Source organism: Amblyomma americanum, chromosome 3 (genome assembly GCF_052857255.1).
Source record: "Amblyomma americanum isolate KBUSLIRL-KWMA chromosome 3, ASM5285725v1, whole genome shotgun sequence".
Taxonomy (NCBI): Eukaryota; Metazoa; Arthropoda; class Arachnida; order Ixodida; family Ixodidae; genus Amblyomma; species Amblyomma americanum.
The window spans coordinates 46,397,254-46,469,342 of NC_135499.1; the positions used below are offsets into that span (position 1 = coordinate 46,397,254).

Consider the following 72,089-nt stretch of genomic DNA (forward strand, 5'->3'; position numbering starts at 1 on the left):
TTCGAACAGTCCGGGATGCCTGCGAGCTTAGCTTTGCCTAGAAACACTCCAAAGCCACATTCTTCAGGCAGGTTGGCTGCTTTGCTGCTGTTGTCATCGCAATTTAGTCCCAAGAAAGGTGAAAGGGAATCATCATGGCTTATCAGGTCACGGGAGTTCACTGTTGGTGGAGTCCCTTCCATGGAGTCGACGACCTGATCTGCTGTCCGCTGATGAAAGCTTGTATCATATTTTGGTCAAATGCTGCAGCGTTGTCACGAGGCACAATAGAATCTTCAGCCGAGCAGCTGGATAAAACTCTGTCAGACACCCGCTGACGCTTGAAGGCGCGTCGGATGCCCATCATCTGTGACCGCTCGAGGCAAAGCTGGCTGGGAGCTTCTCGGGGTTGACCGCACAGTCGAGCAACCGCACACACACTGCTTGCCACAGCGGGGTGACAGGTTATAGGAAGCCTCGATGTAGTGTGCGTCGTCAGCAGCGCTCTCGTCGGGAAACCGGGAAAGGAAGATCTTGCGGCCAGTCCCCGCTCGAGAATGCAAAAAACAAAATTGCATCGGCGCATTTTCTATGAGCAGTGCACTCGAATGTAATGGACTGCTCCGCTGAAAGACACCCCTACTTTCTCCTCTGCCTTGGCGCAGGAGAAAATCTTTTCTTTTCCCTTGCGTCGCCGTGGCATGCAAGCTATTCCGGCGCGCACACTGTCTCCATGTGCATGATGATGTACTCGTCGAACGCACGTTCTTTTGTGCCATGGTCCGCAGTGGTGCCCGGGAAGAGAAATGAGGAAGAGGCGGGGAGGGGGACTCAGTGAAAACAGGACATTTTTTTATATTTCGACAGTGTGCCTTCTGGCATAAAGTATTATTTTCTATTTACAATTATTTTCATCATGAAGCAGTGAAAGTGTATACAAGGTAACAAATGATGAGGGATGTCCTGCCGGTGAGGCAGACGGGCGCTCTTTTAAAGCCTTTTGTCTCCGTTTCCCGCCAAGCAGCAGGATTCATGGGCGCGGCCCTTGAGCAGAGTCGACGCATATATCCGAATGCTAAAGCTGGGCATCTTGCTTTTTCTCGAAACTTTTTCCAGTCGGTTCCTGGAACCGTCTCGAGCTTCCAGGAGCGGTAGTAGCAGGGTGGACAACGAAGCAAGAAATCGGAGCGAGTGACGTGTCGTTCCTGAACCGGACAGACTTTGTTCGTCACAGCGTGCGCTGCTTGTTGAATGGGCTAGTCTGGAATGGGCGCTCTTGGCAGTACTGGTGGAATTCCGCACAAGTAGGAATCCCGAACATTGGTGAAAGCAAGCAAGGCTTTTTTTCATAGAAGCGGCCCCCCGAGACTGGGCGGTGAAGTAGCTAATTGCTCTTTGCGGGCACCAGCGCAAACCGGATGAAAGCAGCAAGAGTCCGCTGGTTAATTCCTGAAACTGGAGGTCTATGCTGTTTCTCAACAATGCACACTTTTGCGTTGAGCGTGGTTTGGCCTGGTGTCGTATTTATATTTCCATGGTTTTGTATCTTTTACAGTAGGCTCTCAGTGACCACATTCACTTGTTACTATTGATAATGTGCTTTGACAGCATTGCTGTTAGCGGTTCATTTTACCATACAGCACGTGGTGAAGGTGACGGTGCTGCGGTTGTTCATTGTTATATCCAATATATTGTTCTAACCGGTATTAGTATAAGCGGGTTTGACGGTACATCACGCAAATAAAGGAAGCTTTCTTCAGTCGAAGCTTTATTAGTTAGAGCAGTGCTAACAATTAGGTTGAAACAATCGGCAAACATGTGAATGTAATAAACTAAAGATTTCAGGTCAGTGTGGCGTAAAATGGTTTATAATTGCCTAAAGCACATTACAGAAGCGCAGGTTACTTTCCTAGACACCAGACTCTTCACTATTTTGTTGTCGCGCACTGGGTGCCATTTTCACCCTGCCTAACAAATACAGCTTTCGGAGGCTAAATATACGTGGTAGCACATCTCGTTTTGTCAGAAAATTTATTCCATGTGGGAAGAAAAGTAGGGCTGAACTGAGTCCCGAACGGTTCGGGTTCGGTTCCTAGATGGCGAAAAAATAGGGCTTCGGTTCGGTCCCAGTCGGACGCAAAAATAACGGTTCGATTCCGTTTAGGGTTCAGGTTCGGTTCCGGTTCTACACTTTGCCTTAAAGATCCCTGCGGGGCCTAAATTAATCTGGAGCATGTCGTAGTGGGGTGCGGCATAGTCCATGTGTCGCTTCGGGGTGTTAAACGTCACAGTGCATTAACTTATTAGCGGGCTTACGCTCAACGCGCGTCCACAAGAAAGCTCCGGATGGCGATCAGAAAAGACGTTGGTGAGGCTTTGACAGCTGAGAAGATATCTGGACGGCACGTCTATTACTCCCTGTCTGATGTAGGGGTCGCCAGGTTCCAGCAGTATGCACACGCAGCGAGCGGAATCTAAAGGAGGTTGGTGTGCCGCTGTCCACTGTGACCACTGTCCGTGGTTCTCTCTTCGGGATATTCAGGGCCGCTGTCGACAGTTGAACAGCGTGTTTGTATTCTCTCCCTTCTTTTTGCCTGGACTAGAACGGCTCACATAAATACGCGGCGCTGTTTGTTGCGGAGCATCCCTTAGCACGCATGACTAATAAGCAGATTTCAAGCGCGACGAGTATTGGGGCCTATACTGTGCCTGTAATTGAGGACCTTATTACGGCTTGGTTGTGTAGTGACATGTTGCCTTGTTATCCATGGGGAGTGGAGGGGGGGAGGCGGTGCTCGTTATATAATGATTGCATTATAATTCAATTTCATTTTGACTACCTTTGCACTTTATCTCCCCTACGCCCTTCCTGTCGCCGATATCAGTTAAGACAGATAAGCGGATGGAAATAGAATAGAATCGAACGAAAAGAACTGAAATAGCGCCATTAGATTCAGCGCATGCCCTCCATCCATTGCTTGCTGGATAGCTGTGAGCGCACGATTTTGTGTTCCCATATGAGAGAGCGCAGAACACAGCGCCCTCATTGTTATCGCTGTCGACATTCACAGATTATTATAAATCTTGATTCAGAATTAAAGTATCCCAAGTTTTGTAATATTCATGAGCGTGGAAAACCGCTATAAGGGCAACTTTGGCCGCTGAATCTCAGGGAATAATTTGATAAAATTTGTAGATTCTTTTCTGCGAAAAAGCGTGACAAATTGAGAATAGCTGCGTCTTGTGTACATCTTTTTCCAATTCTTCCCAAAGCGCGCGTCGAACGCCTACGGCTACGCTTTCACTCTGGCCGGTTTGAAGCGCTAAAAGCTTTTGTCCCTGTGTTCGAACCCGACCGCGGCGGCCGCGTTTCGGTGGAGGCAAAAGGCCAAAGCGCCCGTGTGCTGTGCTATGTCAGTGCACCTTAAAGATCCCCAGGTGGTCGAAATTATTCCGGAGCCCTCCACTACGGCACCTATTCTTCCCTTCTTCTTTCACTCCCTCCTATATCCCTTCCCTTACGGCGCGGTTCAGGTGTCCAAAGATATATGAGACACATACTGCGCCATTTCCTTTCCCCAAAAAACCAATTATTATTATTATAATTCGGTCGCCTTGCGTTTAGCCGGTACACAGCACGACCAAAATGTTCAGGAGGCATACGACATAGCTCCCGAAGCAGCACAGGTTATCAGCCCAAATATTGGAAGTATATTGGCAAAGGGCGGTCCTACAAAGGACTAGAGTGATAGCATCCATTCCCAAGATTGGGCCGGTTACCTGTCCTGCTTGGGTTCTGTTCGGGCACGCTCCGCGTCTCTGGGATCCATTGGGATCAGTTTGTTCTCTAGTTCGTCGAATGAATCATCGAAGGGTTTTTCACGGTTCACAGTAATGCCACAAGAGTTTTTCTCAGATCGCATCGGAGTCAGGGTGTCGCTCCCGTGTGTTATCCCCTGTAATCCGATGCCCAAGTTTATTAAAAAGCGTAAGTTGAATGCCGTAAGGAAGTGCTGGTCGTGCCCATCACATTACGGACGAATTACCACAATTTCCAGATCGTGGTTGATAATGCAACGTTGAAGTCCTCAGTTCATCTTCTCTTTCCATTATCTTCAGGGTTAGTAGTTATCTGTTTTTTAATACCCTCATTCAGTTCTGCACAGAAGCATTGTGGAATTGTAAACGAATGAATAAAGTGCAGGTAGAAGCAAACGTTCTTGGAGCACTTATGTCTATTTACGTGTAGGAATGGGAAAGCATGGAACTTTCTAGAACAAGGGTTTTTTTTTTTCGAAGACGCCTGTACCCACAGTATTTTTTCGGTTTACTTTCTTATTTTTGTGTTCTTCAATTTTTCATTTGTTATTTTTTATAATATTTTTGCGTGCACTGCATTTTTTTTCCTGCTTTGCTAAACGTCTGGCTGATTTTACCTGGCTCTATTCATTGCTTTTCTTTGTTCTTTTGTATTTTTTCTCCTCTCTCTTATTTTCCTTTCTTTTCTTCAGCCACCGAAGCCGTGACCGTTAGATGTGACAGCAATTTATTTCCCCCTCATACATCCGTCTTTCTTTCCAACACGTTTTTAAGTTTTTTAAGGTGTCCGCCAATATGTGAGACAGATACTGCGCCACATCCTTTCCCCAAAACCCAATTTTCAATTTTTAAATTTTTTGTTAATTACATTTTTTAATCTTTCTCGATGCGCGTTTCTTCTATGACGCCTGTACGCATTGTATTTTTCCTGTTATTTTTATGTTCAATTTATTAAGGTTTTTATTTTGTTTATTTTCATATATTTTTTTTGTTTTGCTTACTTTATTTTTATTTTGTTTGTTCATTTAATTTTTATTTTGTTTGTTGTTTTTGCGTTTAGCGTACTTTTATTTTCATTTTTAATTCATTTTTAATGTTTTTGCCATATTAGTTTTTATGACGTCATTTGCTTGACAGGTGAGGCGGGCACTTCATGCTAACAGACACTCCCGGCTGACCATGAGCCATTAAAGGATTTCGCCTTAATATGGCAGCCAACGAGAATAGGCGGCACCAGGGGCATTCGCGGAAAGAGAAGCCTGCCATGCTTACTTTGCATGTACAGTCGCGATCAAAAATACGGGGCCCACGGCTCCGGCGCAAGGAGTGGCTTCGGGGCCTTAGCGCGGCGCTGGGATCTCCGTCGGGCGCTCGCTGCGAGGGTGCACCGAGTGACGACAAAGCTTCGCCCTCACTCTCTCCTGGGCACGGCACACGGCTGATAAATGTCAAGTGCGGCGTTCACCTGTTTCACGGCTGAGGTCAAGAGGAAGGAGCGCGTCTCCTCTGTGCCTCGTTTGACGCGCAGGCGTACTGAAGGGGAGTGCGCGCGGTTCGCCCAAGCCGTCTCGATACTGCTTCGCTCTCGTATGACCTGCGCGCCCATGCGCGGTGAGCCTTGGCGCACGGGCATCAGGGCGCTCAAGAAATAGGGCAGAACAAGTTATTGCCGCGTCAAGACCCCGGCCTGTGAACTCGGTGAAGCCCTGTGTTGTTTCTGGTGGTGTGTTAATAGATTGTTGTGCAGCAGTAGCGTGCTTTGATTTTTTTAGCTTTAAATTCATGACTTTAAAGGAACGAGCTCCAGCTACTAATAAGGGTTAACCCGCCCAAGCGCCGGGCACTGGAGCGCGGCGTACACGAACCCGAGACACGCGTAAATATGGAATGCGAACCGAACTCGGACATTTCGGAGGCGGACGCGCTTAGTGGAACTGCTGAACGCGTGCCTGTGTAGCCGGTCTGTGCATGGCGAAGACGAGATATTCGAGTAAGCGCTGAAAGTAACACGTAGCACGCATTGCAGAGCCCTCTTTTGCACTGACCTCAGCCGTGAAACAGCTGAACGGCGCACTTGACATTTACAAGCCCTGTGACGTTGCCCAGGAGAGTGAGGGCAGAGCTTTGTCGTCACTTTGTGCACCCTCGCAGCGAGCACCCGACGTAAAACCCGACGCAGGTGGCAGCACCGCGGCTCGGCTCCGCAGCCGCTCCTTGCGCCGGAGCCGTGGGCTGCGTATTTTTGATCGCGACTGTAGATTTGCCGCCGATTTTCGCCGCATCTCAACGACAGCGGTTCGTGAAGTTCGGCGGCCACGCGCTCCTGTGTTCCCTGTCATGCGCCAAGAGTCAAGTTCTAGGGTGGTTGTCGCTGGATTTAGGCCGTTAACTAAGCAGTGTGTGGAACCCGCTGTGGTTTGCTCATGTGTGCACAGACACGTCAGTATGAACGCTAACCTAGGCCTTAAAGACATCAGGCCATGGTTCGAATGTTATATGGCTTCGAAATTATTCCGGAGCCCTCCACTACGGCACCTCTCTCTTCCTTTCTTCTTTCACTCGCTCCTATCTCTTCTCTTACGGCGCGGTTCAGGTGTCCAACGATATGTGAGACAGACACTGCGCCATTTGCTTTCCCCAAAAACCAATTATTATTATTAGGGTTATATGGTGAGCTCTTTGCAGCCGAGTTCAATATACTCCCAAACGCGTTCAGAGCGTCTGAGTGAGTCCTGTACTTGTAGATTTCAGCGTGCCTCAGCATACGTTTTCTTCTTGGAACAATTAATTACTAATGGGCTTCTTCGAGATGTGTTGCATTCTGTATTGAATAAGAAAATTTTCGGTCCTTATCGCAGCGCCCTCGTGAGGGTAAACAACCAGTGTGTGACCATTTCTCGCGTCTCTTATTTCAGCAGCAACAGGATCTGCAGGAGAGTAAATTCGCAATACCGCGCGGACGCTCAGCTCGCAGAGGCTCCGCCAGGGCAACCATGGCGTCTTACAGACCGCCTGGTAAGTACGCAAACGCTTGTCTTTCCTCCTTTGCTTTGGACAGACTTTTAATTGCCATTGCATACGTACAGGTTGTGTTGAGTGATCTTATTTGCCTACACAGCGGTTACGGTGCCTGAAAATGGAGGCGGACTCTACGATTGTTTTCTCGATTTGAAGCGCGCAAGAAAATGAGACATGCGGTGCAAGAAAATGAGACATGCGGTGCACGTTCTTAAAATGGCACCTCCTTCAAAATGAAATTTTGTGCATAAAACAAAAATTCGGCACAGACACTTAAGACTGGTTACGTGTGAGAATGCGGAAGCATTAAAGTGCTGAGTCACGCTACGTTGCAGAATGACTGAGTCATGAGTATCAATGCGCGGCATGACTATGCGTGCTTTATACAAACTCATAACCTTACAATACCTTACTCAGAAAGTGCTGAGTCAGTATACGTTGCAGAACGACTATGAATCATGACATTGGTTTATGGGGGCTCAAGATCCCCAAGCGACTCAGGTTATGAAGGACGCCGTAATGAAGGGCTCCCGAAATTTCGAACGCCTGGGGTTCTTTAACGTGCCCTGACATCGCACAATACACAGGGCTCTAGAATTTCGCCCCCATCGAAATTCGACCGCCGCGGCCGGCATCGAGCCCGCGTCTTTCGGGTCAGCAGCCGAGCGCCATAACCACTGAGCCACCGCGGCGGACTGAGTTATGACTTACATAATTCCTAGTCCGTTACATTTCATCATTCAGGACTGTACAGGTTCGCTTACATGTGTTGTGACACCATACACCGGCGTTCTGATATCATCCGAATTTCGTGCGATGGACGGCGACGGACGGCAGCTTTTGCAGTAATGGAAGAGTAAATGCCTTCAAATTAAAAGTTGGCATCAGCTTTGAATGTTGTCGAATTTTTAGCGGTTTCTATCCTTGAATCCCTTACATTCCCATTAGCTTTCAACGCAGAGAGAGTCTGCATTGCGGCAGATGTAATAACGGGAGGCTGTGGACATTGACAGTGTGTTTTCTTGACACTTAAAACAATGTGTTGTTTCAATGCAAATGCGTGAGCACAGGAGAGGACATGTCGCGCTAAACAGAGTTAACCCCTAGATGAAACCCTGCCCAGTGGATGGTGAACAGATTGAACACTGTGGCAGGTGGCTTTTAAATTAATGATTGGTCGCGAGAGGTTGTTTAAGAGGAGCAACCTGAGTCGCACAAGCCCCATCGGTGGCAGCAAATGCCGTCGCAGGGCAGTAGCGCATCGCTTAAGCACTCCACCAATGCGCTAAGAATGGTACGACGGCTCCTAAGGGTTCCCAGGCAGCACGCTAATAACGCGATAATGGTCTGGCAACAACCGAATACGGGGAAAAAGTGGCTCGAAGAAGGGCCTATAATGGCGTCTGACTGGGGCGCCGCCCGATTCAGTGCTATAGCCAGTGCTCTACATTGGCTTTCCAATTAGCAGCCATTAATTGCAATCAAAGTTATTGACTGGCCTCATTGGCATTCCTTGGCTATTGAATATTAGCCACCCAAGATTCATCTTTGGCGTTGTCACGGATCTCGCCGGAGAACACTCGGACCGAAAGAATGGACTATGCGACAAGTGTACCCACACAGATGCACATTTATTACACCCTACGTGACACAAACACTAGCACACAAAACACAAAACAGAAATACTATTAATACACACAACCGGGAACACTGCTACCAGCGTCTACTACTAGCGGTCGGCGTTCGTGCTCACTGTTGTACCGGTGCGGATGCGGCGTTGCATGAATTCAGTAGCTGGCGCCGAGGTGGCGTTCGACGTGCCCAGGCTGGTGTCGCTGGCGGCGTCGTTGGCTGCGTCGTACAAGCTCCCGGTCCAAGCGCCCGTGGAGGTGGAGGTGATGCCGGTGTTGTTGGCATCGGGGGCACCACCCGGTTGGGTGGCAACAGCGCTGGAGACACCCCAGGCCGTAGCAGGTGGTAGCGTCCTCCGTTGACTCCCCGGAACGGGCTCAGGAAACGGCAGCAAGTCCACGGTGCGAAGCCGCAGAACTCGAGCTCACCTGAGCAGTAGCTGGCTTTGCTCTCCTCCAGCCGAAGCGTCCCTGAACCGCCGGAGCCTCCGCTTCTCTGTTCCCCCCCCCCGTGACTCGCTCTCCCTCCCGCTTTTATAACCTTGGCGTTAGTCCACGTCATCCTTGTCGTTGTCCTCTTCTCTTCTCCATCAATCACCTCTTCCCATCTCACTGAATACGTATTCATCTTGATTCTTCGGTTAATCTACGTCATCCTTATCGCCATCCTCGTCGTCTTGTTCAAACCTCTTTCGTTCATAGTTTTATTTCAGACTCCCTATTATATGTGACAGGCGTGTCCAGCACAAGCAGCCGGCCCAACTCACCGGCTATTCACTTTTTCCCGCCCAAGCTTATCCACTAGTTGTTTGTTGCAGACATCCAGCCATACTCGCCGGCTACCCAGTATTGGCCCCCAGGCTAATTCACTGGTTGTTCGCCACAGGCATCCAGCCACCCACTAGCTACCGAATAATTCCCACCCTAGCTTACCCGCTGGGTGTTCACCATGTGCATTCAGGCACACCCACTAGCAGTCCCATTAGTCATTTCCCAAGATTGCGTATTATGCATTCTGGTCATTGCACTGCCAAATCCAACTGTTACGAATGAATGTTTCATGTTGGAACCATTTTTTATACAATGAATTTGTAAATGCAACATTATTTAGTTACATTCTCTGAAAAGGAGTAAAGCAGCAAGTTGAATGTTTCACCATTTATTAAAAACATAACAAAGAACCGAAAGGTTAGGCGGGCATGTGGAGGATGAGCGGGAGAGCTTAATTGGTTCTGTAGGGTCTCACCACAGCTCGACCGCCTCGTCAAAGGCTCCACTGCTGGAGCAGGCCCCGAGTTCGAGAGAGCGGCTGCATTGAGGGCAGGCCCAGGCGCCAGCTAGCATCTCAGCCATGCGCTTTTTACGGCCTTCCCCGGTCACAATTTGCGGGCAGCCGCCTGCCGACGTATGGCGGGACAGCCTGCACAGCTGTCTTCTTTTCAGTAATGGCACCTGCACATACGAACTGCAAAAGAAAATGTTATTTGGCAAAATGCGTTTTGGACAGTAGTAGATAGGAGTGCCAGTACATGCAGGAAGGATTAGAACTAAAAATGTCACCTGCAGCCCCTCTCCAAAGCCTTGCCAAAATAAAGGCTCTCTTTCTGAACCTTAGCTGGACGGGAAGGCAGTTTGCGGCCCCTTAGTTGGATGTGCTGCCGGCGCTGAAAACAACCACGTAATTGTGAATGGCAATTTTAAATAAAAAAGAACCGAACTTGTGCGGCAAAACAAACTTCTCGGCTTGTTGGTCATATATATTGAGTCTTACCGTGCAGAAAAGAAAAGGAACAAGCTTGAAGATTCACTTCGATCCTTGTCCTTTTCACGAAACATGGTATCTGCATGTCTCAAGCCTGTTTCAGTGAGCAGCCGCTTTCTACTACGACCCAAGCACTGCGTCTCTACAGAGAAATACTCGGATGTAATTTACAAAATGCCATGCTCTATGTGCCCGGCCTCACTCATCGGCGAGACAGAAACCTCGATCAGAGAATCGGGTAACACAGGAGTGATCTATGACCAATGAATTCGGAAGGCGACACCCTCGCCGAGCACTGTGAACGCATCGACCACAGAATCGCCTTCGGAGATGAGCGTCTTGGCCGTGAAACCTAATCCGGTCAAGAGGAGCCACGTTGAGTCATGGAGTATCCGGATGACAAAGGGGACTTTAAATAGGGCAGTGGGAAAGCTCCGCTCCGCGTACGATAATGAACTTCGCAAAGTGTTGAAAGAGTGAAAGCGAAGGCGCAAAATCTAGTTGGCACGGCTTATGAAGTAGAACATGACGATTCGTTGCTCGCGCGACATCACGCGCACAGGCCAAGCAGTGCCATGATCAATACCGACAAAACATCAAAACTGGTGGGACAATATTGGCCAACCTATGCCGGGATGTATGCAATTTTTGTGGCCCATGGCATAGGCAGGACAATGTTGAACAACATGATGATGATTATTATGAATTTTTATGACGCAAGGGCATCTACTGCCAAAGAGCGTCGTAGCACAAGGTATTTTCGTTTGCTCAAGGTGGGGTCAAATACCCGTTTTCCAAGCATTTCACCCTGATAAAGCCCAGCACCAAGCCAGGGGAAGCTTGCACCTATTTTATCACCGGTGGGTACCCGGGGGCACTGCGGATCGAACCCCGCAGCTCCCGCATAAGAGGCGGATGCGCAACCTCTAGGCCACCGCTGCGGTGATGTTGAAGAACATATGCCAGGATATGCACATTTCTTAAAAACGATCGTTACTGGTGTGAAAATATTGACGAACGCATCCCAAGATGTGCGCTACACTCGCTTCCCATCGCAATCGGTGGGACAATATTAGGCAGCCAAGCCCAGTGTATATACATTGTTGAGAAGCCATCCGAACGGCCATGGCAATATTGACCAACTTATACCAATATCTGTCTGATGTTCACAGGCCATAAATATTGGCATGACAACATTGACCAACGTATGCATGATGTATGCCACTCTAGCTAGCCATCGCAACTGCCCAGACAATATCTGCCAGCATATGGCAGGTTGTATGCGATGCTTTCGGGTCCTTCTTTTTGCATGACCACTGTTGAACGTTGTTCTCCGGCGTATGCCAATGTTGGAGAATAAAGGTCTCAGCCTGGCCATAATGCAGGTGCTCTGCAATGGTTGCACCATTATTGGTCACGCATTGCCAAGAACGGGCCACCGTAGGACCACGGATCGCCAACGCGTTTACAAAATTGGGTTGGTAACATGTGCTCCCTGGGTCTATAGATGTAAAACAGGGTATGACTGATGTCGCAGCGTTAAAAGAAAATGACCAGAATGTACGCCAAGAACGAGAAATAAAAGAAATTAAAAAGAAACCGTTGAGTGGTCAGTGAGCGTAGTTTTGTAACGGCGGCTGCTCACGCATTTCCGTCGTGTCACCCGAGCGAGCGCGATTGAGTTTTTTTTATAGCGATATCTGACAGCCAAATGCTTGAGACCAGCATCTAGCTATTAAGATTTGGCAGCGGCAACTCCGGAAGTGTTGATTTTACCGATAATGGGTCTTTTTGCTCCACTCGACTGCCTCAGAACTAAAAGCTTGGTTTCAAATAATGCTGTTCCCACAGTAGGTATGCCTTCTTATCCGCCCATGACCACCGGCCATGAACTGCTTTCCTTGTATCTCTCCCCGGGCGACTTCAGGTGTCAGGCCCTCATGGGAGTAGTACGGCCTTTTTTTACACTTTTTACGGCGTTTTCTTCGTGTGCTCTTTCCTCCGTGTTTTGTCCTGTTAACGCTACTTTTTTTCATACTGTGAAGCTATACCAACACGCCCACTCGTCATCCTACTTCATTGTTTTTTGCAATTGTTCGGCATCACTTCACAGGAGCGAGAAAAATATGCTAGGATAAGAACAAAACAACCACACGGGACAAGACGACAATCTTGTTCATTTTCTTGGCTGGGAGAAGACATTGAAAGCATATTCCACATGGCAGGAAAAGACATTAATTTAACGAAGGGCATGAACGAAGGCCTACGCCAACAAATATGTACAAACATTCAAGTCAGATGGCAAAACTCTGTTTAGGACGACCGAACTGTTTGTTCCGCAGCTCCCAAAGCCGCTGCGACCAGGAAGGCACGAAATGACGATGACATCCTATTGTTTAACTGCACATACGTACACCAATCGATTTTTAGCCAAATGTTATCGCCAGATATCGCGTGTTCAGCCAGAAACACGCCCAAAAGTGGTTCTAGAAAAGCGTTTTGCCCTCTGCACAACAAATGAAAGCATACCAGTATATATTAGAAATACACGCTGAAGTGTGTGGGCTGTAGTATTAGTACCGTGCGTCCTTATTGCCTAATGAGCGGTTAGACTACGAGTGTCTTGGACTACAGATCAGTGTATCGAGAAAGGAATATCAGGTAGTATGTTTGCAGAAAAAACATCGAAAACTGCTGCAGATTTACGTTCTGTTCCTGACAAAATCATGTTCCGGATGTTTTCCAATTTATGTCTGTGATGTTGCGTACGTGGGCATTTGAAATTTGGGATAACAGCCCATGGTATCGCGCCACGTATGGGAAGTGGTCGCAAACGTTATGGCAGGAGATACTGGTATTGATGGAAGATAATCAGCTCCTCTGTAGAACGGTCCAATGCAGTGTCCCTAGGTGTCGCCATACTGCTTGTTGAATTGTTGTGTGCACCTGGCGCTAGCACAGTGGAAGTCGCAGTGAAACCGGTTTGCAACAGTTCAGACAGGAGGCGTCTTGATATCACCGTCGCCTAATGGAAAGGCCTTTAGGGCGCGGCCTCAGAGAATACAGATAACAACATACAAGGTGTTTAACCTAAGGCTTTGTGCAATTTAGAAATTAAGCTTTTTGAGTTAGAAGAACGCTTTTTTCGGCATAGCATTGTCAGCGGTGTAGTACATTAAAATACAGCTAAGACGAGCTAACCAGCAGGATCGTTAGTTAATATTGAATAATTAACTTTCTAACGATAAATGTTAGGTTCCTTAATTATTAAGCCGCGTGTAACCCACCGTAAGTAATATCCATATCAGTTCTAGAATTTATATAGTGCGGTTACCCTCAACGTCGTGGCAAATTTTGGCTATTTCGATGAGTGACGTACACTGGAGGTGCTGCTTTGCCTGCAAGATTCTCGAAAGCACATGTATTTTGGCGCACTGTAGCCAAAATTGGTTGGGCCACAGCGCCGAAGGTAACCCCATTTTCAAAATTTCAAACACTGATATTCTTAATACTTACGGTGGGTTACACGCCTTTCAATAATTAAGGAGCCTAACAGGAATAGTTAAAAAGGTAACTGTTTGATATTAGTTAACCAGCCTGCTAGTAAGTACGTCTTAGCTGTACTCTGATTGAATACACCGCTGACAATTCTATAAAAAAAAGCGGTCTTCAAAGTCATAAAGCTTATTATTGAAAATTGCGTAATGTCTTAGTTGAAACACCCTGTATAAGCTCGTATGTTCGTTTATCATGATGCGACAGTATATGAGGTGCGCTCTCTTGCACCACGCCTGGTGCAGGCTTGCCATATTAGGAGGGAGCCGGATACGGCATTAAGTGCGCCAGCTATACCGAAGCCGTCTCATTTCACTGGCAGGGAAGTGGAATAGGCGGACAGAGGCTTGTATATAAGAGGTGTGGTGCGCTGCGGCTCCGCTCACTACGGTTCCAGCGTCAGTATACCGGAAAGCTTAAGCGACTGCGCATCGGGAGAGGCCTTGAGTGCGCTATGCGTTTTTCATTGTTTTCACGGTCTGTCTTTGCATCTGCCAAATCAGATATGCGGTCCTTTTTCATAAGAGCCGCATGTGCCCGCAAAAAACGCCGGTTTCACAGTTTGCAACCTGCAAGGTGACAAATGGCAACTTGGCAGGTGGCAAGAGCCAGCCACCTGTCAAGATTGGTACATAGAAGATCAAGCTGCGTCCTGCCAGCTTCCGCGGTTGGCAGGTGGGTTAGTGGAGAGAGCGAGAAATCTCTTGCCTCTTCGATAGGAGAGGAGGATGTACCCTCAAGGGGGCTTCCACGGGAAGAACCCTGGCACCTGTCAAGATTGGTATACGGAAGAGACAGCTGGGACCTGCCACTGTTGGCAAGCGGCAAAATGGAGAGAGGGAAATATCTTCTTGTAGGGGAGGAGGGAGAGATCAGAACCCTTTTAAGATTTTAATCGATTCAAAAGACATGTCTAGTGATGGTTGTCTACACTGCGCTTGACTACATTGTGTTTGTGGTAATGTATGGTATGTGCGGCAATGCATGGAAGCTCACAGTGAAGTTCTTATGCTATCGCATTGTCACAGTTAATGGTAACCGGGTGCCCTGCAATTTTTTTTGCACGTGGCACACCCCAGTGGACGCATCGAAGGAAGTCGTCTTGATGTCCACCCGTGGCCGCGGTAAGCCGCGACCTCTGTCCGCAGCACTGGGTGGCGGCGAGCTCCTGGCGCAGCGGTCAAGACTCACCGTCCATTCGGTAAATGACGCAGGAGACCATGCTCTCTTGCTGCGCGTGGTTTTAGCTGTTTCCGAGCACTCCAGTGTAGCAGGTCGGATGCGTGGCCACGAAGGAAGCGCATATTTTTCGGAATCGGCAGAATACCCAAGCGCTTCTTTTCATGCCACTTCTACGCACTCTTGAATTGGGTGGGCTGCATCCTTCCAGAACCATGGCGCTCCTAAGTAGTCATGCCTGATCACCGCAGCACTGTTTATATTTGATTCATGCATACATCCCTTCATGAGGCGACTTTAGCAATCTTTGTGGTGTTATATCTTAAAATCACGACTATAGAAAAATAACTGAAATAGTCACGGCCGCAGCGACCGCGTTTCTGTGTAGACGTATCGCAAAAGGTGTTCATTTGTTGTGCGACGCCAGCGCACGTTAAACAACAGCACGTGAACAAAAATTATGCCCTCCACTATACGGCGCAGCTCTTAGCCCAGGCGCCGTTTCAGGACGGTTAACTTCACAATTTACAATTTTTAATACGAATGCAAGCGTTTAGAGCACGTAATGGCAGTAGTTATGACACTGCCGTTGTACATGGGAAACGCGCCGTTAGAAAGAAAATGAGGAGTAGTGAATTGAGGCGAGAGAGAGATTCACCGTAGTGGGAAGGCTTCGAATAATTTCAAGCACCTTGGGTCCTTGAAAGTGGGTTCACACCGGACAGCACACTGACGTTTTTTGTTTACGGCTCCAGCATGCGGTACTAGATTATGGGCGAGGGTAAAATTGTGAAATGAAACGAACCGATTGAGGGCTGGTGGGACATGACAGTGAAAAAGCGTCTCTCTCACACAACGCTGTGTTACATCCTTTATGTTTTACCCGTGTGCCGTGCGGTGTTTCGCCCTCAAGAAAAATCAGCCTGTGGACGGCTTAACGAGCCCGCAGCAGCAGCCTTGGAGCAGTATCGGTTACACAAAACAGGAAAAAGAGCGAATAATTAGATAATTGGCGCTGAAAAATTATTCTACACTATACGGCATAATAATGCACCAGAAAAATACGCATAGAAAAGAAAAGTTGAACGTAGTTTGTAAAAGACGTAGGGGTAGCATTTGTTAAATGTAAAGCAAGAAATGGGTTCGCTTCCGGGCAGTGTTGTAGCGCCCTTGCAACTTCCTAGGAAGTCCTAGCTTTCGTAAGGGCAAGGATAGTTGAGAGAAGACTGACGCCAACCAATATTTTTAACTTTACTCAACGTTTCAGGACCAACTCGGTCCCTTCTTCAGGGGTGACTAAAGTATGCCAGCAGCAGCGAGTTGCTGCCTTCGCTCTCCCTTCGTTAGCACGTGGCGCAGTCCACTAACGTACGCGGAGGGGAGCGTTCTTGGAGTCCTATTCATCGCCGCCTTTGTGAGCCGGATGTGCCATGACTCCACATGTCGCCTCTTGAACAGGTTTGGCTCCACGGCCAAGACGCTCACCTCCTCGAAAGCTATCCGCTGGGAGGCGCGCTCGCAGTGTTCGGCGAGGGGGTTGGGTTAATCTGGATGTCATTTTTGAGTTGCCTTATTCTTTGGTGGAGGTTTTTTGTTTCGCCCATATATGAAGCATGGCACTTGGAGCATGGGATTTTGTAAACGACATCCGGTTGGTTTTCTCTGGGAACGCGGTCTTTCGGTCGCGGTAAGAAGCGGCTTATGGTCGATACAGGTTTGTGAGCCACGTGGATTCCATGTTTTACGAGAATGCGTGCGAGTGCCTCGCTGATTCCCTTCACATATGGAAGCACAACTCGCGCGCGTCTCTTTGTTTCATTGCTGGCTTGTCCCCCTGTCCTCGGAGATTGACGGCGACCAACGCGTTGAATAAAGCCACGTGTGCAGCCATTCTTCTATAGGTCATCGAAAACGCGAGGCGTCTGCTTTGTTCACCGCTTCGGAGGAGCAGATTGACTTTGCTCTTCTCAGGAGAGAGGAGACAACGAATTCCTTGTGGCTAGTGGGGTGGTTGGAATTAAAATTTAGGTTGCGGCTGGTATGGGTTGGCTTCCCAAATACTCCGAACTTTGGATCTGCCCGTTTTCTTCGTATGAAGACGTCCAGGAATGACAATGTGTGGTTCACTTCTCATTCCATTGTGAACTGAATTGAAGGCTTGACTGAGTTGAGGTGTTGCAGGAAATTTTCGACCTGTGATGTCTTCAGAATGCAGGAACAGTCGTCAATGTAACGAATGAAAACTTTTGGTTTTTCTTGGAACGACATCAGTGCTTTCTATTCGATGGCTTCCATCGTCAGGTTGGCAGCAGTCACCGAGATCGCGGCGCCCATGGCAGCGCCGCTGGTCTGCTTATAAAATTCTCCTTTGAAGGATAAAGCTGTGCTTAGGCAAAACTCCAAAAGCCGGCAGAGTTCTTCTGAGTTCTGGCTCGTCCTGGTACCTAGGCCAGCGTCCGCTTCGAGGGCTTGCTTCGCCGCGGAAACGGCAAAGGGCACAGGAACGCTGGTGAAGAGGGAGACCACGTCGAATGACACCATGCACTCGGCCGCTTCCAGTTGTGCGTGGGGAAGACGTTCGACGAAATGGCTGGAGTTGCGCACGTGCTTTCATGAGTTACCTGTCAGAGGCGATAGGACTCGGTGGAGGTAGGCCGAGAGTGCATTAAGCGGTGAGGTGGGGAAGTCGACGATGGGGCGCGGCAGAACGCCAGGTTTATCAATTTTTGGCAGTCCGTAAAAGGCCGGTGCTGAGCCGTTCCAGCCGATCAAGCGTAAGTAGAGGTGTTCTGAATCAGGGTGGTGCTTGAAGGTGGATGCTAAAAGTTTGCTCATTCTGAGCGGAAGTTGCGAGGTATCCTTTCTTAATTTTTCGTAAGCTGCGCCGTCGAGGAGTGTTTTAACTTTTTCCTTGTAATCCTGTCGGTCAAGAACCACCCTAGCGCTTCCTTTGTCTGCCGGGAGAATGACGATATTTTGGTCGCTGCAAAGGTCTCGGAGAGCTGCCTTTTCTCCTTTCGAAATGTTCTGCGGCTGGCGGCCGGGAATCTTGGACAGAACTTCGATAGCTTTTAGCCGAACTTCGTGGGCGAAAGATTCAACATGCTTGATACCGTCCTCCACAGCTGCCACTAGTTGTGCGAAGATTGGCTTCGCTGACGTGGTGTTGGACCCGTGGCCTTTCGCCAAGGCCGAAGTTTCGTTTGCAGACAGCAATCTCGATGATAGGTTGGCGACAAAGTTGGAGTTGTCACCAGGCGGTCTACTTGCCTTGTCTTTCTCCTTTCGCAACTTGCGGAGTTTTGCTGCGTGAGATGACTTCTGTTTTTCTGCTGTGCTGGAGGAAACATTTTCGGCGAATGCATTCAGTGAGTCCAACATATTCGCGAGTCGATGTTAGCGTTGTCGGCGCAAGAAGAACAGGTCTACCTCCCTCCGCCTCAGGATGTCACTCATGTATCCTTGCGTGCACCATTCGTTAAGCCTGGCATACACATCTTCTTGCCTTCCGGAGTGTGGACTAGGCGCTTAAGTCGAAGGCTTTGTGGAACAAGTTTCATATCTCGGCAGGTCTTGGTAAAATCTAGGTGAGTCTGGTACGTGGCCACAGTGACAAAGCGCTTGCCCAACTGTGCTGTCCGCTGGCCGAACTCAAGGCGTAATGATCTGAACGAAAACATCTTCGACGGAAGTCCGTCTATATATTACTTGGTGTCAGTCTTCTCTCAACTTTCTCAAGAACCCAACCAGGCGGACATCCGCCGAAGATGTTTTCGTTCAGATCATTACGCCTTGAGTTCGGCCAGCAGACAGCACAGTCGGCCTTGTGACCTGGTGACCTGGGCGCCGCGATCTTGTCAACGCTAATCTCCAAGCGTACGTAAGGAAGAGGCACGCTAAACTCAAATTTTAGCGTACGCTAACCTAACGTAGGCAAAAGCTCGGTCTCGGTTTGTGTTTAGCGCATGCGCACTGCGTGGCACCAGATCTTTAGCGCACGCTATTTCTTTGCGTATGTCTGTGTATGCCATACTAAAACTGTCAGCGCACACGTGACAGTTATATGAGGAGTTGACGGCTTTGCAGCTGGGTTTGAAGGTACAAAAAATGTCCTAAAGTGCGGCGACCTCCTGGGGGCATTTGAGTTTGCATTAAGCGGCTGTCTTCTTCTGTGCTGTGCATGTGTGCATTAGTGCAAACAATGTGGGCGGGAAAAGCGCAACCTTCTCGTGGTTCTCGGTGGCAGTGCCAGGCGGCCAAGTTACTGAGCGGCGAGTGTGCTAATCAAAGTTGAAATCTCCTTCTCCGGCTTTCTTCGTGCTCTCAGTCACAAAATCACGACGGCTAGTCCAAGATGCTCTTGGACTGGAGTAGTGCATAGCAGTGGCAGATTAAACGTTTCTGAGGCTTTCGGCAGTGTTGCGAGGTCAGCACTTAAGCTTTGGCTAAAAACGAGCTTCTGACGTGCGGTATTGAGGCGAAAGCCTTTATAGGCTCATGATTGGCCAGCGGGGATGTTCGCAGAAAAGTGACGTCATAAAAACAATAAAAAGCAAAAATATTAAAAATAAAATAAAACAAAATAAAAATAACATAGGAAATAGAAATATAAACAATTAATCGAAACAAGCAACAAAACCGCGCTAAAGGCATTCGCTTCACCGCACTTTAGGTCAACAAAGTGCTTAGTAATTTTTTTGCTTAGTATTGAAGTTATCCTGGCAGGTGATAATGGCGACTATCCTGTACTTTGTGCGGTACGCCTTACTTTCAGGCCAGTTTACTGACTGCGGATAGCCCACCGGTGCCGAATGCAGCGGGGCCAAACCATAGTCACCGCGTGGGCTCCGGAACTCCCAGTGGAGATGAGGCGGAGATCCAGAGCGGATCGTCTCCGACCGAGTTCTCCAGTATTCTCGGGAAGGCGTTGTCCGGTTAGTGACGCATGCTCCAATTACCGTCCGGGCTGTTTGTGGCTCTGTTTGGGAAGCCTGTAGCGGGTGCATGCGGCAATGAGGCTGGGTTCAATGACTAAACATGAGCGGTCATCGTCTCGGTGCTTTCCTCAGACCCGAACGCTCTCAACTCCGACGAGCTGCAGTGGCTTGCGCATGGCACCTTCTCCATGGCCAGCAAGACCGTTGACTACGCCGGGCCAGCTGCCCAACTCTGCGGCGACATCGTCGAGGTAAGCGCGTCCCCGTTTTATTCGAAGACTGCAGCGAAGCCCACTGGCAATTCGTTAGGCTATATATGGTGGGTCCCGGATATGTAGCATACCTTTTCACTCACCTTTATGTTATAAGAATAGCTTATGTCAGTGAAAACCGCTCTAATTTTCGCAATAGAACACCAATTTTATTCGTAAGAGGAAGCTTGTACAGTTGCTATAGATATATAACTTGCATGAGTTTCATTTCCCTCGGATACCACAACGGTTATAATCGAATGTTTAAAGTTTTCCTTATTCTCTGTGCTTTACACTGATTCAGCAGGCTAAACGAGTCTGCACTTCTGTTTCCCTGGTAAATGCACTCACACCTTGTCGCAATGTGGTCGATGTGGGAAGACCTATCGCGGAGAATAAACATGCACGCCCGACCTCACTGTAAAACAGCAGGTTTCTGTGACCAGTGGGCGCTTTGGGGGGCCCAGTGTCACAAGAGAGGTAGGACGAGCACACTCAATGTTTCCTTCCTTCGTTAAAGGAAAGAAAAGCCGTGGACAAAATTTATACCAGAACCAATGCGAAGGTATATCGGCTGTCGGAACTTCCGCCTTGAAAAGACCGGAGCGAACAGTCGAGCCGCAAGAGGAGGGCAGCTATGTACGGGTGTCGTTTTCTTCTTAACCTGCGTGGTTTCACAGGCGACACCGTTCTTTTCAATATGAGCTCCTGTCACCTAGACGGAGCCGCTGGTTTACTTCATCGGTCCGAGCTCTTTTGTCCCGACTGCTCGACGCATATCGTCTTCCTCGTGGCCTCCAGAGTGTGGCCGACGAGGCGTTCGTGCAGAAGCTGCTGGAACTCGGCGAGGACGGCCTCGACGAGCTCATGGAGTCAGCAATAGCGGCGGACGCCGAAGCGGAGCCACTCAGCTGGCTGCCCTTTGTCGCCTTCCTTGCGGAGCTCCTGGTGCGGCTGAGGTCAGTGGGCGGTAGCGACGCTGCGACCTTCAGCGCCTTTTGCGGCGGCGAGTCCGCGACGAGTCCCACGCGCCAGCTGGCCTTGCTGCTGTGCGACTGCTGCCGAGCCCTGCTGAGCTTTCCCTCTCTGGACATCGGCGAAGAAGTAAGCTGGTTCCTTTTACAGTACTCGTCTATATGACGATGAAGTAGCATTTATTGGTTTTCTCAACCGTGCATGCTGCTTTTGCTGCCGGAAAATCTTCAACTCGCTCTGAAACAGCCAGCGATTCAATTATTAACGAGCACAATAATTGCATGCAGTTTTCCTCAGTGCGACAACTGACAAACTGTGAAAGTGCGAGAAAGGAGAGAGATGCTGGGAAAACTATTCTACCTACTCTTATTGCGTCTGCAACACTGTAAATTCATATTGCGTGCGGGGTGAAGGAGGCTAATAAAAACAAAAGGCGCAATGAATTTCTTCACTCAAGTGCATACCAAAAAACTAAAGAAAAAGGCTTTCAACATTTATTCTTGTTGCCTAAAACGTGAAATTGAGTGGAAGGTCGCATAAGTGTCAGAAATTTTTCTTCGAATCCTCTCCGTTTTTCATACCTTTCCTAATCCGTTCCTTCCCAGCACGGTCCGGGTACCGAATCACTGGGAGAGTTCTGCCACCCCTTTCCTTTCCCAGTGTCTCTTTATTACCGTTTCGCAGATGCACTGCGTGGCTTCGGCAGAGCAAGGAGACTGGCCCCTCGATCTATGGTAGGAATAAGCTTTGACGCCGTCCCGTGGTAAAGTTCCGAGGGCAATAATAACAGCTATAGCTGTACATGATGGCGAAGCAGGAGGAAGAATCATCGGCTCAGGATGGGAGAACAGTGTTCTCGGATGTATAGCGCGCCATTGGTGCGAGTGAAAGGGCGCAGCACGCAAGACTTGTCATAGCCATTCTCTCAACTCTTTTGTGTGCTCTTTTTAGGGGCCTCTGGAGCTTAGGCTTGTTGGTACACATCCTGCTTTTCTGTCTCCTCCTGTTTTTAAGCCAGATAGTTTCCTGGACCTTTCTTTAATCTTACTTCTTCTGGTTTCCCCTAATATTAGATACAGTGGGGCGTCTCAGTCTGCCGAGTATGCCTGCGTGTTCCCTGTTTTCCGAACGGACAGGTGGTTAGCTGCCTATTTTTATCGGGGCAATGACATTTGTGATTTACGAGCTGACTTATTTCGTTCTTTTGCGTTGGAACCAAGTATGCCAATTTTCGTATCTTGCAAACTACTGCAGAAAGATAGCAGGTAGAGAGCAGCTAAATAGAACTAAACGATGGTAATTTTCCTCCACAATTATGGCAGTCGCTCACATATTTACGGGCTCTGCAAATTGGTTACACATTGCAGTTTTTTCTCAGGAGCGAGGAAGGAGGCTCTAAGACATCCGGATTAAGACAACTCCTCGTGCACATATGAGGGGCTGAAACAGCATGCAGAAATATAATCTACCGAAAACGGTAAGATATCACCTCTGAAACGGAGTCGTCGCCTCCGCCGTTTGCTTCCTGCTCGCTGCAGGTCGAATGCTTGCGGACGGCGCTGACCGTCGCCGGCAAGGACATGGAAAGAGAGGCGCCGGAGGAGGTGCAGGCGCTTTTTTCCACCATGCGCAAAGCCTTCGTGCGGCCCGCACTGTCGGCAAGCACATGTTTGGCTCTGCTGGAACTGCTAGAGCTGCGTGCATCGGGATGGCACTTGACCAAGGCGCAGAAGGAGTACTACGATACCCGCGCCTCCACCGTCGCCGACGTTGAAGGTTGAAGTTTCAGCTCACCCCTGCCGTGGCCGTCAGCCCGTTGCTCTTAGCTCCCCTTGAGGTGGCATCATATTCGGTGTAGATAGAGATAATATACGAAAATAAAAGAGCAGCGAGCACAAAGTGCATTCTTTTGTTCCAGTTGGAACCCGCAGAGCTGAACGAAGGAGGTTCTGGCGTTTTAAGCTGTTCGCGTCCTTTCTGTGGCCAACCGTAGACATCATGCGTTAGTTTTTCTCTAAAAGCAGCCTTTGTGTGCTGCGTGATCATTCTGTTTTCAAAAATTCCATTATCTTACCTGAAACCAAAAGTTCTCACAACCTTGGTTTCTACTGTTAAAGATCCAAGAACATTATATTTAGCATTGCAAACACAATGCAGTACCCCCTAATGTGTGTAGCAGCCTATAGTCTGAAGTTTTTGTTGAACAGACGGATTTCCTTCCAGGCAAAAGTTCGGTTGAAAATATCCTTAGTTGCCGCAGCGGTGGCTCAGTGGTTATGGTGCCCGGCTGCTGATCCGCACGACACGGCTTCGATCCTGGCCGCAGCGGTTGAATTTCAATGGAGGCGAAATTCTAGAGAGCCGTGTACTGTGCGATGTCAGCGCACGTTAACCAACCCCAGGTGGTCGAAATTTCCGGAGCCCTTCACTACGGCGTCCCTCACAGACTAAGTAGCTTTGGGACGTCAAATCTCCACAAACAAACAAACAGATAAACAAACAATCAAACAAACAAACAAAAGTATTCTTAGCTTATATATTCTCTCAGGCAGCTGGAAGAAAGCCAACAGTGAACGAAACCATGGAGCAAAGGGGATGTCGTTTTTAAAGTCTGGTTTTCATAGATGGGAGATTAATAAAAGCAGAAGAAAAAACAACCACATGCCGCCGGCAAGATCTGAACCCACAACCTCCGAATTTCACGTCTGGTGCTCTACCAACTGAGCTACTCGGACGGGTGTCCAATCTTCTGCTTTCGGAGGTATTTATGTGTTGTGTAAGCGAACTTTGAGAGTGTTCACCAGCGCCACCCTCGTCCATAGTGGCGCACGTAGTACGTCCTGTATTGCAGCAAGTGCCACGTAGGAACGCGGTCGAAAGGTGAGGGCGGAAGCCGTGCGAGAACCCTCTTATACTTCCTACGGCATCAAGACTGCCAGATTCGCTTTCGATGAACTATTCAGCAGATAAGGAGAATACATCCCCTATGCTCCTTGGTTTCGTTGACTGTTGGCTTCCGTCACTTATAACCAGCGCCTCTCTACCAAACAGCTGGAAGAGCACGAAACGAAAAATTGGCGGTGGTTTAGCTCTGGTTAGAACTGGAGTGACGCGATAGCTACAGCTGGTCGAGTGGAACTTGGTCACGTGACCAACCACGTGGCGAACCACGTGATCAGCCACGGCGCCGCGCAGCCGGCAGCTGCTCTGCAGTACGTGACCAAACCTGTGACAGCGTGGCGGCGCAGCCACAGGGTGGCGGCGCCGCCATGCTGAAGGCTTGAAATGCTACTCTATTGCAGCTATCGCTACAAAACGCGAGGTGTCGACATGCCCTTACGGCTATAACACCGAATATGTCCTTTCAGCCCCTTGAGATTGTCTAGGCCAAGGCATTTTAAAAGTAAAAAATGTGTTTTTTCGTTTCTTTTCCTGCAAGCTTACTGCAGCTATTAAATCAATTGGCTTCCCAGAGAAAACTCGACGTTTTTGTTTGTGGTGACTGTCAGAGCTTTAAATAATGGGATGTAAGAAACTATATCCCTATAGCCAGTATGTGTCCACTTATTTTTGAGCATTTCATATGACATATCAAAACTAAATTATCTGCGAAATCATACTTGCAGAGAGACGTAAAACTGAAGATTTTGACGCAGTAGCATTAGGGAGCTTGTGTCGCACAATATCCGGTTTCGGCTTCGTTTACCGTGATCGAAAAGTCCATGAAAATTCCCAGAAAAGCAACCCTAGAGGCAGGTGGGCCACCTGTAGATCGCGTAACCTTGTGGCGTCATCACTACTTGCGCAACGGATTGTGAGCAAACTGCGCACCGTGGCAGGTGGCTGCTAAATGAACAACGAAAAGATATGTCCTCCTACGCACCATAACAGCCCATAAATTGCATTGTGGTGCAACACTCACATAAGGCTTGTAAATAGTAGTAGTAAGTGGTTTTATTAAAATAATAATCAAAAGGAAGAAAAAGATTTTTGCTAACCCCGGCATCTAGCTGCCATCGATACTGAAGCACCTGAGCTGGGGCAGCGGAAATAACGGATAGCAGGCTGAATAGAGAAATGAAATAAAAGAGGTCTGGTGAAAAAAACGCTTTTACTACAATTGCAAAAAATCTAACTCCGTTTCTGAATGGAAAGCTTATCAAGAGGCAAGGAGCGCTTATGTATCAGCAATGAAAAACGCGAAGCTTCACTTCCTACAGCATACTCTGTCGAACAAGCTCTCAAATGATCCCCCAAAAATTTCTTTCTCATTAATTCCGATTGAAATCATTTATTAAACTCTTAGATGCAAATGGCCTAACTATCGCTGCTACTGAACACCTTAAAATTCTAAATGAAACATTTTATCGTAATTTTGTTCTCTCTTCTAACATCACGTTTCCTACAGTGGCGGACTGCCAATTTTCAGTGGTGGACGCAATATCCGTCGAGCCCCAACGAATAGAAGAATTTACCAGAAAACCTTAGAAATTCTACAAGCCCTGGTACAAATTTCATTAACGCTATTTCCCTGAACAGTACTGAAATTTATTTCTCAATCATCCTCTCCAAAATATTTCAGCAGTGACTTGAGACGTCTGTGCTTCCGGTGGTCTGGACGATCGGGAAGGTGGTTCTGTTGCACAAATCAGGTAGCACAAATTCCCCTCTTAATGGCCGCCCAATATCGCTAACCAGCATTCCACACAAAATTTCTCAGCACATCTTATCAGTTACCTTTCTTGAATCTAACTCCTTCACTGACGCTCAACACCGCTTTCGCAAATCGTTCTCGTGCGAGACCCAATTACCTTCACGCGATGCTTGATCGTCGTTCATGCGCGGACTGCATCTTTATAGATTTTTCCAAGGCTTTCGCAAAGTTTAGTCCCAAACTGCTTCTTTTTAAACTTAGCAAGCTAAATCTTCACCCAATATTTTAACAAGGTTAGAATATTTCCTCCGTTCCCGAACACAGTTTGTAATAGCTAATAACATCCCTTCTCCATTGACTTCCGTGCATTCTGGGGTTTTACAGTGGTCCTTCCGAGGACCCCTTTTGTTCTTGACATATATTAACGATCTCTCTCTTTCCGTTACTTCAACATTCATTTATTTGCAGATGACAGCGTAATATGTCGTGAAATTAACGACTCTAACGACTCTCTTCTTTTGCAAAAATGCCTATTGATGGAATTTGTGAGTGGTGTACCACGTGGTCAATGAAACTAAATTTACCCAAATGTAAAGTACTACGAGTGTCACGCATTTCTTATCTTAATAACATCGAACTAGAACAAGTGTCTCCGTACTACTGTCCAGGCGTTCTCGTAAAGAGTGTTTTCACATCAATTCCATAATTAGCAACGCCAACCGTACCCTCGGCTGCCTTCGTCGTAACTTTGTGCTCCCACCTCAGCGAAAGTTCTGTGTAAGTCTCTAATTCGCAATAAGTTGGAATATGCTGAGTCCATTTAGGTACCCTTCAAGGAAAACCTAATCAGTGCCCTAGAACTAATTCAGTATAACTTGACACGTTTAATACTTCATAAATATAACCGCATCGCTAGCGCAACATCTATGAAGATTACATTACAGATAACATCTCTTGCTAGCCCTCGATTATAGGCTCGTCTTTGTTTACTTCACAAAATAATGTACCATAATCCCAGACTGCGCAGCGGCCTTATATCCCTTTCATCACGTTTCATCACGAGCTAATCATTCGCATAAAACGGTATTCCTTTCTATAAAACAAAATGTGCAAGAGGCTTTCCTTCCACGAACAGCAAATGACTGAAACTACAGCCCCAATAATCGATCATCATCATTTTTGTTCCGCCTTACGTACAATTGTATACGTAGAACTGAAACGCCGTGTTCACGAACACTGTATACAACCACGTCCCTAATCAATGCACTCGGGTCTTGAGGGTGGTGGTGGTGGTGGTGGTGGTGGTAAAACTCAGTGTTGTCGATAACGCGTTACAAGTAACCGCGTTACCGGTAACGCGTTACTTTTTTCGGTAACTTAGTAACGTACTCGCTACCAATTCTGAACTGTAACGGGTAACGTACTTACGTTAACATTTTTTGGTAACGTGAGGCATCACGTTACTAGTTACTTTTTGTTGCAGTTGTGACCCACTCCGCCCCCTTTTGTAGAAATAGAAAGCGCAGAGAACCTAAAGTGATGTAAATAAACAAAATGTACAGCTGCTCCCGACAACCCTTGTTGGGGCTCGCATGCATGCCAGAAAACAGCTGCCTTTGACAACGCAAACAACTTAAAAAAGACAATAGCCATAAAGCACGAAACACGTGTACGAACACACATTCACACACTTGCCTTCACCTACCTCCCCTTCGCAAACCACTCACACACACAACTCTACTGAGTGGAAGCATGCCGAACATTTTGGAACATCACATTTTTCAGAATTACTCTAAATTTGTTGAGAGTTCAGCGATGTCTTCTTTGTGAAGTTAGGATTGATGATGGAGTGTCATTTTGTGTTTAAAGCCACATTCAGAAGATGGCTTCACCATGTGCAACAGAGTTAGAATCCAACACTTGTAACTCTACAGGCAACTTTACGCCACTATAACATTGCTAAGCTCCTGCACATTTGTGCAAACTATTCTCGTTAAATCACGATATCGCGTAAAATCGTTGTTTGGGCTAGATGTTATATGTGAAATGTGAGCTGTATAAATTTGTTATCGTAAGTTCTTAATTTGACGAAAACTTAAAATTTATATTCATGAAGTAACGGCAAAGTAACGTGCGGTACTTTTTTTCGGTAATGGTAACGATAACGCGTTCCTTTTTGTTAACGTAACAAGTAACGTATTTAGTTACCTTTTTTCGGTAACGCCTACAACACTGGTAAAACTTTATATACCACAGTAGGGGTCCTGAAGGACACTCGGCTAGGCGCCAGGTGTAGAGGGCAGCTCCCACGTCGGCACAGAGAGCCCGAAGCTCTCCGCCGCCGCGCGGGCCTCCTGGACAGCCCGAAGCTGGTCGTTAAGTGAAGCACTTTTTAGCACTTTGTGCCAATGGTCCTTGTTCTTGGCGTAGGCGTCACTCGATGCATAACCACACAGCATATAGTTCAAGTCTACACGTTCACTGCACTGTTCACACACATGTCCGTCGTAGTCTTGGTCGATGTGCTTCATGCGCCAGGGTTTGGGGTATGAGTTCTTATGGAGCAAGCGTAACGTGAACGACTGGCTGCGGGTTAATTTCTTATCCGGGAGAGCAAACTGTCGTCTGCCTAAATAAAAGTGCTTGGTGAGCTCGTTGCACGTGAATAATTGATCCCTGTACTCGATATGTGGGGTAGCGGAGGAAACCGGAGGGACGTGGTCGATGAGTCCTCGCGCCGCCTCGTGTGCGATCTCGTTGAGATTCCGCAGTCCGCCCCCTAAATTACCCATGTGTGCGGGGAACCATACGATGGAGTGATCGGTGATGTTACTTCCGCCTAAGATTCGTAGCGTCGTCTTGTCTATTCCGCCCTTGGCGAAAACTCGTGTGGCTGCTCTAGAGTCGCTGTAGACAGTTGTGAAGCTCGAGTCTTTGAGAGCTAGTGCTATCGCTGCTTATTCAGCTACCTCTGGCTTCTTGGTGTAAAGCGTGAGTGAGTTGCGCGTTCACCCGTGCCCATCGATTACTGCTACCGAGTAGGCATGCTTTCCCGGTATGTACGCTGCATCCACGAAAGCTGTCTCGTCGGGAAACCTTGCCGCGTCCACAGCGAGGGCTTTGGCGCGGGGAAGTCTTCGTCCTTGATTGTCTACCCGGGTGTACATTTCTTGGGAAGGGGAGCACTTTAATTGCTTCTCGCATGACTTTAGGTAACTGCAGGACGTTGTCCCTTTCTGTTATGGTGTTCAGGCCGAACTTGACGAGAATCTCTCGGCCCGCTTTGGTGCTTGATAGGCGTGCGACCTGTGCCGTGTGCTGAGCCTCGATGATTTCGTCAGGGGCATTGTGGACTCCAATCAGGTGATAGAGAAATGCGCAGAATATAACCAACCTCTATATATTGCTTTAATTGATTACGAGAAAGCATTCGACTCAGTGGAAACCTCAGCAGTCATACAGGCATTGCGTAATCAGGGGGTAGAAGAGCCTTATGTCAAAATACTGGAAGATATATATAGCAACTGCACAGCTAGTGTAGTCGTCCATAAAGTCAGCAATAAAATTCCAATAAGGAAGGGCGTCAGGCAAGGAGACACGATCTCGCCAATGCTGTTCACCGCATGTTTACAGGAGGTATTTCGAGGCCTGAATTGGGAACAGTTGGGAATAAGAATAAATGGAGAATACCTAAATAATCTGCGATTTGCTGATGACATTGCCTTGCTGAGTCACTCAGGAGGTGAACTCCAAATCATGATCAATGAGTTAGACAGGCAGAGCAGATCGATGGGTCTAAAAATTAACATGCAGAAAACCAAGGCAATGTCCAACAGCCTAGCAAGGGAACAGCAGTTCACAATTGGCAGCGAGAGCCTAGAAATTGTGACGGAATACGTCTACTTAGGGCAGGTAGTGACATCTGATCCGGATCATGAGAGGGAGATAACTAGAAGGATAAGAATGGGGTGGAGCGCATATGGCAAATTCTCGCAGATCATGAGTGGCAGTTTACCAATTTCTCTCAAGAGGAAAGTGTACAACAGCATAATCTTACCGGTACTCACCAACGGGGCAGAAACGTGGAGGCTAACGAAAAGAGTACAGCTTAAGTTAAGGACAACGCAGCGAGCCATGGAAAGAAAAATGATAGGTGTAACGTTAAGAGATCGGAAGCGGGAAGAGTGGGTGAGGGAACAAACACGGGTTAATGACATCCTAGTCGAAATCAAGAGAAAGAAATGGGCTTGGGCAGGGCATGTAATGCGAAGGCAAGATAACCGCTGGTCCTTAAGGGTAACGGAGTGGATTCCAAGAGAAAGTAAGCGTGGCAGGGGGCGGCAGAAGGTTAGGTGGGCGGATGAGATTAAGAAGTTTGCAGGCAAAGGGTGGATGCAGCTGGCAAAGCATAGGGTTAATTGGAGAGACATGGGAGAGGCCTTTGCCCTGCAGTGGGTGTAGTAAGGCTGATGATGATGATGATGATTGTGGACTCCTAGCTGTAAGAGTACATCAGTGGAGGCATTATCGGGGAGCCCCAACGCTGTCTTGAAAGCTCGGCGTATGTGTACTTCGAGCCTTTTCCGATGTTATTTTTTTCAGTTAAGCATCGCAGCCACGTACGTGATGTGACAGTACAAAAGTGTGGACCATTCTAATGGCGTGGTCTTCGCTCAGTCCCCTGTGTCTATTCATGATGCGCCGAAACGTTCGGGTCGCGTTCGCAATCTTGATCGTGATGCTGTCCAGCATCGCCCAGTTGGAGCCGTTACTTTGAATGATTAGTCCTAGAATTTGTATTTTGTCAACCGTAGGTATGCGATTTCCGTCCATGTCGTGTAACTCTATGCACGGAGTGTGGTGTTTGCGCCAGTCGTTGGACGGGCGCTCTCGTCTTGGGGTGTGGCAGATGAGCAGCTCGGATTTTCTAGAAGAGCAGCGAAGTCCTATTGGGGTGAGATGGGCCTCGGTAACTGAGATGGCTTCTTGCATGCGAGCTTCCAATTCCACATCGCTGCCACCGGTGCTCCAGATGGTGACATCGTCTGCGTATATGGTGTGCTCCACATCGGCAGTTTCACCTAGTGCGCGAGAGAGCTTTGTCATCGCCAAGTTAATTAAGAATGGTGAAAGTACGGAGCCTTGTGGTGTTCCCTTATCGCCCAGATCAAAGCTCTCCGAGACGTGCTCGCTTATCCGGAGAGTGGCCGTTCGATCCTCCAGAAACGCCTTGACGTAGTGGTAGAAGCGTGTTCCGAGATTGTGGTCAGATATGGCTTTGAGAATGGCTTGATGGTGGATGTTGTCAAAAGCGTGCTCCACGTCGAATTCGAGTAGCGCCTTGGTGTCTCGTGTGGGGCGATCCAGCAGACTTTTCTTGATTCGTAGCATAGCGCCATACGTTGAGAGGCCCGGTCTAAAGCCGATCATATTGTAGTGCAAGTACTCCTTTTCTTCTACGTATTCCGATAGTCTCTTCAGGATGACGTGTTCGGCTAGCTTTCCTAGGCAGTACGTTAGTGAGATTGGCCTTAGGTTTGGTAGGCCCAGCGGCTTGCCCGGTTTTTGGGATGAGGGCCATGTTGGCATGTTTCCACTCTGCAGGTAGATGGCCAGTTTTCCAGGCTTCGTTGATTTGTTGCATTAGGAACGTGACCGAGTTGTCCTCTAAATTTTGGAGAGCCCGATTTGTGATACCATCGGGGCCTGCCGCAGAGTTACTGTTGAGTTTGTGAATTGCGAAGCGTACTTCGCTTTCTGTGAAGTCCTTATCTTGCTCTCAGTTTGGGGCACCGTCATAGTTCGTCCTTTGTAAGTTACTAGGTTGCCCCGATTTAAGCGTTATGCACCGTTTGGCAAGGTCATCCAGAAGGGCTTCGGCAGTACTGCTTTGCATCGCACGGTGCACTAATTTGCTTAGCCTGATCCGTTGCATAGTCTTGGACTTTGTTCCGTTTTCATCGAGGAGGTGTTTTATGATTACCCATCCACTCCCTCTGCGTATTTGCCCGTTGAGCGAGTTACAAACTTCGTCCCATTGTTGTCGGGAGAGAACCACGCAGTATTCTTCAATGGTCTTGTTAAGTTCGGCAAGTTTTCTTCGTAGTCTTCTGTTGAAACGTTGACACTTCCACCTGGCTAGAATGGAATGTTTGGCTTCGAGAAGATTCGCTAGCCGACTGTCCATTCTCTCTACCTTAACATCCGTAGTAATCGTTCGTTCCGAGGCTACGATGTCTGCTTTGAGCTGCTCGGTCCAGCTCGTTATCGTGTGCTTTGTGTTTGCCCCTGATGAGTCGGATGGCTGCGTCCGTATTGCACGAAATTTGTCCCAGTCGATGAGTTTGTACTCCCTTTGCTTCCTTCGCCGTATCTATGCATCAATTTGGAGAATATAGTGGTCACTGCCAAGGTCTATGCCAGAGTTGTGCCAGGCACATTTCTCAAGGCATCGGACGAATGTGAGGTCCGGTGTGGTGTCTCGACATGTGGAAGCGCCACCTCTAGTTGGAGTTTCCGGGTCTGTGATCAGCATGAAGTCGAGATCAGAGTTTGTAGTTTAAAGACGATCGCCCTTACTAAAGGGATACGCGTAGCCCCATGCCTGGTGTGGGGCGTTAAAATCTCCACCTACCACCAGTGGACTATCTTTGGCGATGTGCGCAATCTTGCCCAGAATGCCTCTGAACCTTTGCCTGGTATCCTTAGGGCTGCTGTACAGATTTGTGAGGAAGATGCTTTGCTTGTTCCCTACGTGGTCGTTCGGTGTGATCTCGATCGTGAGGTGTTCTAGATAGGAGGCTGTGTGGCGGATGTCATGCCAAATGTACGGGATCTTCTTTCCAATCAGTAAAGCGACGCCTCTGCCTTGCTCGTTTCTGTGGGCTTCGGCCTTATAGCCCGTAAGGGCCAGTTCGGTTGTGAGTGTTTCTTGTAGCATAATGACGTGTGGCTTCTCGGTTTCCGATTTGACCAGCTGCAGGAGGACCGCCTTTTTTTAGGCGATCCCCCTGCAGTTCCATTGCCAGACGCGGAGATTTCGTGTCTTTTTTGTCACTGCCATGTTGACCATTGTAGGCCCCTTCGCTTGCAGTGAGACCGCCGCGAGGTGGGCCTTGCGCAGCGATGTGTTGTGAACCCATCCTTTCCATTGCCGGAACTACCGTGTTGTTTAGATACATTTCCATTTTCTGTACTCGTGTGCTGAATATGTCCAACTTCTCGTTCATGCGCGCCATGCTCTCGTGCATTAGCCTCATATTATCGTTCATGGCGTCCTTAACATCTGATCGCACGGCCATTCCCTTATGAGGAGGCGGGCATTCTTCGCGTTTTTCTTCCTGTCTCTCAATCTCAACGAGTTGGGGAGTTTCGATATCGGTTGGGGGCTCGGGAATGCGCGATGGCCTACTGCTGTTCGCTTTGCCTATTTCAGTCAATTCGAGTGTTAGCTTAGCATAAGCGGCTTTTAGCTCTCTCAGTTCCGGTTTTAACATAGCTATCCGCTCTTTATCCGGGTTGCGGGACTCACTTTCCCTGGGAGTGGTCGTCGTAGCGCCTCTGACCTTGTCCGCCCACGTGACATCGCCGCCGTTGTTCATTCCCCGAAGCGCACCTGTGATCTTGAATGACTCCTGCATGTCCTCGCAGGTGGTCGGCTCCTCGATCGAAAGCGGGAGCGGCTGCGTGCCGGCGTCCTTGACGCAGATCGGCCGCGTTCCGCGTGTTGCTTTTCTTCGTCCAGCTGTGCCTTCTCTTGTTGCTCCAGTCGCGCTCGTTGTCGTCGTGCGCGTACTACGTATGGAGTGAGGTACCGCTGCCTACACACCTTGGCCGCCGTCGCGTGCAAGCCCCCGCACAGCTTGCATTTCGGATCGCACACGTGGGATGGGGTGCGCTTAGGGATTCCACAGCCCCTGCATTCGGTGGGTCCCGGCTGGGGGCAAACGTCCGCACGATATCCGAGTTTTCCGCATACGAAGCATATGTCCACTTGTTTGCGATATAAGTAGCAGGGCACCAGTGTGGGTCCATATCTGACGAAGTTTGGGACGCGAAGTCCATCGAACACAATGATCACCGATCCTGAGTTCTTGATTCTTTTCGCCGCTAGTGCTAGGGGGTTACGGTCATTCACGATGTTTCTTTCAATCGTCCTGTGATCATCGGCAGTGTCGATGTATCGGTTACCCCTTTGCAGGTGTCGCTTGGGGCAGTTTCATAAGCGCTGACTGCGTACTCTTTGTCGACTATTCGGATAGCCCTTACGACCGCATACTTGTCTGCATTTTCTCGAAAGGGCATACTCGCCACCATGTTCTGCGTAATATTGGGACATATAATGTCCTCCGTGGTCTGCTCTGGATCAAGTCCTACTGCTGCCAGGAGGTCTTTGCTCACTAAGGTAGGTCCAATCTTTTGTAAGTTCAAGCCGCCCTTTGGGCGAAGCACTATCTTGATGTTGTCTTGCGGTAGGGGTGGCATGCGTGAGGCTCTTATCACCCGGTTCATAATGTTAGCAGGCGTGCGAGAAGAGCCCACCTGCCCGCCTCTTGTATGTTGTGCTTGCTATGAAAGTTGCGCAGTGGCTTCGGCGCGTTCCTTCTTCTTCGTTTTCCGACTGGTCACCACTTTCCAGCCCGTCTCGTCCTCCTGTCCATTAGCTATTGCTGAAGTAGTCGGCGTTGCTGGTAAATCCTCCGCGGAGCTATCCATTTCTTCGGTAGAAGTTGTCATTCTTTTCGTGTCGCGCCCGGCGTCTCGCCGAGCTGGCGCGTCCCTGTACCGGCGCGCAGTGGGCGCGTCGGCTAAGCCTAGCGTCTGGCGTACACGCTTAGGCTCAGCTCGGCAGCGGCGTGGACGCGGTAGAAAAGTGCTTGTAGATTCTTCAGAAATGATGGCCCACCTCAAAATCGGGTATCCACGGATTCCTTGTAACTTCACGAAACTGCTGGTGCAAGAATTTCGGCGAAATTCGATAGAAATCGCTGCGGAATCATGTGAAGTTGACGAAGCCGATGGGCGCACGTCCACACATCTCGGCGACCGAAGCGCCCTCCGGGTCTTTAGGGTAAAATAAATTAAATTAAAATTAATGATTGGTCGCTAATGGTTGCTCGGCAAAAGCAACCATGGTCGCACAAGTCCCACCGATTGCAGCACCCACCATCGCACGGCAGTATCGCATCGTTTAACCGCTGTAACTCTGCGCCAGGAATATTTGAGGGCTCCCTGGGAAGTACTAACATAAGTGCGAATGACTAATTCTGCATATGTGGACATTAACCCATTAATCTATCGCGTCATGCCCTTCAGGCGGAACTTAAGGTTCCCCTCCAATTTTTTGGCTTTAAACCTTGTGGTACGGAGGTCTAGCAGAGGCTTGAGGGGTATACAGCTGAATGATTCCCAGCCTACATAACACAATCCTCAAATGGACTCTAACCATATTGCACTATAGAACCGCCTCGTTAGCTTGGTAAGACGGATGAAATGGAGTCGCTTCACCTACTACCTCCGTAAGCGCATTGAATACAAAACAGAAAAACTCAAGCATCTACCCTTCACGTATGGTCTTCTATATGAATTTATTTATGCGCAAACACAAGTAATCCTCTCAGTACTTAGCAGACAAGGGAAGAGAAATGAGAGGCTCGTTTGACATACACAAGGTAGCCAACAGCCACCGAAACCAAGGTGCATAGGGGAATGCTTACTTTTTAATTTGTGGTGCTGATCACTCGGATAATAAAACTGATTAATATGTCACTCAAAGGCACTTAACTTCAAAGCAGAAGAAAGACAACTTGCCGCTGGTGGGATCCGAATCAAGGACCTCCAAATTTCGCGTCCGGAGCTCCGCGACCTGCGCTACGGCGACGGCAGTTCAATCCTCTGCTTTCAGGGGTATTTATGTTTGCGTGTAACCGAAAGATGAGTGCTCACCAGCGCCACCCTCGTCCATAGCGGCGAACGTAGTACGTCCTGTATTGCCGCGAGTGTGACGTGGAACCTCATCGAACGGTGAGGACAGAAAATGTGCGAGACCCCTCTTATGCTACCTATGGCATTTAGACTGCCAGAACCGAAACCCCCTTTAAGCTATTAGCAGAGAATGGAAGGGATATGTGTTGTGTTGGGTTTTATGGCACAAAGGCAGCTAAGGCCCTCATGCGCCAAGCTCAAGGTAGAGAACTGGTTTTCTGTAGAATGTTTAGGAATATGAAACATCTTCGATGATGTAGATGGCCTAAAAAGATTGTACTGCCTAGTAATAACAGTGGAGAGGAAATTAGGAAATGGCTAATGGTAAAAGCATTAAAGAAGGTCAGGCCGCCTTAGCGGTTATCCTTGGCTGGGCAAGGATCCTTAGGCTCCCAACCAACCAAATAAAAAGCGTCAGCCTACTTCTCAGAAATGAGAAAGTGGCTGAGGTATACCATGTAATAAAGCGAACCAGTGGTTCAAAGATTACAATTTTTCAAGTACGCCTGCTTCTTTCAAAAACCTAAAAACGGAGGGTATGTTAACAATGGCATTATGATGGGTGGAAAGGAAAGCATTCATGATAAAATTGAGTGAATACTTTTTTCTTAGTTTTTCTAGTTTCAGACATGAGAATAAAATGTGGTTAACCGTACGTTCATCTCCGCATTCTTTGCAAACAGGCGCCAGCCACCCACCACGGAGCCCAACTAGGGGACTGGACAGGAACTTGAAAACAAGCCCCTGCCCACGCCAGCTGTACACCACTGCTATACCCAAATATGACGCAACTCAGGGTGGTTGGTCACACAAGGTTAACCCTCGCCGCCAGGAAACAGGAAAACACTAAGTTCTTATTTATTTATTTGAAATACTGCCTGTCTCTAGTTGAGAAATTAGCAGGTGGGCATTACATGTATTTTAGCAAAGGGTAACATTTCTAAAAATGGCTGAGCAAAAGACAACTATAAACTAGACAATTCATAGTGAATAGGAGAGAGGAAAGTTGTGAAAAAAAAGATAGTAAAGTAAAAGATGGAGAGGAGGACAGGAAAAGTCGCCTTCCCATTTCCCCAAGGCCGGAGGTGCCGTCTACAGGAAGCTGGGGCCAAAGTGGTGTGTTGCCTCCGCCGAGGGGCCTTAAAGGCCCAAACGCTCGGCATCGGCTCAACCACCAGCATCGCCTTTTCCCCGGACACGCCGATGCCACGCACGGCGCAGCGCGGGTGCTCGGGTCTGTGGTCATGCACTGTTCATCGTCATCCCAGTTAAGGTTCTTTCCATTTCTCCTCTATTTCTGTTGCGTAGCGAGGTTAGGCCGTCACGTTGCCGTTACGGCCCGGTCTTCTGATTGGCATTAGCGCGAAGGATGATGACGATTTTCGTTGGAAAAACAAAGAAACTTTATACATATGAGATTATCATAGACGATACATTAAAGACAGAACACACCAAAGGAAGAGCAACAAAAGAGTGGAGCCGCCAGAGCTCTCCCGGTCAAAAGCTCCTGGCGAGAACCTCTAGATTCCCGCCAACAACTCCTCTTAACCCCTCAGCTCACTGATCAGCTCACCGTCCTTTGTCCTCTTTTCCTCGAAACGACGTCAGCCAGCAGAAACAACGACACATGGCCGCCGTTGACTGCATGTTCGGGCAATGAGCGTACCTGAGGTATATATCTTTCCGCGCCTCTGGAACTATGGCATGTCGCCGCCGAAGCAGCCCGTTGACTGAAGAAAAGGAAACGTAAAGGCCAGCGTTCGGAAAGCGCGCCACTGACACTGACCAGGCACAATCCGTGTTCCCGGCTTCCCGCGCGTCGCCCAGAAGCGGCGCCGTTTCCCCCACGGTGAATACGCGGAGTCGGCACACACCCGCAAAAACAAAAGAAAATGGAGCGTTTCCCCGGAAAGCGTGGCGAGTGAAAGGGCCGTTTAATGTTTCCCGACGCAGGGATCCTCCAACGGGACCGAGGCGAGACATGCCGGCGCGCTATAACTCACGCGACGTGTGCCCGGCCAGCTCCTCAGCGCGGGCACTTGGCGGCGCGACCGTGTCGACTGTGTCAACAAACAGCTCGCAGGCCGGCGGGAACACATGTTTCGGCCTGCTGCGTGGCGGTCTTGACCTCAGTGGCTCTACAATCCCCCTGCCGAATGGAAGGGATATACACACATAATGAAGGAAGGCAACAGCCACCGAAACAAAAGTGCTGAGGAGAATGCTGATATTTTTTGGTGATTGGGAGAACAATACTGTGCTTAACCTGTCGCTTAAAGAAAATAAATTTTAAAGCAGAAGAAAAAACAATGATTCCGCCGGCGGGGTCCGAACCCACGACCTCTGAATATCGCCTCCGGTGCTCTACCAACTCAGCTATGGCGACGGCTGTCCAGTGTGCTTTCGTGGTATTAATGCTTGCGTGTAACCGAACCATGAGTGCTGATCAGCGCCCCCCCCCCCCCCCCCCCCCTCTCCCTGTCTATAGCAGCCGACGTAGTATACGGCCATCCACGACCATCTCCGAAAGCAGCACCCCGACCCCCGCATCGCGGGAGGTGAGCGCATCGACAGTATCACCGGCTGTCGCGCACTTACAGGGTCACAACGTGAAATGATCCTCCACGCGCGCATTGGCTGCGTGTGGCCCGGGGAACGACGGGAGCGTCACGGAATCGCGACGAGTGATGTGTGCGACGGATGCGGTGAAATGGAAACACTGGAATACCTGCTCCTTCACTGTGCCGCGTTCGCGTATTTTCGTCGCGATATGCTTGCGGCATGTAGGGCGCAGGGAATACTACCAGACTCCATAAAGACGCTATTGTGGCCGCAGGGTAGTGCGCGCACTCGTGAGCGAACTTTGGTGAGCCTCTGAGCATTCCTCGAACACACGGGCTTGACGTCCCGTATGTACTCCGTCAAGTAGTTACACGCAGTGACCGAACACTCCGCGAGGTCTACCTTGAACGATTAATAACTGGACCACTTCAGTTGTAGCCAACACAGTGCTGTGCGCGTGAGTGATTTAATTCCTCTAAAATGAACTAATCATGCGCACAACCTGCACACATTTCTTATTGTGTAAATAGTTTGCATATATTACTTCTCCCCCTATCCTCTCTTCCTGTCCCCTCACCTCTTTCATTTAATTCTTCATTCTCCCTGCTACCCTTTATTTCCGCTGCCCCAGTTCAGGTGCTTCAGTATCGATGGCAGATTCCAGGGCTAGCAAAAATCTTTTCCTTCCATTTTAGTATTAGTTTAATAAAAAACACTACCACCACCACCACCTGTATTACCGCTTCTGACGTGGGACCTCATCGAGCGGTGAGGACGGAAACTGTGCGAGAACCCTTTTGGAAACTAAAGATACTGACAGAATATCCTGTCTGGTTGGGATTGAAGACTTATTATAAACAGCACATCTCCAACCAAAAACTTAATTTTAACACAACGTTTCGAAGCCGACTCGGCTCCTTCATCAGGGGTGACTCAGGGCAGTAGCTAGCGTCTTTTTAAGTATGAAGGGGATGAGGGGGTCAAAAGAATGAAAGCTGTGATTCGAAAGGCGAGGGAGAGGGGGGAGGAAAGGGGTTAAGGCTGTTAATCACGCTGTCGCACTGAGGGGAGGCTGTCAATGGCGACTTTTTTTCTTTGAGTTGAATAGCGAAGTTCCTGGTCATATGCTGGGGGCAGGTTTCCTTTTGTGCGGTTGATGTTGTTCGGTGTGGTTTGGATGTGCTAGGATTCCAGAAGGAGCCTTTTGTGGTAATTTGTTAGCTAGCTACTGCCCTCAGCCACGCCTGATGAAGGAGCCGGGTCGGCTTGGAAACGTTGGGATAACATTAAATTTTTGGCTGGAGATGTGCAGTTTATTATGAGAACTCTCTTATGCTGCCTATGACATAAAGACTGCCAGAATTGATGCATCAAGACTGCCAGAATTGAGGCCTTCGTTGGCTAATTGAGAAGGCAAGGGAATTGAAATGAGGGGTGCGTTTGACACAAGAAGGAAGGCAACAGCCACCGAAACCATAGTGCATAGGCTTCAAAAGAAAATTACAGGATTGCACTTAAGTCTGCTCAAAAGTGGAAATGCGAAAGCTTTTTCCTCTCCTCTCTTTCTCCCTCCAGTTTTTATTTTTAAATTCTTATTATTGCCTTTTTTGTATATGTTTTATTCTTCTTTTCTTTATTATTTTTATATTGTTTCTTCCTTTCTTATTTTTCATTTTAGATTTTTTGTCTGATACATATATGTTGCTTATCGATTGCTTAATCAACTTTTGTATTTTTTATTTACCATACAACTTACTGTATGATTGACAGTTCGTGCGCACAACTTCCGTCCACAAACTTCCGTCTTCAGACTGCATCTACAACTTACGTCCACACCACTTATGAGATAAGTAAGGCTTACACTTTATTATCTTTTATGCCTTCGTTTTTCCCGCTTCAGTTCTGTCCCGTTTTTTTATCACTGTTGTTTCGTAAAACAAGCCGGAATAGGCATTTTAAGGGCCCTTTTGTTAGGACTGCTAGAAAAAGAGGTCTCACTTCGGGGGGACTGATAATCTCTATTGATTTCCTGAGTGTTCCTGTTGCTGTCGTCTCGTTTTTTAGTTTTTGCACGCTGTGTCTTTACATACCTGTATAATCTATGTATTTATACGTAGTTGCACGCAAATAAACCTGTTGATGGCGTTGCGTTTGTCTGTTTCCTCGTCTCTTGTGCTTGTCTCTGTTCTCGCTGTTAGGTACAGGACAGTGATATTTGTTCATCAGTATTTGGTCCAAATCGTCCAAGGTGAAATTTTGGGAGTCCCCGGGCCATATTTTTGGCCATGACAAGTAAGGGCACACCGCAGGGGACAGTGCTTTCTCATTTGCTGCTGAACATTTCTCTATTAGGACTACCGAGCAAGTTGGACAGCATACAGGGTATCAAGCACGCGCTGTATGCGGACGTCATTACGATTTGGGCCTCCAGAGGGTCAAATGGGAGCATTCAGAAAAGACTGCAATGTGCGGCGGATACCACGAAAAAATGCGCTAATAGCTGTGAGCTCCAGTGCGCACTCAACAAATCGAAGTTACTGATATTTAGAAAGAAAGGAGAACAGACCCTGTTAGAATATTCGGGGGGGGGGGGGGGGGCGGAAATTCAAGAGGTACCATTTGCGAAAATCTTACGTCTGTTAATAGACGGAAGGGCAACAACACGAAAGCGATTGGGCGACTGCAGGCAACAACTGAGCAAGTGGCGAGAATGATTAGTTGGGCATCAGACCACAAGCATGGACTTTAAAAAAACCATAACATCAATACAACCTTTTATTGGGAGCAGGATCGCTTACACAGTGCCATATCTAAAATAGAAGAAAAGTGAGATCACGTTCGACGTCATAATACGCAAAGTATATAAAAAAACACTTGGTATTCCAGTCTACGCAGGAACCGAAAGACTAATAGACATCGGTATTTACAATATTGCCATGAATCTTTGCAGTGTTTGTTTCCTCAAGTTTCCGGCACGCCGCTTTATCGCTTTGTTTGTGAAGCAAGACGTGACAAAATTTATGTCGATTGACCTCATCAAGGCAGAGCAGATTCCAAAGTAGATGTACATTGGTAGCGAAGGCTTCATAGACGCCCATTGGTTCAAAAAATGGCGGCTCATAGGCACCCAGCGCCCCTGCATTTTTGGCGGGCAAATTACGAATGTGTGACGTTGAATGACGTCACGCATTCGTATGGTTTTGGCGCGAATTATAAAGCGGTATTTTTATAGCATCCGCATTTCCACTCTCTCTTGAAAGTTGTTGCTTTTCAGCGCGCTCCAACCTTTGCCAGTCAAATGTGCTCGTGTTCCTGCTAGTTATGGCCTTGTTACTGTGCAGTTGGGAACCCAATGAAAGTGACTGGCAAAAGAGGCAGCATAGACAGGCAGTAAACTTCCAGACTCTGGCTAAGCATTCAAGTTTCGTAGTGCAAATACTGATGCTAGTGCTTTGAAGTACAGTACGGTATGATGCCAAAGCACTGGCTCAATTGCACAGTTTGCAACAGAGTGTACGGGAAGTATGGTTTTCATATTCATGGTTTATTATAGCAACCAAATAAATACATTCATAAAGCACACCAACGAAAAATGCATGTCATAGGCGGCAGAAGCAGTCTTGTTTAAGCTCGCTAACCATCTCAATGGTCACAATGCCACGAACGTTGCCAGGTAGGCAATTGAAAAGTTCAGAAAGCAATGATACGACAGCTTCAGTTGAGGAAAACATGACATGACATACGTAGGCGCATCAACACATAGACCATAGAACACACTGGGATTACTCTGGTTGGACCAATTTGAGCGCGTGGCATCATTGAACAACTGGGATTATGCGGCGGAAATTGTACACGTATTTTTGAACAACTGGGATTATGCGGCGGAAACTGGACACGTATTTTTCTCACTGGAGGGCTCAGCACGTACGTGGTACAAAAACCACGAGTCGTCCCTAACGACATGGGGGCTATTCGAGAAGGAGCTTTTGAAGGTATTCACCAGTGTCGTGAGGAAAGAAAGAGCCGAACGACTCCTCGAGTCTAGGATCCAGCTTTCGAACGAGCCCAACGCCGTTTACGTCGAAGAGATGAAGCGCCTCTTTCGTCGCGCCGATCCTGGTATGACCACGGAAAAGAAAGTGCAATATTTAGTACGTGGCGTCAAAGAACAACTCTTTGCTAGCCTCGTCCGCCAGCCGCCAAAAACTGTCGTCGAATTAATGCAAGCCTGCACGATCGAGAAGATCATAAATGTTGGATTCGGCAGTGCAACCACCCTGCTTGTGCAATTCGTCCGCATTACGACGACCACCACCAGGTACAACTTGTAGGAAGTTATCCGCGAAATCGTCCGCGAGGTGCTACGACGACTGCTGCCAACTTCCCTACAGCTTCTAGCAGCGACAATCATGGCTTTGGGGGGAGAATAAGTGCAACAGGCACTTGGAACCGTGACTCCGACGGCCACACAACCCCAGGCCATGACTTACGCCACCGCGGTGCGCAGCCAAAGGCGCCCTTCCACTCAGCGCTAGGAGTCGCATATACGGCCCCAAAGGCAGCCTAGTAAAGCATGTCGTTTGGAAACCCTTATAACTTTCTTACTGCACGTCGGACTGTTGTCACTACTACATGACTATACTGTAGATGAACTTACAAAAGGCCATTCGATATTGCAGGGGCTGCAGCTATCCGGAAGCAGGACAGGAAGAGACATACTCGATAGACTAGAGCTTCCTGGCATTTGGTCTAGGGAGGACAGATAGAACTTGGCAGGCCAGCTTAGAAGAAAGACCGAGGTGCAGCGCATTCCAAGAAATATGCGCCGTGTTGCGATCGGGAAACATGGCCGGACCGGAGATGGGACGAGGGTGATTGGAGACTGGGTTAGCAAGAAGGCAAGGAAAACTTTGTACAAATATTTACACTATGTACTCGTACAGCAAATGGCTTTGCTTCTCAATTAAAGAGTCTCGATGAGAGGAGCTACTTGATGTATGGGACGCTCCTGGCTGTACCCTGCGCCGAGTTTTATAGGGTTTTATTTCCTGAAATCGCAAGATGGAGGCTGGGTTTGCTGAGGAAGGCGTGTCCAAATTCACGATGGCAGATACCGCACTCTCTCCTCAGGGTACACTACCCCGTCACGTGCTGAGCTTGAGAGGAGGGTGCCCTCTACGTCGGGCAGACCCAGAAATCTCCACGAGTGACATCACCTCGGTTTGCAGGTTAACGCAGGTGTTTCGTAGCAATGAACGGGTCCGGCTTTCAGCTTCCCCTTTGGAGACGAATGCCGATGTCAAAACCTGATGACGGGACGCCGCTGATCCCCGGATCTTCTCGAGACGGTCAATTACGCTGGCAAAGCTGTGTCGGCGGCTTTCAGGGAAGGCCATCTGGTGCCGTTGCCGAGGATAAGACGCGTAAGGCTCAGTCTTCCAACTGCCATTCAAAGTGGCCAGCAGGTGCGATCGAGAGAACCTTTTTTTCCCCAAGACAAAGGGAATATGGTAACAGCCGTCGCGAGGTTGTCGGCTTTGTTGACAATTCTAGGTGGCCGCTTGCTCCGGGCCGTGCGGCAAGAAGGACGATCCCAACAACCCCGAAGAAAGGCTAGGGCGAACGCCATCAGGAGAGCATGGGGTGAGATGGAAGAGGAAGTTTACGTGGACGCTGCAGGACCGGTCAACGGGAGATATACCATAGCATGAACGGATGCGCAATGGAAATTAGTTACTGGTGCATCAATTCGATGCCAGGGAATCAGCCAGGCAGAGGAGGCGGCGACTGCTTTGGCGGTGGTTGCCCGGAAAGTCTCGTGTGTAACTACGGAGTCCCAGACTGCACTGACTCAGAATACCAAGGCCTCCGAAAGCATGAACACGATGCACATGAAGTGAAGTGAAGTCTTTATTTCATAGCGAAATGTACAAAAAATCAGTACTGGTCAATCTAAGCACATAGTGCTTGTTAGCAGACCAGGCAGCCAGTGTTGCATCCTTAAACTAGGATAAAAAGCAATATACATTCACAATATTCACATAACAGGAAAAAATAATAATACATGGTAAATACAAGTAATGCAATCTAGTGCAAACAAAATATAAAAAAACGAGAAAATATAATAAAACGAAAAAAAGAAATCCGACAAGTTCCCCACTTGGGTGGGAAAAAAATCACTCATTACAATACAAAGCTGAACACCATTTCCTTGCTTCTCTCAGCATTACAGCTCGTGTTTTTAAATCGTACAGTATCTCACTTAGTTCATTGAATATCTGAGGTACATAATATTTCCTGGCTTTCTTTTTATAGTTTGTAAAGACTCGTGGCTTCACATATTTCTCAGTTTTTCGTAGTGATACATCTTTCTTTACTAATAGCATAAAATTGTTAGAATAATAGTAGCGGGTCAACACAGTATACTTAAATAGCTCATGCACTGGAAGTATTCCTAGTATGCGGTATTTCTCCTGTGTCTCTGTATGTTCCCATTCCGTTCCATAGGCTATGCTATTGACAATTCTTTTAATTATTCGGTTAATATTTTGTTTCTTGTGGTCAGAACACGTACCATACAAGGTTATACCGTATGTGATAATTGTTTCGGCTAATGACTTATATACAGTTCTTCGAATTATGACAGGGCTTTTCCCTCGAAGTTTATACATCATGGCTGCGACAGCCCTCAGTTTTCTGCAAACGTAAATGACATGGTCACTCCAGGATAGGTGCTGGTCAAAGAAAATTCCTAAATACTTGACCACTGGCTCGAACTGCAATGGTTGGCAGATGCATGAACTACACTTAGAAGAATGCAAATATATGTCGTTATTTATTGAAAGCGCCTTATGAGGACTTCTGAAGCACATTAATTTCGTTTTTTGTGTATTTATAAAAATTAAATTATGAGCAAACCAATCTACTATCGCTGATAAGTCCTCTTGAAAGCTTTGATACCCCGTATTATAATCATGAATTTCCAGAGCAATTGCAGTGTCGTCTGCGTACTGGAAAATTTTTGATTTCAGCGGTAGCAGGCCGAGGTCGGAAACATATATGTTGAAAAGTATCGGTCCGAGGGTGCTCCCTCGGGGCACACCAAACTTTATTATTTGAAGTTTACTGCATGTCTCTTCTAGTTTAACGCACTGAAGTCGGTCGGAAAAATAATTTACAAAAAATTGATAAAAGCGTCCTCTGAAACCTAGCTTCGTTAATTTCTTTAGTAATAAGTTGTGTTCTACCGTGTCAAAAGCCTTGCTTATGTCTAGAAATAGAGCTAAGACTACGTTAATATTTTCTATTGATGCGGTTATATAGTCGGAGAATTCCTCTAGCAAAGAAGTTGTGTTTTTATTTTTTGTGAACCCGTATTGCGCCATGTTATTCAGAGAATACTTTTCTCAAAAGGTTTGCATTACAGAGACAATATACTTTTCCATTATGGTGCAATAGTGGACAATATCGCTATCGGCCTATAATTTGTGCAGTCATTTCTTTTACCGTTTTTGTAAACCGGCCTCACAATTGAAATTTTCAATTCTTTGGGTATTATACCTGTTTCGAATATCCCATTCAATATCTTAAGGAGGGCCTGTTTGATAATCTCGAAGTTCGTGCACAAATCCCGAGAGCGAATTTTATCAAACCCTGGTGGTTTAATCTTTTTTATGTCCCTTATTATATTCCATAGATCCATTTCAGACATCGCTGGGAGATATGCAGAGTACGCGCATGCGCGTTTCGGTTCATATTCATAATGTCGGTCACTTTGCGTTGTTCTCAGTTTCTCAGCTGCAGCGATAAAAGTTTTATTGAACCTGTCACACAATGTCTGAAGGTTTTCCTTTGGAAAATTTCGTTTGATGGTATCATCGACACCAGCTGTTTTGGATCTGCCCATCAATCGTTTGCCGTACTCCACGTTTTTTTCACGTCTTTTTTGCTGTCTGCAAATCGACGCATCATGTATTTCCTTTTTTTCTGCCGTAACTTTGCGGTCACTGCGTTTCGCAACATTCGGAATTCTGCCCTGTAATCCTGATTGCCAGGTTCTTTTCTACACTTTTGCCATGCTTTGTCTTTTTGAAAGCACAACTCAACAATATCACGCGTGATCCATTTCTTATTAGGGTTCCTTTGTTTGATTGTTATGATTTTAGTAGACATTGCGTATGTCGTCTTAAATGTTTCAGTAAACTTGGGATATAATCTAACATGGTCTAACAATAAAAGCGCATTCCAGTCCGTGTTTTTTATGTATTTGTCAACTTTCTCGTTATCTATGTACTGTTTCTGTATTCGGGTGTCACAGTCAGCATTCCTTTTGTCAGACATAATTACAAGAGACGTAAAGTAATGATCAGCTAGTTTGACTCTAATTACACCGCTTGTGTAGCACTGATTTCTTAGCCGAATAACAATGTGATCAATGCATGATCTTGTTATTTTCGTGCGCAAGTATTCCTCTCTTGTGTAGTCATTAATTACATTTACCAGTCCATATTCAGCTATGATATTAAGGTAATCTGTGACGGCCTTCCTCGATACTTGCATTACGTCAATATTGAAGTCCCCTACCAATATAAGGTGCTGGTCGTTCATGTATTTTTTTAGTAGAGAGTTTAGTTCCTCGAAAAACAGATCTGTGTTCATGTTCGGCGGTCTGTATATCGCACATATGGTGTAGGTAACATCCATTTTGCTCAGGGTGACAAAAATAACTTCCGCATACTTGAGTTTTACTGGGATATTATGAAATACCCAGTTATCTTTTACAAATATAACTACTCCTCCGCCTTTTCAAGTTTCCCTGCATAAACCAATCTGAGAGTACCCGGTCAGTGTATACCTACTCAGTTTGCTTGTATCGAGATTGACCTCTGTGATCACTATTACATCGATGTTAGCAAGCCTCGCGTGTAAATATGCGCATAACTGATCCCAGTTCTTCTTTATGCTCCGCACATTTACGTGTATTTGGATAAGCTCTCCTTTTGTCTTGTTTTCAGCTGTAGCGTTGGAAACGTGTAGGTCCCAATCGCGAAAAGAATCGAATGAAGCCATCTAAGACATTTTTGCAAGACCATTCTCATTGGTAATCACGATCACATTAGTGCCTTCCGATTTGCGGGCTAGAAACCTGCCATTCCGTGTCCAGATAAATTTATACCCGAGTTCCTTGCCGAGCTTTCTGCATTTCCAAAACAGTTCTTTTTGTGCTGTCGTGAAGTTTTCATTCACGAAAATATTTTCGCTTTGAAGGGCGTGTTTCTTTGTCAGCCACAAGTCCCTTGTTTTCCGCTCTGTAAACCTCACCATTATGGGTGCGATTTTGGCTTTCTGTGCCTTTAATCTGTGCACAGCTTCAAGTGAGTGTTTTTCAGGCACCGGCAGATCAAGCTTGTTGCTAAGGTCCACTAGGACCTGGTACAGATCTTGGTCCTCTGCTTCTTGAACGCCGTGTATTTCAATATTCTTCCGTCTCGAATATTGTTCTCCACTTTCTACTTGTTCCCTGAGCTTTGCGATTTCGTTATCTTTTTCTTGCATGTTTTGTTGCAGTTCTTGTGAGGTTTTCTTTAGTTCAGTAATTTCGTTCTGCTGATCGTTCACCTTTGTCAGGAGGTCTTCAAACTTAGCTGCTAAAAATTCAGTTGACTTCTCAATGGCCTCAGTTGTGTTACACTGCTTATCTACCTTTCTTTCAAGATTTTCAAGCCTACCCAAGACTTCCATTATCATCTGGTTTAGATCACCAATCAGCCTAGCCAAAGAACTGTGCTCACTTGACTCAGATAGTGCTTTTTTCCTGCGCTCTTCCGCATCACTGCTATCTGAAGCAGTTTCATCATCTTTTCCTTCTCTGTTACACGTGTCACATTCCCAAGCTTTGATTTCACCCTGATTCATTTTCTTCAAATTCCTACTGTTCACGCCCGAACATTTGCCAGCATGATACCTCTTCTTGCACCGATTGCAAATTAGATATTGTTCATCTTTTTCAATGCATTTACAACATTTCACACACTTCTGCGGCATAATTCAGCTCAAGGAATGGTGCAGTCCGGTGGAGCAAAAAAGAGAGCACAACTTCCACAAAAAAGGCTGCTTACCTAAAAGCAGAGAAGGCTGTTAGTCTGTCTCCCGATGCTCCACCGGGCATCACAAGTGTTGTCCTTTTAAAGCTGTGGTCAGTGACGTCACTACCGTAGTTTGCGCGAGCAGCGACGCCTTCGCCACGTTCTTCAGGTAGTTCTACGCTGTTCTTGATTCATCGACGATCCCTCCCTCATCCGCCAGACAGGTCAGCAGGAAAGCGGAACGTAGCCAGGCAGATAGCGGGCGGTAGGCGGCAGGGCTCGGCCTAAAAGCAGAGAAGGCTGTTAGTTTGTCTCCCGATGCTCCACCGGACTCAGAGCTGGCATCACAAGTGTTGTCCTTTTAAAGTTGTGGTCCGTGACGTCACTACCGTAGTTTGCGCGAGCAGCGACGCCTTCGCGTCACGTTCTTCGAGTAGTTCTACGCTGTTCTTGATTCATCGACGATCCCTCCCTCATCCGCCAGACAGGTCAGCAGGAAAGCGGAACGTAGCCAGGCAGATAGCGGGCGGTAGGCGGCAGGGCTCGGCCTAAAAGCAGAGAAGGCTGTTAGTCTGTCTCCCGATGCTCCACCGGACTGCGACATCAAACCCCGCACTCTTTCTCTCCTGGTTTACAGTTTGACTTGGAGTCTCTTACACTACACCTGGACAGTCTTAGAAATTTCGCACAGAATATCGTGGCCTTTACCGTGTCGTCGAGTCAACGTCCCCCGCCAAATATATCGTAGAGCTGCTCACACCCTCTACGGATTTGCGTCGTCGTGGCCGTGAACTTGTCCATGTCAGCCGCCTGAAGACTTATTACCGCCCGTTCCTCTTACCGTCGCCTTAGGTCGTCCCGGGGCCATTGTACTGAATTATGATGAACGCGCCTGAACTATGAAGAACGCGGCTGATGTTGCCTCAATGGCAGACGAATAAGTTGAAGACGAAGTGCCAGCGCATGGCTGCAGACCTATGCCTGTGTAGACGAACTGGGCTTCGGCTGCCAGCCGCACAGCTGTTCATGAACTATGTCGCCGGGTTCTCTGGTGCACGAACCCCCTTTCACATTTAACAGCACCAGAGGTAATAATTTGGCTCCAGCACTACGCTTCGGGGCGCATGAAAAGGCTACGAGTTCAGGAACAGCGAATGAATTCAGGGAGGCAGCTGCGTCTTCGGTGACGTTCATTCGGGTATTCCCCGTGCCTGTACACACCAGAAATGTATATTTGCGTGCGAACACCAAACCTCAAGACTTTGGGCGAAAGAAATCCTAACAGCGAGAACAGACTCATAGGCTCTTGATGATGATGATGATCGTCATCATCATTAGCTTGACTACGCCCACCGCAAGGCAAAGGCCTCTCTTCTTGTCTCTCGAATCAACCCTGCCCTTTGCCAGGTGCGCCCGCAGATTCCTTAATCTCATCCGCCTCCATAAATTCTTGCCGTTCCCTGCTGCGCTTGAATTCTTGTGGAATCCACTCCGTTACACTAAAGCACCAGCAGTTATCTTGTCTTCGCATTACATGCCCTGTCCAAGCCCATTTCTTTTGATTTGACTAGGATGTCGTTAAACCACGTTTCTTCCCTCACACACGCTGCCAGCTTCTGGTCTCTTAACATTACACCCATCGTCTTTGTTTCCATGGCTCGCTGCGTTGTCCTTAACCTAAGCTGAACCCGTTTCGTTGGCCTCCATGTTTCTGTTCTATAGGTGACTACCGGTAAGCTACAGCTGTGGTATACATCTCTCTTGGTCGATATTGGCAAACTGCTATTTATGATCTGAGAGAATCTGTCATATGCTATGCACTCCACCCCATTCTTATCCTTCTATTTCCCTCTCACGATCCGGATCAGCTGTCAGTACCTACCCTAAGTAGACTAATTTCTTTACTATTTTCAGATCCTCGCTGCCAATTGTGAACTGCTGTTTTTTTGCTAGACGGTTGAGCGTTAATTTGGTTTTTTGCATGTTAATTTTAAGATCCACCGTGCTGCTATGTCTATATAACTCATTGACCATGATTTGCAGTTCATCTCCTGAGTGACTCAGCTAGCCAATGTAATCAGCGAATCGTAGATTATTTAGGTATTCTCCATTGCCTATTATCTCCAACTGTTCCCAACTCAGGCCTCGGAATACCTCTTGTAATCATGCGGTGAATAGTGTTGGCGAGATCGTGTCTTCCTGCCTGCCTGACGCCCTTCCTTATTGGAATTTTATTGCTAACTCTATGGAGGAGTATGGTAACTGTGCAGTCGCTATAGACATCCAGTATTTTCACATAAGGCTCTTCTACACCCTGATTCCGCAATGCCTGCATGACTGCCGAGGTCTCCACTCAGTCAAATGCTTTCTCGTAATCAATAAAGGCTTTATACAGGGGATGGCTATATTCTTCGCATTTCTGTATCATCTGATTGGTATTGTGATTATGACCTATAGTGGAATACTCTTTCTGCAAGCCTGCCTGATCACTTGGTTTATCGAAGTATGAAGTTGACCTGACTCTATTAGCTAGTACCATAGTCAAAATTGCTGGTGGTTTAGCGCCGGTTAACCCTGGTCGGAAGCTAAAAGCTGCATCTCCCTGGCTACGTTCGTCGTCGAGCGACTGGGGTCTCCACTGCAGGCGAAAATGAAAAGTAAATTATGATGCTGCTGCTCCGTGGGTGGCTTTCCGGCTGCTGGCCGTGGCCTCCATGTCATGCTTGGCGGCGACTTCTGCTGCCTAGGTGGTAAGCCGTAGTTGAATATACGGCTCTGAGCTGGCCAAAGCAGCCTCCCACAGCGGCGTGCTGATGAAGTGCCAGGAGGCGGGGGGAGAAAGTGCCGGACATCATTAAAGAATGTGAACATAGTCTGCTCGGTGGTGGCTGCAGCGGGTGCATTCTGATGAGAAGGCACCGAGGCGAATACGGGCAAGGGGGGAGGAGAGCGGAAACTGTGGGCCCGTGAATGGCGCCACGTGCTATGTTCGAGCGTAGAGACGGAATTGTGAGCGGGAGGAAGGGATAGGCATGAATTGTGGTGATGAAGGGTGATGTCATGGAATGTGAAGAGGGAGTCACGCGTGTCGATCCCGGAGTGTAGGGCACCACCTCGCTCTGTCATCTCGCGAGCGATGGAATTTGCCACCTCGTTTCCAGGGTGTCCAGTGAGAGCTGGAACCCAGTGGAGTTTGATAGGACGGGAAGGGGCGGGGGAGTTCTTAGGGATGCTGCGCGCAGAGGAGGAGATTCGACCCTTTGCAATGTTGCGTACTGCAGTCTTAGAGTCTCTGAATATGAAACGTCCAGGGTGGCATTAATGGCGGCCTCCTCGGTGGGAGTGGAGGTGAGAGCAGGTATAGCGGCGACGGTGAAGGGGGAAAGTGTATGGGAGACAATGGCGAGGGCGTAAGCAGGGTGGGAAACGTATGGTGCCGCATCAACATACACAGCTTCGGAGTTTGAGCGGTACTGGCGCCAGAGGGTGGAGGCGCGTGCAGATTGGCGGGCGGCGTGATGCTGAGGGTGCATGTTCTTGGGAAGGGGGTTGACTGCGAGCGTGAAGAGAGAGGAGGGTAAGGGGTTGATGAAACAGGCAGGGGACGTAGGGGTCAAGGGCAAGAAAGAGAGTAGGGCTCTTCCAGGGCGCTACTAAATAGGCGGTCGAGTTGTGCTGTGTGATGGGCCTCTCAAAGTTGTGAAAGGATGTTGTGAACGCCCATTGCCAGCAGACGAGAATTAGGGGTGGAGGTGGGTAGCGCGAGGGCCGACTTGAGGCTTGGCGGATGAGACAGTTCCCCTTGTCTTCCTCGACACGAGAGAGAAAGAGATAGGGGAGGAAGTAGACAAGTCGGCTGCGGACAAAGACCTCTACATGACGAGGGTGGTCGTGCTCGCGCATTATGTGGTGCCGGTTTGCGACACGCAGGATAAGCCGGACACTCTGGTGGACGGTGGTAGTAAAGCGGAAACTGACGGCAGTGTGTTTGCCGTTGGATTGGAGGTGGAGACCGAGAATAAGGAGGCAGGAGACAGAACGGACGGGGTGCGCATCAATAGTGACGCTAAGTGTGGGGGACGAAGTAGGATCCGTGCCTCAAGCAAGGAGAAGTAGGATCTCCTACTTGGACGGGGAGCTGGCTAGCCCGACTGCGCGGGCATGACCGGCGACCGCGCGCGCCTTGAGGATGGCCTCCATTTCTCAAAGATTGCCGGTGGTCACACATGGGTGATATCTTCGGCGTAGAAAGCATGGGAGTGGTTAGGAATGGTAGCTAGAGGGCGTGCCATAGGAAAGAGGGAAATGATGAATAGAAAGGGAGAAAGGATATAACCCCGGGGGGTTACTTCGAGTTCCAAGAGTAATAACTAGATAGGAGAGGAGGCCGAATGAAATCTCATCCATGCGACGGGCAAGAAAAGCCATGATGTAACCTTCAACACGGGGGCCCACGTTAAGGGTGGCAAGGGAGTCTAGGAAAGCGGAACTGAGGACGTTGTCAAAGGCTTTTGTCAAATTCAATGCCAAGATCGCGCGGGTATCTTGGCGTGAATAGGATAGAGGACCTCTTCGCAGATGTGGAGCATGACGTGCTGGGTAGAAAAGGATGGGCGAAAGGCGATAACCGAATCGGGTAAAAGGTGGTTGTCTTCGAGGAAGCGCTGCAAGCGGTCGAGAGCGACGTGCTCAAAGAGCTTACCGAGACAAGAGTTTATGGAAATAGGGCGGAGATTTTGGATGTCTATGGGTTTGCCAGGTTTGGGAATGAAAGTGACCTTAGCGTGGGTCCACTCGCAAGGAAGAGTGCCTTCATGCCAATCTTGGTAAAAGAGGTCAATGATGGCATCACGGGATGGGGTGTCTTGATTACGGAGGGCCTTGTTAGAGATTTTCTCTGCCGACGGCGAGGAAGTGGTGCAGAGCTCATGCAGCGCAGCACGAACTTCCCCTAGTGTGATATCTGCATCAAGCGCATAATTATGGCTGCCGGTGTAGGAATGGAGGGAGGAAGGGGTGGTGGTGCAGAGCTAGCGATCTTGGAGTGCAAGAATAAAATCGGAACCAGAAAGTGCAGAGGAGTTAAGGAGGCAATACATCGCAGCAGAACACAGGACAGAGGGAGGTGACGGCACAAGGCGATACTTGCCACTAAAATTTTACTGAAAACCTTCAAGGGTTTTATAGACAGAGGCATGCGCCATCTTGAAATCAGGTAAGATGGAATACAAAACACAAATAGAAAATTAGACCATTGGTGAAAAAAATAATACCAATGCACACATGGAAGCTAGAGGGATGCTCAGCATAAATGGCGCAAGCTATACATGAAAAAGATATCAGAGGATCTAAAATATGAGACTGCACATAGAAGCAAGGACATGTAAACCACAGCTTAAAGGAACGAAATTAACATCAAAAAGAAAACAAACAATGCCAAAAAACGGTCAGGCATCAACGAAACCCAGTTCTTCTTGGAGGATGGAAATGGAAGGAGAGCTAACATTCATCCGGTTTTGAGCGTAAGATGACAATCGCCCCTACAATCTCTCTTTCAAGTTGTCCAGTCCTTCTTCCAATTGTCTGGGTGTGGCTGAACTGGGGGCAACATTCCAGACAAGTGCGGCTATGAACTGACAAATTCCACCCCCCCCCCCCGCCTCTCCCAAGGAACGCGCATGCTCTGGCAAGCGATCATTTAAGCACCTACCCGTTTTTCCAATATAAAAACGCCCACAACTTAGGGGAATCTCTCAGATCAGCCCGGTTGCGCACGCAACACGCTTGTTCTGATCCAAGTGCTTTTTGCCGCAGGTGGCTTGAGGAGAGTCACCCTTTCCCACCAGATTGCACAATCTAGAGAGCTTGAAAGGTCCAGAGAATAAAATGTCGATGCCATATTTGCCTGAAATCTTTTTAAAGATTATGTGAAATCTTGTGTAAATAAGAAATTACATCCATTTTTCTGGTAGTCTAGTTCTTGAGAAGCGGCTTCTTTTTTCGTCTTGCAAAGCTTCTTGGCCACAGTTTCAGCAGCCGCGCTTAACAAAATACTAGGATAACCTGCCTTTTCCAGCCGCTCTACTTGAAGGTAAAAACTGGATTTCAGCTTATGAGTGCATGATGTTAAAACTGCGGATCTAAAACTAGTGGAGGCCACCGACCAGTTTTAGATCCGCTGTCTTAAATTCTTGCGCTAATATGTTGAAATCCGGTTTTTACCTTCAAGTAGATAGTTGAAAAGGCTGGTTTTCCTAGTTTTTTGTTAGGCACGGTTTCTGAAACGGTGGCCAAGAAGCTCTGCAAAACGAAAAAAGAGGTCACTTAACAAGAACCTTCTGTAAAGGGCTTCACCCTACAGGGGAAACAGAGGGGCTGATTTATTCAAAGCATTGTAGATTAAGGACAGTGAAGGGAAAGTAGATTTTAAGCGGGTAGAAGTAACCAAGCGAAGGTTACTTGATTGGCAGCTAAAATCAACACAGGAGTAAAAGTTTACGAGTCATGGCTAGGTTGCTTGGGCCACCGCCCGATTTAAAAGGTTCAGCCTGATCCGATTCAAAGGGTTCCGCCTAAAACCCGCTTAAAACGTTAAACCCCCTAAATCAATCTAAATCCATCCATCCATCATTCATCCATCCGTCCGTCCGTCCGTCCGTCCGTCCGTCCATCCATCCATTCATCCATCCATCCATCCATCCATCCATCCATCCGTCAGTCCGTCAGTCCGTCAGTCCGTCCGTCCGCCCGTCCGCCCGCCCGCCCGTCCGCCCGCCCGTCCGCCCGCCCGTCCGTCCGTCCGTCCGTCCGTCCGTCCGTCCGTCCGTCCGTCCGTCTGTCCGTCCGTCCGTCCGTCCGTCCTTCCGTCCATCCATCCATCCATCCATCCATCCACCCACCCACCCACCCACCCACCCACCCACCCACCCACCCACCCACCCACCCACCCACCCATCCATCCATCCATCCATCCATCCATCCATCCATCCGTCCATCCATCCATCCATCCATCCATCCATCCATCCATCCATCCATCCATCCATCCATCCATCCATCTGTCGAACCTGACTACCACCAGTTATGCTCATGGTTTGACCTCCAGCTACAATTAAGGTCAAACTTGCGGCCCCGCTGACGGATGAAAAAGCTGGTATAGAGAAGCTTTTCGTTTCAAAAAGTACAGGATTACACTTGCGGGCTGAAGACTGCAAATGCGAAAGCCTGGTCGTCTTTGTCCCTTAATTTTTCATTTGACGTGCCAGCGTATACAGCTGGTTCGGTTGAAAAGCCGTCGGCGTCGTAGTAGTAGCAGTCAGCACCACGCGTCGGAAATTTTCCTTCCCTTACGGCCAAGAACATGCTAAAGAACATGCATCCGGTATTTCACGAAGGTAGACGCAAAGATAGGGTTGTGGCCCTACAGGGCAAATTTCGAGGTAGATCCGATGTGCTCTTCACGGACGCTGCCGAATACGATCGCAAGGCAGCACACGCAGCGGTAGTGGTGAGTGAGAGTGGAGACACGGTCTCGTACTGCACCGTTAAAAACACAAGTGAAACTGAGGCAGAAGTTGCCATGGCTCTAGCAATAATACAAAACGGTACAAGGGTGATAGTGACTATAAGGCAGCCATTAAGAATTATGATATGGGCAGAATCTCTGCTGCAGCCGCCAAAATTCTGATAGAAGGGAGAGTACCATCACAGCTAATCTAACTGATCTGGTCCCCGGCTCATCGAGGCCTGTGGGGGAACAAGAAGGAGCACAAACAAGAAGGAGCTCCCCCCATCAGGTGACGAATCAAAACATTTAATGAAATAATTTCTCATTATAAGCTCAGTCGTAAGGCCTATCCGGCAGCAGATAAACAGACAGCTGAGTAGCAAAGAGGAAATCATGTGGAGGAAATTGCAAACTGGGGTGTTCCCAAACCCTGAAATGTATAGTAAAATGGCACCCAGAAGTCTTTAATCCTAGATGAACACTCTGCAATAGCATTGCAGATCTAGTCCACATGGTCTGGACCTGCCCTTTCTATAACGATCCGAATATAAATGTACAATCCTGGGACACCTTATTGCTCAACCACGAAGCAGAAGAACAAGAAGCAGTCATCGGCATCGCTCTGACCACCGCCGGGTCCCAAGCAATTCCGGCCGACGGTTAGGAGAATGAATGGGGGCTTAAGCTATAGCCTTATACCCCGCCGACGAATAACATATGCCGTGCCCTATCTCAAACTGCGGCAGAGCGACAAAAAGAAATTAGACGTAATAGTCAGAGCGGCCATCAAGAAGGCGCTTGATGGCCGCTCCAAGACGTCGACTGATCGCCTTCTCCATCTAGCAATGAATAACACGCTGGAAAAACAACTCGAAGCTCACCAGACGAGCCAAATAATGGGGTTATCAACGACCAAAGTTGGTAGACGAGTCCTCTAGGATCTGCACATTGTGCTGCCACCCACAACAGAAGACAGAGGGGACATTTTCAAGGACTGCAGAGATATACTAATAGTTAAATCAATACCAAAAAAAATGCATCCCGAGCACAATCAAGGTAGAAGAGAAGGCAGAGCTAGAGCTATAGAGGAGTATTACGGCAGCAAAAATGGCACGTTTTATGTAGACGCGGCAGGCCCTACGCCAAAGGGCATGTGCACCGTCGCGGTCATCCACAAAGGAAAGCAGGTGGATGGAGTCCCGGTGAAAACTACTAACTAAAGTTGCGTTAGCCGACGATGTGGCGATAGCGCTGGCAGCTACTCACTCCGATGCCACGCACATAATTTCTGATTCTCAAAACGCCTGTCGAAATTATATAAGAGGAAGAATAGCGCCACTTGCCAGCAAAATTTTAGCAAACGCGCCACATAGCTCAACGCAGGGAACAAAGCAATTGGTATGGGTGCCCGGACACCATGGAACAGAAGAGAACGAGGGCGCTCACACAGCCGCCCGAGCGTCTCTCCCCCGGAGTTCCACTGAATTCCCAGACTTTGTCGGGACTCCTGTACCAAATCCGTTTACTGCATATGCGGACATTATAGCATATCTGCGCCTCAGCAGGCAGACGTTCCTAGAGCCCGCCAAGGGCCTTGGTAGAACTGAGGAACGACACCTCAGAAGGCTTTAAACGGGGTCGTTTCTGAGCCCTGCGATTCTAAAACACATAGACCCAACTTTTTCGGGGTACTGTAAATTTTGTGAGATGTGGGCAGACGCATATCATATGTTATGGGCCTGCCAGAAAAATTCGGAAATAGAGTAAATCAGCCAACGAGAGAGGGCTGGGAGGCGACCTTGTCCGGCTGCTTGGACCTGGACTCCCAGTGGGCTCTAGTCCAAAGAGCGCGGACAGCGGCTACCGTCAATGGTGTCCCGGAATGAGGACTACCACCCAGGAACGGGAGTGGTGGGACTAAGACGAAGACGCAGACGTTGTTCGATCGCCTGTCGCCTCAGCTCTGTTTACTTAATTTTCCCTAATTTACCTAGTATTATTTTAATATTAGAGGACGGCAGCATCTTCAAGGCGGTACTGTCGCTACGGGAAGAGTACGGCTGCTCCGGCGCCGGCAAGCCTAAAGAGATCACGCCATTCAAAGGAGGCTGGCTCGGAAGAGGCGGCCATGGCTTCCCAGGCTGTGGAGCGACCAGAACATGGACTGGACCACCCGTCCAGCGAGACCTCATCGCTTAGTGGGGCTGAGTCAACAATCGTGGACGGTGACGAGTCAGTGGCCGATATGGCTGACGTGTACAACAAGGGCGCCAAGTTGGTGAGTCATCGCAAGCAACGAACGGTAGGGATTCCGATAGTGGTTGAGCCCACGGAAAAGAGGGTTGATCTAAGAGAGAAGAATACCATTTTACTTTTCGCGGCCATTCAATCACTGCTGGGATCAGCTCCGATTCGAAGTCGCTTCACTATGCACGGCACTCTTCAGCTGGATGTCTCGACGGAAGAGCAGGTCGACAAGCTTCTGCAGAGCTCTCAGATTTTTGGCATCAAAGTTAACGTGCGGATGCCCCATTCCTACATGAAGAACACCTGTGTTATTAAGGGTGTACCAAAGTGGTATTCAGAACGCGACCTACTTGATTATCTGAAACCACAAGGTGTACTGCACGTGAAACGACTTGTGCGTCGTGTGGAGTCTCCAGGAAAAGAATGGGCTGCGAAACCTGCCAACTCTACCGTATTGACAATCGCTCCCAACTCAGAGCGCCCAGAAAAAATTGATCTGGGATTCACAAAACACGCAGTTGCAGATCTCACTGAAGCTCCTCCACGGTGTTTCAGATGCCAACGGTTCGGGCACGTGGCCAAAGTTTGCAAAAAGGATCGACGCTGTAAGCGGTGCGGAGGCGACCACGAATTTAAAACCTGCAAGGCAGATTTGGCTTGCGCCAATTACGGTGGCGATCATCCAGCGAAATTCGGAGGCTGCCCCTTCCGTGTGAGCGCTCTGCACCGTCGGATATCCTTTATTGCTGGTCCAAAAACCCCACCGACTGAGACGCCTGTCACAGGATTAGACGAGTTCCCAGTGTTGGAATCGGATGTTGTTGCGTTGCCCAACAATGTCCCTAAGAGACCTGAGTCCAGCAAAACGCCAAGACCCAGTGCGCGCGAGTCGGCTGTTCGACCTCCAGCAAAACGTGTCCATGTTCCTGAGCGGCTGGATCACAGCCAGACTCCACGGCAAGGGGGACCCTCATATGCACGTGACAAAAAAAAACCAGCTACTGCGGCCAAGAGTGTGTCCCCGTCGGCATCTTTTGTCGATGTTGTGAGTGCGTTGCGCAAAATAAGGAGCTCAAAAATCAAGGTATGTCTGACTTTCTTCATGTTGTGTTTGGGGCTCTGCGTTCACATGTTCCAGCGATGGCGCCTGGTAACCTGAAGAACTTCCTTCAGCTGGTGCTTTCTTTTGAGTCCGTAATTACCACCTTCGCAGCGAACTTCCTTGCGATCTAATATGGATGGGGCAAATCTCGTGGATCTCATATGCACCGAAAAGTTCCGTGTATATTGCAGTGGAACTGCGCTCGGATTTTAAGTCGGTTAACTGAACTAAAACCATTCTTGAAAGAGACTTGTGTTCCACAGTATTGGCCCCGTCAGAAGTTGGCCTGTCAAGCGGGCGATGTTTGACTGGATATGTCGCCCATAAAAACTGCAGCATAAAGTCATTTTATGCAGGAAGTGCTGCGCTTTACATGAGAAGAGAAATTCCACATGTTTCTCTAAGCGTTGCCGATCTTTGCACGGCGGACATTGAGGTAGCGGCTGTGAGAATACAATTCGGCTCTCGAACCCGTTCTATTGCATCCGTGTACGTATCTCCGCGGAAGAAGCTAGCATTGGATTTGTTTCTACAGCAGCTCTGCGACCGCTGCCCAGCTCCTTGAATCATCTGCGGTGATTTCAATGCCCATCATGCCGTTTGGGGTGACAGGAACACGGATTCCCGTGGACGCAAACTCGTAGAGGTTATTGACAGTTTGGACCCGTGTGTTGCCAATGACGGAAGCCCCACTTTCTTCCGGCCTCCAGCCTCAGCGACAGCAATAGACCTGACACTGCATTCACCTGACGTCCGCCTGAGTTGGTTAACAGCGCCTGACCGCATGGGAAGTGATCACTATCCGATTTTTGTGTTTGCTGCCGACTTTCGTATGCATGGTCCTAAAATTAGCAACGTGGTCAACTGGGAGAAGTACAGAGAGCACCTAGAACGTGTTTCTGGTGATGTTGTTGACAAAACGATTTCTAGTAAGCTAGCAGCAATTACGGCGGTCAAGTTACCTGATCATTTTCCGGCCCCAGATATAAAACTCTGCAACCTTTGCGCAGCGAGAAGAAGGGCGGAGCGCCAACTCGTACGGAAGAAGGACGACAGGCAACTGAGGACGACCTTCAATAGGTTGAATTCTGCTATTAGACGGCACACGAACAATCTGTACAGGTCGCAATGGGCCTCATTCTGTGCTGGTTTGACTGTGTTCTCACCGATAACGAGAATATGGCGAGTTATTGGCAGCCTTGATGGAGAATCTCGCTCTTCGAAGCCTTTTGAAGCTCATGCAATACGCAAGGAAAAACCTATTCCGTGCTTGACAGAGGAATTTGCAGACGCACTCGTACGCGCTGATTCTGGAATAGATATATATATACCACCTGCTTCCTCCAGGTCAATTATGGACGTCCCGTTCACGCTTCGTGAGCTTCAGACTGCGCTCAGTGGCCTGCGGCGCCGGTGTGCACCAGGTCCCGACGGCATCACCAATCAAATGCAGAATAATCTGCCCTTGCAACTCAGAAAGGAGCTCCTCAACTTCATCAATCGAGTTTGGGAGACTGGCGATGTTCCTCCGTCATGGAAGGTGGCACATGTAGTTCCAGTACTGAAGCCTGGCAAAGGCATGACAGACCTTGCCTCGTATCGCCCTGTGTCATTGACCTCCTGTGTAGCTAAGGTGATGGAGAAGCTGGTAAATGAACGCTTATCATGGTGGCTTGAGGACAGCTAGGCACTGCCAACATCTATGACAGGATTCCGCCGAGATCTTAGTGCCCAAGATAGCGTCTTAGACTTGATCAGTCACATTGAACACCAGAGAGCTTTCGGCCTTTCCACCTTAGCCATTTTTCTTGATGTTGCGAAACCGTACGACAGCGTGCTTCAGAGTTCAATTCTAAACAGTTTGCAAGGCATGGGCATACAGGGCCATATGTTAAGATTCATTTACAAGTTTATAAGTGATCGCGCGGTTCGTGTACGGTTAGGGATTACGTTAAGCACCGAAAGGGTTCTATCACGAGGTGTGCCTCAAGGAAGTGTTCTTTCCCCCACGCTCTTTAACGCCGTAATGGCTGGCCTTCCCGATTCGTTGGAAAAAAGTTGCAGGCAAGTGCGTATGTCACTTTATGCTGACGACATCTGTATTTGGATTACTGGCTACCAACACAAGCGATTAGCCCTGATAGCTCGACAGGCTCTACTTTCGGCACAAGCTCACTTTTCAAGGTGTGGGGTTGTCTCTGTCAGTGGACAAATCCGGCTTTATTCTGTTTCCAGGTGTAGGAAGACGTCAAGAGCGGTTGAAGATAGACCTCGGTCACTCTTGCATCTGTCAGTTCAATCACACGCGTTTCCTGGGCGTCATTATTGACTCCCGCCTACAGTGGCGAAAAGCTGTAGACGCGATTGTTTCATCTACATCTTCTCGTCTCAATGTGATCCGTAGAATTGCACGTGAGCAATGGGGAAACCATCCTTCTTCAATGGTCAAACTTCATGAAGCGCTGGTGGTCAGCCGCATAATGTATCATTTACCTTTAATTTCTCCCTCGGCATCACAACTTGAACGTCTCGAAGTTGTCCACAGAAAGGGCCTAAGAAGAGCCATTGGAGTTCCCCAGGCGGCTCCGAATAAGGCAGTGCTTCATGAGTCCCTATCGAAACCTCTTAGCCTTATCGCTTCTCAGAGACTACTAATGCATATTGACCGCTTAGGAGAGACGGTAGCTGGGCGATCCCTTCTCCAGCGGCTCTGCAAGAGATATGAGTCGAAGGCTTACTTGGCACTCAATACTCTTAGTTCTTTAGGCATTAATGCCCGAAGGCAAAGGAAACGGTTGAAACCGCCCTGTCCGACCCTTGACTGTAAGATCACAATTCCCCATGTGAGCGCAAAGCGCAGCTCTCCGTTGGCAGCAACGCGTTCGCTTGTACTGGAACACTTGGAAACAGAGTATGCCTGCCATCTTGAAATTTTCTCGGATGGTTCTGTGGACAAGGTCAAACAAGCTAGCGCAGCGGCTTTTTACATTCCTTCTTTGGACTGTAAGCGGTCCGTACGCGGTACTGCTGTCGTATCATCTACAACGGCTGAAAGTGTTGCTATTGAGGCGGCTTTACGGAAGTTAGGGTTTTCTCAGGCTCAACCTGTTGTCATCCTAACTGATTCAAAATCTGCGCTTCAGAGGTTAGAGCGCGGATTCCCTACTGACGCCTTGTGTCTAAGCTCTCTGCGCTTGGTGCAGAATCTTTAGAGCAGACGCTTTGCTCTACATTTCCAATGTGTGCCCTCTCACATAGGAGTCAACGGTAATCAGGTGGCAGACAGGCTCGCCCATAAAGCTCTCTCAAGGATTCCATCAAAAAAGTACCTCAAGATGGGAAGGTCTCTGCAGGAAAACGGTGCTCGATCACTTCACTACCCTGTGGAGTGCGTCCCACAAGCCATGTGTGACCAAGGGAGTGAGAAGATCTCAGGCGACCCTTCTACATCGAATTCGCACGGCCTCTGCTCGCACTCCTGCATGGATGCATAAGACGGGCATAGCATCGTCTCCGCTCTGCTCTTTATGTGGTGAGGGCGGGGTGTACTGCCCAGAGTACAACGCGGAAAGGCATGTCATGTTCGCTTCCTTCAAGGAGAGGAACCCGTCACAGCACAGTGCAGGACATTGTCTACCCGAGTAGAAACCAGACATGCAGAAGGGAGGCTGCACGCCTTCTTTTAACATTTCTGCAGAACACGGATCTTGTTTCTAAATGGTGACAGCAGGAACGGACTATGGCCTACTGTGATTGAATGTGTGCGTAGATGGTGTCTTCCGGAATGGACTACTTTATACGCTGAGTGAATGTGTGTATGGATTGTGGCACTACAATGGCCTATGTTCTACTGTTACTGAATATGTGCATAGATGGTGACTTCTGGAGTGGACTGTGATGTGGACTGTGTGGATTGATTGTGTGCATAGATGGTGACTGCGGGAGAGAATGTGTGCTATCATAAGAGACTGCGCATAGAGGGGTAGATGCGGCATTGTTAATATAGAAGGGACGCTGCGGTGGAGCAATTGCTGGCAGATAAACCAAGGCTAACCCCACCTGTAGCATTCAACACCTCAACTAAACTCAACTGGCGGAACCCTCCACTCTCCTCTAAAACCAGCCCCACTGCAATAAATAAAGTTTTACCACCACCACCACCACCCATCACGGGTGCAAATTAAAGTTATTTCTCTCTGTCTATTCCCTTACGGCTCGGTAATGTTGTGCACCAAGATATGTAAGACGGGCGTCATTTAATTTCATTAAAAAAAATTCCATTTAATTTTCTTTCTCTTACGGCGCGGTTCGGGTTTCCACCGAGATATGTGAGACAGGCGTCATTTCCTTTACTTAAATTGTCCAACAGGCAAAGCGTCAGGCCGCGAAGCTTAAGCTTCGTCCAATTTTTTCTTTTGTCTGCAATTTTTGTTTTTGTTTTCTCTCCTTTATTTTTGTGCTTTAGTTTTTGTTTTGTTTATTTATTTTACTTTTTTATTCCCGGTGTATTTATTCGTACACTTTGCTTAAGAACTGTTGCTTAATCAACTTGTACAATAAGTTGTACAATTTCCTTGTACATTATTTTGTAGGCAACGGACAGTAAGCCGATCGGTCAGCAATTTTTCAAAACCTTGGCGTCTCCTTTATTATGAATTAAAATAATGTTAGCGTTTTTTCAAGATGCAGACCACCAAAATTTCATAGCTAATAAGAACGGAACCAAGTTAGCTACGGAGTTACGAGGGACGCGGGAAATAAAATGATCAATATTATTTAAGCTTTAATTTCATATTTATTGTTCTCTAGACTCTCGGCTCTTCATCTACCTCTTGATGAAAAATCCTACCGTATTAGACAGCAGAGATCTAAAAAGATTGCTGGCTGTTTTGCTCTGGTTAACCATGCGTGAAAGTGAAAAGCTGCATCTCCCTGGTTACATTTGTGGTCGAGCCACTGGCGGTTTCCACCGATAGGCATACTGAAACACACACACCAGTAAGCATGTTTTATAATTTGTAGAACATCTTGCCTGCTTCGAAACGACATTAAAGACGCGCACACAAGACAGTAAATGTGTAATATAGCTTTGCTGATAGCTGATAGTTACAACTGTATTATTGCTCGTTGTATGCGGAGATACGTAACGAAGTCCGGTTCCAAACGTCGTGCAAAACCTGAAGATAATTTCAAAAAAGCCAAATTGAAAAAGACATTCTTTTTGAGAAAGGAAATCTCGCAATTTGAGAGAGGCGTGATTTCCTTTTAAACCTACTTTCATTTTACTTCGCGTACGGCGCGCTTCGGGTGTCCACCGAGATACGTGAGACAGTCATTATTTTGCTTTCCTTAAAACCAGCATTCATTTCACTTTCCTTCCCTTACGGCGTGGTTCGGATGTCCACCGAGATATGTGAGACAGGCATTATTTTGCTTTCCTTAAAACCAGCATTCATTTCACTTTCCTTCCTTTACGGCGCGGTTCGGGTGCCCAGCGAGATATATGAGACAGGCATCATTTCTTTGTTTGACCTCTAGCTACATCCAAGGTCAAACATGCGACCCCGCTGGCGGCTCGAAAAGCTGGCGTACGTAGTGAAGCTTTTCGCTTCAAAATTTCGAGCGAATTGCCATTCTCATGATTCCGCGTGTCTGCGACAACAACGCATCACCACCTTGATATCGCCATGAATATGGTGATATCAAAAGAAAAAAAGATTGCAACATGATTTGCGAATGCGAAATCAAATGATAACCGTTAGCTATGTTGTTCTCACCTATATGTGTTTTCGACAAATTCGGATACAAACGTGTACATCAAGAAACGACGATTTGTTTAGTAGACCAACCGCATACATCTCGGACCACTGCTTCGCTCACCGCGGCCCTCCGAAGGTGGCCGACCATTACGGTTTCGAGGACCAAAGGTCGTCGGAATGAATCCCTCGCACAAACATGGCTTCAACTCGACTAACAACGTTGTACGCCGATTCGTTTGCCAACACTGCGAACCCATTGCACCAAACGGGTGGGGAGCAATTTTGTGACCAATGGCGACCCCAAGTGGCACCGGGCTCGGCACCCGCTCAGAAGGTACATGTATAGTGGAACGCCAGCATAAGAGGTGAACCGGCCGCCGTGCCGGCCAGGCGACTGCGCGCGCGCGGTCACGTGACGGAGGGTCACGTTTTGCACAATTCTGCAGCAATTTGATCACATGCCTGGCCGCCATCTTGAAATCTTGGACGGACAAGAAACGTTCGAATGCGGGTAGTAGGAGCTAACGCTCTTTAAAAAAATTCATACAGATAAAATCAGGATTATTTGACAGATGCACAGTAAAATTACACCATAAATGATATTACCGCACGTGATTTTCTTCCAAGAAATAATTGAGCAATCATTAATAATTATACCTGTCCTATCGCTCCAATGTAGGTCTTGTTCAGTACGCTATTACACATATTTCAGCAACAACCCCCCCATGACCTGAAAAAACTCGCGTATCAAAAACGTCTGCGTTGCTTCCGTAACAAAAGGTACGAAAGTAAGCGCGTTGCATTTATTTTATCTAAACAAGCACCAACGAAGAGATAAAAAAAGTTTCGTCATATGGACGACTGCATGTGTTTACCCTGAGTACATTACTAAACAAATAAAAAGGCGGAAAATGCAAACATCATCTGAACACTTGAAAACGCGAGTATCAGCATGATCGGAATGCCTTTTTTGTTTCTGCCAAATCATGGTAAACTAAATGGCAGGCGAGTTTTGATCCCCACCTAGAGCGATAATGCAGCGTCTCCTCTGCGGTCACCACTCCCTCTCTCAGGGCAGCGCCTGGGGCGACCGAGAAGCGAACCTATAGTGTCATTTGCAGAACGAAGGAACGCGTGCTGCTGCACAGGGGGTTTCACAAAGACTTGGTTTGAGTTGATTTATGGAGGTTTTACGTCCAAAGCCGACTCAGGCTGTGAGGGACGCCGCAGTGAAGGCCTCCGGAATAATTTCGACCACCTGGGGTTCTTTAACGTGCAACGACATGGCACAGTACACGGTCTTCTAGAATTTGGCCTCCATCGAAATTCGACAGCCGTGGCCGGGATCGAACCCTCGTCTTTGAAGCCAGGAGCAGAGCGCCATAACGAGGGAACCACCGCGGCGGCTCGTGTCGGGAAGTACCACAGCGAAGATGGCGGCTAGGCTGCTACCGGTAAGCGCGCGCAAGCCCCGTGGATGTTGTATAATAGGAGTGTTTCGACCATGCACAAACTTGCGCATAACATCAATAAAGTTTCTGGACATTATGGTTCGGACATCGTTTCCTCAGTACAATGCCGATATCAAAACCAGCGCCTCCTGTACATTTACAATGCCTGCCGAGTACGGCCGATACGACCGTCCAATACCCTCTCTTATCCTCCTTTCCTGCTCTCCCTTGTCAAGGCAAGCCTTCGCGCCTGCTCTACGCCTGTGAGGGAGAGTGCCATCTGAGTGGCGCCTGACGACGGAAAGCGAAGACAAATTTTTAAACGTTCTCTCTTTCTTCGTGAGGCGGCGCTCGGCATCCCTCATATTTAGGGTGCCTCAATGCGCGCGCCCCGTTCACGGTGAGGACATCTGCGTCGTCTGCTACGGCGGCCGCCATTCTCGTTCCCGCGGCATGCAGGTTTCGTTATCGTAGGGGAAGGGCTGCTCGCTTCTCACTTGCCGCGGGCGCTCAAAATAAGAAAAATAAGCAGTCTTGTTGTGCACTTTTGTTTTACATCAGAATAGAATACTAAATTTTGTTGGAGAGCCTTCTGGTTTTAAAAACGGGACAAGCAGCCAACAACATGGTGTCGACGGTAACAAGGAAAGTAGGTATGCAAGATATGCGCCAATTATGTCAGTGAAGCTTCTGTAGAATCTATCGCTATAGTTGAAAACCTATCTCTTATGCACTGCGCCCGTTGCTGTGTCGAAACAGCACTCAACCCCAACATAAATTAGCGTCGTCAGCTAGCTTACTCGCGTCAAGCGACCATCCTCCCAGAGAAGGAGAGGGAAAAAAATCCTGAAAACATTTATTTACCGAGTTTTGCGATAGATTACGATGAAGGGAACCATTACTAAGCTGAGGAGAATGCAATAAAAAGTTTTCAGCCGCTTTTAAGACGAGTTAAATCTCGATGACGGTTATGTCAAGGCATATTCTGCATACCACCGCGGGTACTGGAAGACCCATTGGTGCTGTTCTTCCTACGCATGTTTAATCTCCGGGCGAACAAAACTCTTGAAAAATTCCGCAAACCACTGCGTGGAGGGGGAGTTTGAAAATTTATTATATAGTACACCTCCCTGAATTGAAAGTATTTAATTCTGCTCACTTCTTTTGTAGTTACTTTCAAACTACCAAGTTTAATAGAATTGCTGAAACGCAACGGGTGACTTCTATCCAAGCTTCTTTGGCGTTCTTTTTTAAGATTTTAGCTATAAATGTCCCTATACAAGCGATTGCAATGGATGTTAAGAAAACTGAGCAGACGCGGTCAATAACACAGCGTCTTGGTTTAGCACGTTTTGAAGAAACAAAGATTATCAGCAACGGTAATAAATTATATGCACTCACCTGTTCGTCTGGGTGTACCTGTATGAACACATAAACTGTTACCCAAGCAAACATGAAATCATTTAATGAGTGGTCATGAAAACACAATAAAGTTACAAATATTTCTGTTAATGGGAACGTGAACATTATTGGCTTTTTTCAAAGAAGACATCTGTGTAAAATAGATTACTGTAATTGAAAAAACAGTTGTGATTGCATATATGCATAATAATATTAATACTTTATTGCTCCAAATGTTTAAAAAAAGTAAAAATCCGGCCTGCCAAAGCCTCATAGGGCTTGGGTGGCAGAGCCCGACAGGCAGCGGAACCACGCAAACATACACACAGGCATAAACGCACATTAAAAATTCCAGAATATCAAATTACTACAGAGGCAAAATAAAAATAGACAGGAAAACCAAAATGGCGTGAAAATACCTAAGATCAGTGCAAGAAATACAGCAGCAACCAATGAAATCAGGATTTACTTGACAGGTGGTAAATAAGGCATGTGTACAACGTCGTAAACCCACTAATTAGTGTATCGCAAGATCTTTTCTAGTTTATATTTAGTTTTTGCCCGGCGAACACTTGGAGGTAACCTGCTAAGGCCTAAGTCACAGCCAATATTTTTTAACAAAGATCTTAGGAGAGAGTTTATCCTATACATCCAGCAAACTGCACCGTGACCATAAATTGTTATGCCATAACGCATTACGCTATAACCAACAGCGTTTACAATAACTTTGCGCATTGTAAGCGGCATGTAGTACCTAATGTTGTAAAGCACACAGGAGACAGTTCTGGGCTTTTTACAAACGTGGGATAAGTGATCATTCCATGAAAGAGCACAGTCGAAGTATACTCCTAGGTACTTTACTGTAGTTTACTGACGTTGAGAACAATCAGATCCGTGCAAGAACAGCTGATGGTTAAAATCTACCTTCTTCATTGGGCTTTGAAAGCATATAAGTTGAGTTTTAGAGCTGTTAACTTTGATTAGGTTGAGAGATGCAGAATTCTGGCTTCGAAGCTAAACTTTCGCAGAACTTCATATTCCGGCTTCGTTACGCAAGGCTGACTACAGCACAAGTTTTGCTTCCGTGGCCACTAGAATGAGGGCTCGGAATTTGGCGAAGATGAATTCGGAGCCTCACTCTGGCATACGCAGCAGTCAGCATTTTTCTTATTCGCTCTTTGTGAGCCATGCAAGTCATCACAGAGGGCTTGTCTATCTCTTCAAGACATGCTATCAAAGAACGAAGTGGCGACTTCATGGTGAAAAATGTGTCGGTACACCATGAATTGACGGCGGTATAGTGCTCTTCATAGTTTTTCAGCGTTTTCATTACATCTCTGCTGGGATATATGAGGTTTTGTCTATCCCAGACGTATTCCTTGAGTGCAGTGAGGGAAGCATACTCATCGTCAGGGTTGCCAAGGAGAGCAGCCTTGCAGTGCGCCCAGGCTATGAATTTTACGATTCCTTTCAAAATAAAACCGCCAAGATAAAACAAGATACGGCACTCGGTTGACGTGGGCTCTTTAATGAACAGGATTTCCGTATCATTGATTTCGGCGACTTCGTTTTCTGTACCTTCCTTCTTGGCGTGTGCAAGCAGATCGACAAGGTTGTCACGGTCGTCAAGTTTGTAATTTGCGACCTGGGAGTGTGAAGAAAGTGGCTGACGCTGATCAGTCGAAGTGCACACTTCTAGTCGTACGCAGTGGGCACTGGCTTTATGAGCCGCACCACAGAAAAAAGGTTTTCTTGGCAGTCTTGCAACAGTCTGCTCGTCAGAACGAATTCATACCTTTCACTGCCAAGAAGCACTTCTTGAAGGCGAAGGACCGCCGTTGTTGCAATTAGGACCCCTGCTTGCGATGGCTTCCACTGAGATCCAGTGCCCATTTTTAGTTCTCTGATCGTGTCTATTGCCATACGCAGTGTGTCCAAGGCGGCATGATATTTAGTCATGTTCCTGCGACTTAGCGCCATGGTGGAAGGACGCTATGACATAAGGGCGTACCACCTAGAAACGAGGTACATAAACCACGCTGTTGTTTCCGCCTCTGGCTCAATCACTCCTTCTTTTATTAGGAACCTAATAGCTGGCGGGGCTTCGCGGAAAAGCTGGACAGCGACTCCAACTTTCATCTTTGTGAAGTGTCCACCACTAATGTGGATTTTGGATAAATTTGGTGCTACCTGAAGTTCACTGGCAGCGTCATAGTCCAAGACGGCCTGTACATGCTCTAGTTTCACCTTCGAGGAAGTCAGTCCGTTCTTGCTTACTGTATCATCACTGAGTGTGAAAACTTTAGACTTTAGAAGCTGTCCTTTCAGGTTCTTAAGGACATGTGCTGGGTCAGAGATGAAAAAAATTCCTTCCCGTCTAAGGTTGGGTGGGGTATTGAACACGAAGTTGTCGAATGGCGGTGACTTTAATAGCCAAATTCTCTTCACATAGCGCGATTGGCTGCACCCATGTCACAGGTGACTACCCGTACTCTTAGAGAAATCTGGCTGCACATCTGGACTATTTCCAGGACATACGTCTTGAGTACAGAGCCGTCCACGTGCCTACCAGTAAATTCATAGGCTATGACTTGCTTCCATCTTTGGTTTACCCCACCAAGCATAAACACCAGAGCATGGTTGGCTGCCTCTTCAGGCTTCGAGGGCAAGGTCGTTCCTCCCAAAATCACGTCTTCTCCACGGTCGAGCTCAAATCCGGGTGCTATCTTCATTTCATCTAGAAAGAGAACACAGTCTTTTTCCACGTCCTTCATTCCCTCTGCTTTCGACCTCATTACGTCGATCACTTCATGCAGGATACCTGCCAGAAACTTCAGGCTCTGAATTCTTCTTACTAACGTTCTGCTTGATGGAAGAGGGTAGCCAATCTTTCTGAGCGTTTCATACCCAGTGGTTCCACAAGCAAATTTAATTTTTAGGCCTTGCTTTACTGTTTGCGCTGACCATGAATTGCCACGATTGTTGTTCCGAGAAAGGGCACGAATTTTGTCTTCATTTAAAAACTTCGTATTTCGTGAGAAATTAGCTGCCTCTTTCTGCAGCTAGCGATTCTGCTTCTGTAGTTTTTTGACAGTGTTCTTAGACTCTTTATGGTGTTGTTTCAGCTTATTATTGGCTGATGTGAGATCTGCTATCTTCTTCCTAAGCTCTGCTACCTCAGAATCAAAGGGTTGGGTCGCACTAACCACAGCAGTTTCTTGAGGCCGTACATCTGTGGTAGCCGAAGTAAGTTGCTGACTAGCATTGCTGTTTTCTGTACCCACCAATGTCTCATTTATCACTCCGTCCGACGATGAATCTGCTGGAGGGTACTCTTGCGTGTTTAAGGGAAGGACGTTTCTCACTTCTGGTGAAGAACCTTGTGCGGCAGCGTCATCATTGAATAATGCAGGCACATGCACACTTCGGCCCCTTGATGGCCTTCGCTCTTTAGGAAGTTCGGGAAGCAGATAAATAAGCGAAAAGAGCAAATTACATATTTAAAATAGTCATTCTTTTGAAAAACTTCGAAAGTAAGCTTTTCTGCATTCCAAAGGACCCTTCACCATGACGGCCCATCCTAAACGTCACGTGCAGCTGTTTTTCACCCCTTTCAACAAAAGTAGTGGCTAGTCAAAGCTGATGCTAATCCTTTATCCCGACAGCGTGTCGTGTAAAGGAAAGGAACGCGGCATTGGGCTATATATGTCTGCAGCATTGCACTTTTTTTTACCCCAAAGCTGGCTTGGCAGTCAGGGTGAAGGAATTTTGCTGTGCCAAGGAGCTGACCTCCAAAGTTTTGAAAAGGGCCCACAGAAGACGCCCCAGAAAATTTAACATGCACGCACACCAACCACTTCCTCACTCAACGCTTTGAGATGTAGACGACGAGGCAATAAGCAACATGGCAACAAACACCAAGGTTAGCAGGTATCTGAACTTTGAATGGGAACACCGTTGGGGCAGCATTAGGCTTGAGCTTCTTCCATCCGTCCGCGCGGTTTTGTTCGAAGCTCTTGTCTTCGAAATGAGCCTGCAGATTAGTTTTTTATTCGAATTAGCCCCACAATTCCTGCTCGAGAATGAAAACAATGAACATAGCGCACAAGAAAACAAAGTAGTCCAAATATATCAGTCGAATTATTTTAATGAGCGCCTCAATCTGCACATAACTGCATATTCTGTTAACCTCATTTACATACCTAATGCGGCGTCGTTGGACGAAGCATCGAGC

General features: G+C 47.8%; 1 protein-coding gene across 1 annotated transcript; it reads left to right on the forward strand.

Annotated features, from left to right (window-relative positions):
• Positions 1 to 6,722: 6,722 nt before the first annotated feature.
• On the forward strand, positions 6,723 to 22,902 carry LOC144122944 (MIF4G domain-containing protein-like). Its single transcript, XM_077655893.1, has 6 exons — positions 6,723 to 6,813; positions 14,844 to 14,965; positions 19,718 to 19,877; positions 20,013 to 20,131; positions 20,933 to 21,235; positions 22,645 to 22,902. The coding sequence occupies exons 1-6, from the start codon at positions 6,792 to 6,794 to the stop codon at positions 22,885 to 22,887; spliced, it is 969 nt and encodes a 322-aa protein (XP_077512019.1). The 5' UTR covers positions 6,723 to 6,791; the 3' UTR covers positions 22,888 to 22,902.
• Positions 22,903 to 72,089: the final 49,187 nt, after the last annotated feature.

Excerpts from the sequence above, each read along its gene's own strand:
- LOC144122944 (XM_077655893.1), top strand. The coding sequence starts at position 6,792 with ATGGCGTCTTACAGACCGCCTG. Across the intron at positions 6,814-14,843 it reads GGCGTCTTACAGACCGCCTG|TGGACGCATCGAAGGAAGTC; the intron begins GTAAGTACGCAA and ends GGCACACCCCAG. Across the intron at positions 14,966-19,717 it reads CAAGACTCACCGTCCATTCG|GCCAGTTTACTGACTGCGGA; the intron begins GTAAATGACGCA and ends CCTTACTTTCAG.